The sequence below is a fragment of the Akebia trifoliata genome, chromosome 12 (genome assembly GCF_017979445.1).
Source record: "Akebia trifoliata isolate Shusen 1 chromosome 12, ASM1797944v1, whole genome shotgun sequence".
In the NCBI taxonomy this organism is placed as follows: domain Eukaryota; kingdom Viridiplantae; phylum Streptophyta; class Magnoliopsida; order Ranunculales; family Lardizabalaceae; genus Akebia; species Akebia trifoliata.
In genome coordinates this window covers 26,758,249-26,830,337 of record NC_141386.1, presented here as the reverse complement: position 1 = coordinate 26,830,337, position 72,089 = coordinate 26,758,249, and the positions used below count along the sequence as shown (strand labels likewise).

The 72,089-nt window shown below is 33.6% G+C and overlaps 4 protein-coding genes and 1 long non-coding RNA gene across 12 annotated transcripts in view; 3 read left to right on the top strand and 2 right to left on the bottom strand.

The window, feature by feature from the left end:
- LOC147389208 (adenylate kinase family protein) overlaps nt 1–8,238 on the top strand; it is a 17,422-nt gene extending 9,184 nt beyond the window's left edge. For 2 of the 7 annotated variants that reach the window (XM_086418047.1, XM_086418041.1), the window contains exons 11-21: nt 1–42; nt 142–280; nt 2,247–2,326; nt 2,434–2,499; nt 4,619–4,648; nt 4,745–4,854; nt 7,313–7,450; nt 7,601–7,630; nt 7,708–7,792; nt 7,876–7,931; nt 8,046–8,238. The exon at nt 1–42 is cut by the window's left edge and continues 39 nt beyond it. In XM_086418047.1, coding sequence (XP_086274173.1) covers nt 1–42; nt 142–280; nt 2,247–2,326; nt 2,434–2,499; nt 4,619–4,648; nt 4,745–4,854; nt 7,313–7,450; nt 7,601–7,630; nt 7,708–7,744 — 672 coding nt within the window. In that variant the 3' untranslated portion in view covers nt 7,745–7,792; nt 7,876–7,931; nt 8,046–8,238. Of the gene's footprint in view, nt 43–141; nt 281–2,246; nt 2,327–2,433; nt 2,500–4,618; nt 4,649–4,744; nt 4,855–7,312; nt 7,451–7,600; nt 7,631–7,707; nt 7,793–7,872; nt 7,932–8,032 lie in introns of all 7 variants that reach the window. The other 5 variants (XM_086418043.1, XM_086418045.1, XM_086418044.1 and 2 more) reach the window with 5 other exon arrangements.
- A 21,198-nt stretch (nt 8,239–29,436) lies between these two features.
- Nucleotides 29,437–33,026, top strand: LOC147389207 (putative receptor-like protein kinase At1g80640). Its single transcript, XM_086419351.1, has 10 exons — nt 29,437–29,826; nt 30,210–30,380; nt 30,506–30,756; nt 30,976–31,108; nt 31,205–31,268; nt 31,377–31,473; nt 31,600–31,699; nt 32,240–32,358; nt 32,484–32,573; nt 32,666–33,026. Exons 1-10 carry the CDS (start codon nt 29,652–29,654, stop codon nt 32,828–32,830), a joined length of 1,365 nt encoding a protein of 454 aa, XP_086275477.1. The 5' UTR covers nt 29,437–29,651; the 3' UTR covers nt 32,831–33,026.
- A 10,444-nt stretch (nt 33,027–43,470) lies between these two features.
- LOC147389206 (plasma membrane ATPase-like) lies at nt 43,471–51,210 on the bottom strand. Its single transcript, XM_086418780.1, has 14 exons — nt 50,585–51,210; nt 49,462–49,581; nt 49,239–49,337; nt 49,012–49,149; nt 48,602–48,916; nt 47,567–47,893; nt 47,356–47,475; nt 46,912–47,034; nt 46,425–46,839; nt 45,001–45,515; nt 44,737–44,910; nt 44,443–44,625; nt 44,164–44,345; nt 43,471–43,887 (listed from the first exon to the last, which is right to left on the bottom strand). The coding sequence occupies exons 1-14, from the start codon at nt 50,639–50,641 to the stop codon at nt 43,791–43,793; spliced, it is 2,865 nt and encodes a 954-aa protein (XP_086274906.1). The 5' UTR covers nt 50,642–51,210; the 3' UTR covers nt 43,471–43,790.
- A 4,503-nt stretch (nt 51,211–55,713) lies between these two features.
- LOC147389205 (putative homogentisate phytyltransferase 1, chloroplastic) lies at nt 55,714–63,970 on the bottom strand. Its single transcript, XM_086418606.1, has 13 exons — nt 63,700–63,970; nt 63,487–63,531; nt 59,317–59,612; nt 59,130–59,213; nt 58,975–59,049; nt 58,810–58,893; nt 58,553–58,642; nt 58,304–58,405; nt 58,045–58,140; nt 57,132–57,203; nt 56,943–57,038; nt 56,748–56,852; nt 55,714–56,492 (listed from the first exon to the last, which is right to left on the bottom strand). Exons 1-13 carry the CDS (start codon nt 63,758–63,760, stop codon nt 56,451–56,453), a joined length of 1,248 nt encoding a protein of 415 aa, XP_086274732.1. The 5' UTR covers nt 63,761–63,970; the 3' UTR covers nt 55,714–56,450.
- Nucleotides 63,971–68,780: 4,810 nt separating this feature from the next.
- Nucleotides 68,781–72,089, top strand: part of LOC147389204 (uncharacterized) — a 10,041-nt gene continuing 6,732 nt past the window's right edge. Inside the window, exons 1-3 of one of the 2 annotated variants that reach the window (XR_015170594.1) lie at nt 68,781–69,190; nt 69,317–69,442; nt 70,562–71,461. This is a non-coding gene — a long non-coding RNA (uncharacterized LOC147389204). Of the gene's footprint in view, nt 69,191–69,316; nt 69,443–70,561; nt 71,572–72,089 lie in introns of those variants that run through there. The other variant, XR_015170593.1, reaches the window with a different exon arrangement.

Sequence of the window (72,089 nt, the reverse complement as noted above, 5' to 3'; positions counted from 1 at the left end):
GTTCTTGCTCTTTCATTCGCTGAGGATGGAAAACGGGTCAAGGTATATTTTTCTTGGTTTCTCAAGTTAGAGCCAAGCAGCAAGAACTTAAAGCAGCTGATATATATTTTAAAATTCTGTTTATTTTTTTTGCCTTTTAAGGTTTGTGTTCAAGGGTCTATGGGAGAAGGAGCACTTGCTGGGATGCCATTGCAGCTTGCGGGAACTCGAAAGATTTTAGAGTTCATGGATTGGGGTGAATATGGTGCTATGGGAACCTTTATCAACATTGGTTCTATAGGTTGGGTACAGAGTTAATTAGATTTGTATATTTTTATGATTTGCACCAACTTCATTGATTACTCTTTTCAGCTTGATAAACCATCAACCAGTGCTGAACAAATAATTCACAAAATTTCATCATAACTGTTTCTGGTGAGCATGTCTAATTGTTTTGTACCAGTTTAATATTGCTTTCCAAAATCTTTTTCATTCAGGTCCTTAGGCTTTTTGGTTGCGGATGAGAATTTGATAATTCTTTTTTCTTTCTTTCTTAGAAGAAGTCGCATAGACTTGAAAATGAACAAGTGTCTATACTTGTGTAGCGGATATTAAGAAACATCTGTCTTTGTTGTTAAAATTCACTTTTGGCATGTTTTAGAAATAAACCATAGACATTGGATAAGAAGATATTTTAATTTGTCATTCTTCTACCACATAGTAACTTTTATATCTATTTCATGTGTAGGCATCAATGTTTATGCCTAGTAAATCATAGCATTGGTCCTCCAAAATTAACTTTTTATTGTTGTACCAGCATTTGACACATAATGGGTTCAGGTAGAAGTACGAGAGGACAGGTGCACCTTGGGTATCGTTTTGAAAAGAAGGACAGTTCTTTATCTGAATTACACAGTCAAAATATGCATATCATTGATGTGTTTATTCTTTCATCTGTTTTTTTTTGTTGCTTATTGTGGGTATCCCCACCCTTCGGGTGAGACTAATCCCATGGTCACATGCATTGCTCCCTCCGAAACTCCTAAGTGCAACTGGTTGAGTCGGGGGTCAACCGGACCCTGGAGGGTGGCCCCAAGGAATTTATAGCTTTGTGGGGTCTACCCTCCCTAGGAGCTTATCAAGGCTCGGCTTGCCACTAGGCCAACCCCTTGGGGTTGTGTTTATACTTTCATCTTGAACACAAAATGCACAAGGAATTTTATATTATTACTGTCAATTCTTACTTAAGGCACAAGGAGTTTCTCAGCACAAGGAGTTTCTCAGCATTTCCTTTTGACCAGCTTTTCAATTAAATGTATCGATTGTGTAAATTTATGAATATGAGTGGTTAGTTTGGCACTTTGTTGCATTGATACGAATACGGGTATAAAAGTCCGACAGGGCACCAAGTTCTGGATTCGGAAAACACAGAAATACTGCATAATAATAAGGATAATGAAGGATCAGGTGATGGGAATATCTTAGATATGTATCATATACCAACAATTGTAAGAATACATTTATCAATATTATATTTGCTACAAAGACCCCTCGGGGTTGTGTTTATACTTTCATCTTGAACACAAAATGCAGAAGGAATTTTACTGTCGAATCCCACCAACTATATTCCTGTGGTGGCCACGCACTGGCTTGGACCAAGCAGGCACCAGCCATAGCCTGGGTGCGGGGCGTAGGGACTAGTCAGGTTGCGTGCAAGCTGGCCCGGATACCCTTCGTTATCAAATAAAAATATTTGCTACAAAGAAATCTTTATTGGAAAATGTAGAACTCATAATCTATAAATACAAGAACTATATCTTTAGCTCCTGTCTTCTATCTTATTTAACTCTATTGTAAATACAAGAACTCTATATCTCAATTTCGATTGAACACCATTAGAGAACTCTTGTAAATTAATATGCAATTTTTCTCTAATTGTTGTATGTAACGTAGGATCTGCTCACATGTACAAGAGAACCATTTTAGTTGTAGTTTAGAATTGTTAAGAATATATCAATTGTTAATGTATCTTGTAAATCAAATACAAAAGCTGCAGGGCCCCTTACTCTTTTATTAACAATTTTAAAAATGAGATCTAAACATGGGAGTCTCAACTAAACAAAAAAATGGGTCATGTTGTGCAAATTTTAGAATTGCTAAAGATTGTTTACATGCATTATGAGTTGGAATGCACACCTAACTTGGATATTGTATTTTTTAGCCTTCCTAAAACTTTAGAGGTTCATGATTTCTCCTTGAAATTGTAGGTGCCACAGAGGTTGATGAACAAGATGACATATTTATTCTAGTGGCTCCTCAAAATGCTGTTGGGAATTGTATAATCGATGTGAGGATTCCTTGAGAATATTTTCAGCACACATTATGGAACACATCTACTAGAGGTGTTCCTGGTCACCAATTTACCTTTTACTAGCCTTGATGTTGGACATGCAGGATATGAAAGCTATGACCGATGCTGCCGGTAACCGTCCCGTGGTTCTTATCAATCCTCGGCTGAAGGTTTATTTCCTACAGAATTTTAATCACCTGGATTGATCTTTCAAGCAAACAATAATATGTATGGACGATGTAACTCCAAGAGTTGTACATATTGACAAAATAATTGATAAGTGTGCATACCATGAAGCTCCATGTTATATATCTTGAAACACATCTAGGATTCTCCTAACCCTAAATTATTGTTGTAAGCCATACTTTATATGAACCCAGTGCAGTGAACATTTCCTGGTATATGCCACCTTACATCAGAGCAAACAAATTTCCCTAAAAACATTGCACCTTCCTCATGTTCTTTGACTTTTATTTTTTGTCTTCTCTAAATTAAGTTGAAATAGGAAATTCAAATCAAAATTTCCAATCAATACGCATGGTCTGAGATCTCCTTGGGGGATTTTTCACTGTTTTGGAAGTCTTAGTCTTATACATATATTAAATTTTGACTTATGATCATGAAATATACCAAAATATTTCCATTTCCACAAGGCATGATAGGAAATTCTAAAGATAGTTTTCTTATATATATTTTGGTGAAAAGAAATGTTCCTTTAAGGAAATATTTTGGTGAATATGCTTAGTTGGTAAAGTCTATGGGTGGGTTCAATTCCCACCATGTGTGTGTGTGTATAGGTGAACAATAATTTTTTGACGGCAAAACAAATTTTAGGTTCAAAAATTAAAGATTTTAGTCGAAGTATTTCGATTAACAATGAATTTCAATAAAATAATCTTTTAAACTTTCTAAAAAAAATATTGTAAAAATAATAATAATAATAATATTGATTTCAACCTATAAATTGCCCTAATATTCATCATTGTTGAAATAAATTATGCTTGGTTAGGTGTCTATATATCATCTTACATTACCATCCAAGTGGTGGAGTAGTGGTTCAACGACTTGAGTGTGCTCCCAAGGTCATGGGATCGGGTCTCTCCACCCATGACAATCCAATACTCCCATTTGTGATGGCTAGGCGTATCCAGAGGGACTAGTCCCACTTCTAGGGGGTGGGGACCCCTCATTGCGTTTAAAAAAAAAAAAAATCATCTTACATTGATGTATTCTAAGCATAATAACAATCATTCATGTTCTAATTAGTTGGATATATCATTTTATTCATATTTTAAAATAGAAAGATGTATAATTAGTTGGATTAGCGTTGATTTCCTTCCTCTTATCTTAATAGTCTTTTCATTTAGGCAAGTGCTTTATATATTATGGTGTCTATAATTAAATTGTCATTCTTATTTCCATTTCCATTACGATGCATTTGCCTTTTACTTGTCGGGCTCTCTAATATTTTTGCCGACATGTAGCATACTCTATTCATTTTTCATTTCCATGTTCATGGAGTTTATTAATATTATTATTTGATGATGGTGGTTACAGACCCATAGGCCTGACTAGCAAGGCTGAGGCAACTGGCCTCTTAGAGCACCATATCTCGCCCAAATCCTCCGGGTACATGCAATATCCCACAAACCACACATACCAAGTAAGAAGGGATAAATTCCTTTGGGTGGCCAATGAGGGAGCTTGAACTAGAGACCTCTCCCTTTTTGGAGGGATGCCTTGGCCACAACACCCAATGCTCACTGGTTATATTTTATTATTATTATTAGTGTATGGTGAGTTATGTGTTTTTATGTAAGCTTTATCCATTTCCTATAGTTTCAATGGAAATTTCCTCAGTATTTCCATCATTAATGGAATAGTTTATCATTTTCGCTAAAATTGTATTAGTTTTACCCATCGATAAAAATATTTCCATTTCTAGGCCAGCCGCAATAGACACCAAAACAGAAATTATTACCTTGGTTTTATATAAATTAGTCCCTCAAGTATGAAATTTTGTAAAGGTGGTTTGATTAGTCTGTGGGGTTTGTTACTATGGTTGATACTATTAATCATAAGGATGTTCTTTGACTAATTGGTTCATGATTGAACCATTTGCATAAAATCTTTCATGTGGATATGGCAGTAAGTCTGTTTTTAATGAACTATTTATTTCTTACTTCCTAAGACGGATAGTAATATGTGTTTATTTTTCAAGCTGCTATTGAGGGCTCTTTTTTATTTTAATGTTTACTCATTTTCACTCTCATTTTTATTCAAATTCAGGATTTACCTGGTTCAAGTGGCATTATGCAAGTAAGTGCAATTTTTATTGTTTTAATTGTATCCTCCGCTAGTGATAAGACATGTTAATAGAATTTCATTTCTTACACACTACTGTTTATCTCAAAGACAATGGGAAGGGATAAGAGATTGGAATATGCTGCTTCATTCCAAAATTGCTATTTCTTTCGGCTTCTTTACTATGCGGGAACTCAATATCCAATTATGGGTGCTCTCAGGTGAGATTATTAGAACTGCACAACAGTTTTTGTGGGCTAAACTTTGAATCACTTTAATATTGTATATTTTTGAAAGATGATTGGTACTTTTCACTGAGAATTTGTGGTTACAGATGTTTGGATTCCTCTCTTTTATTTTTCATTGGATCTGATCTTATTCCATCATCATTTGTCATCGTCAAAGCATTTTATCCCAAAAATTTGGGATGAATCTTGTTCCTCTCTTTGCTTTTGTCTAAATCCATGTTTTCTGTTAACTGCATTGTATTTGGTTCCAGTTTCACTACCTTTTAATCTTTTAGAACCTTCATCTTGCACATTCCTTCTGAGGTTATTATCAGTCTTCATTGCACTGACTGAAACATCTCTATCAACTTCCTTAATCCATTTTACATGTAATTGAATGTTGAGTTTTTACGAAATGAAGCAAATTCATTGTTTTAGAATCTTGAAGCTGATAGAATTGGAAAGCACTCACAAAATTCCTTTGATAGTCTCCATGTATTCCAACCATTCTGGCTCTGCTGGACCCCTAAGTACAACACGAAAAATAAAATTTAGGCTGATGACTTGATGGTGACATTATGTTTTTAACTTTTCTGTTATACATGACGACCTTCTGAAACCTACCAAATTTCAGCTTGACATGATGGAAAGCCTCCAAGATGAGCGCTTTGTCCACACAGAACTTCCTTATAGATCAACTGTCGCATTGTGGAGTCTATTTTCTGATTTCAAATATCTTCTTTTTCACCTTGTAAATGGTGACCAAGGTGTGAAGGGTTGCTTAATTCACCCAACAAGAAGTATCGATATTTGTTTCCAACCAGAAATTGGTGCACCTTGGTCCTTTTACAAATCTTATGTTTGTGGGGTAAAATTCATGGTGGGAAATGTGTGGGGTATAAAATATTGTTTTATTTGAACTGGTCATGTACACCAAAAGTGTGAATCTTGAGGCAGGTATGGTCCATTGTAGATCAAAGGTATCGGATTGATACGTACCCAAGATTTGCATTGGACCTATTTATGGTGTCATGGGCATTTTTTGAATTTGATCTTATCTAATTGGGAAAGAATCCTATATAGGAAGGATTCTTTACTATGGAATGATTACCTAATTTTGAGGACCATTGATTGGATAATTACAAGGGGGTACTTATTAGCGTTGATTTCCTTCCTCTTTTCTTATTTTGTTGTAAAGGATCTGGAAAGGAGGCCTAAGGGCTATCATGTAACAGGAAAACGTATGTAACAGTGGTTCTCTGGATTATAGTAGAATAGGGATGTAGTTGTTGGATTCATGATGAGTTCCATAAACAAATCGTTGTGTGTTCTCTTTCCTTATACATTTTCTATTCTTTTTGTGATTAGCATTTATGTGATTGATTGATGGAGGTAGGGATGCAATTTGGTTTGGTTAGATTCGAAGTGGGGCCAAATTGGAACCAAACTGACATTGGTTGGTTCTACTAAATAAGAACCAGAACTGAATCAAAATGTTGATAGAACCAAACCAACCCAAACCGAACAAAGGTCGGGTTGGTTTTATGGGCTGCCAATATTCTATAAACCTGATTGGAAGAAACATATTTTAAATTGAAAAGAACCAAATTTATAATAAACATAAAATTTCATATAATAAATTATTAATCTATCTATAAAAAAAAGTCACTAATCTATGTCCTAACTCCTAAATAATTCATAATAAATTAATATATATTACATGAGAGTTCTGTTGTATACAAGTCTTGAACTGAGAACCGAACCAAATTGATCGGTTCTCCATTTTCTTAACCCAGAACCAAACTGCAACTTGTTCCAAACCGAACAAAACCAGCCCAAGGCTATCAGTTTGGTTCTTGGTTTGAACCGGAAAAAGCTGCACCCCTAGATGGAGGAATCCTAAAAATTTCTTCTGGAAATATATTGAAATTCTTCAGCCTTTTGCCGCTACGAAGTGCAATATCCAACTTCTGATACTCTGTTCTTCATACGTAAAAATTGTACCGTTGCAGATTATTCACAATTATGTTGCTTTCAAATGTTGTTTTTTATTTTTTTTCTTCAACTCTAGATTTTCTAAAATATGAATGTTTTGTAATAGTTTCAGAAATTGGTAAAACTTCAATTTCTTGCTAGTTGCTACCATAAGTGATTCTTCTTTATCTTGTTGTGCATCACAAAATATATTTCATGGTAAATTTGTATATAGGTTAATATTTAGATCATTTAATTTTTCAAATATACATTATATATTTCCTTCTTGTTCTTTCTTTTCTTTTCTCTTTCTCTTTATCTATATTTTTTTTTTTTTGATTTCCTGTTTGAAAACCTGATTGTTAGCATGTATGTGGTTGCCCTAGAAAAAGGAAAATGAAATCTTCTAGAGGCAATTTCCTTCATTAATAATTCCTATAGATGGGATATTTGACTATGATTAATCTCATGATTTCAGAATGTCTTACCCATACCCATATGAACTCTACAAGAGAGTCGATGAATCCTCTAGAAAGGAGAAGTATGTAATGCTGGACACATTCTTGAAAAAGCCAAATGTTGATGAAATTAATGACTCATTTGAAGGAAAGCCTAGGTAAGTCGTGTTTTATTGTGTCAAATGTTGTAAACTATACTTAGCTTTCTTATCTCGTTTTAGCTTTAGTTTTTTCAATTCCCAAGATTTCTTGGCCCTTGAAAGCCTCTTATGTTGAAAAGCTATCTTGATTTTGATTTACAATTGCAGAAACCAAGAAAAGAAACCTGCAGGAATCTGGTAAGAAATATTCATGTTCTAAACATGATCAATATACCATCCTGTAAAGTTGGTTGATTCATTTGGTTCTGTTTTAGGGGTTTCTTGAGTGGTGCATTCTTTGAGTCAGCGTAAGGTCTCCGCAGTATTGCAGGTCGAAGTTGCAGGTTCATATGTTAAAATGTATGCTAAGTGGACAAATCATTTAAATAAATAATGGCCATCTTGTTTGATTTTATCCATTTATTTGTTTCTTATTATTTCAGGGTGATCTTTAATGGTAACATGCCGAAAACAAGTGAGAGCATTCATTCACAAAAAGGTACAACGTGATTTTCTTTTACTTTCCGTACTTCTGCATCGCTTTCGCTAAAATGTTATGTAGATTACTTACCCAAAACAACGAACCTCACGATATCCAAGTATTTTGGATCAGATCAGAAGCTGCTGCTTCAGCTGATTACATGATCGCATAGTTAAAGCTATTATGGGTGGCTGCAATTTTGTTCTTCTCCCATTGTATTTTCCTCGATGAATTGAAAAAGTCTGTAGATTACGATAGTCTTGTAGACTATCCTCTTTTAAGTCTATCTTTTTTTGTATAAAAGATGTGCCAACCTTTTTCATTCTCTTGCTGTCACCTTATATCAATGTCTGGTATCTTGGAGGCCTTACATCGTAGTCATATTTTGATCATTCTAGCAAATGAAATATTGTAAAAAAAATTTGGTGAGAAATAATTTAATGAGTTTAGAAGAAAAAACTGACATACCAGTTTCGGTTTGCATTTGAAACATGCTTTTCAAATTTTAATTATTGTCCGCCAAACAAAGGAAAAGCACTTCCCATTATTCTAGAGGAAGTCCAAAATAGCAAGTGAAAAGCAGCTCAGATGTGAATCCCACTTTGGGTGTTTGTAGGATGTAATTTTTGGATCATGATGCCCTTATTTGTTTATTTAATGAGTAAAAATCCTCTCCCCCCAGCACACACCACAATGCTTCTTAGATATTAAATTTGTAGATAAAAAGAAATTACCTCTCCTCCATACTTGAATCTCGAGAATGGTATCCTTCATGTTCCTTACAAAATGTCTTAAATCTAAGAGAGGGTTCTAGTTTAAGACTCTCTGACGATCAAGTTAGGAAGATAATCAAAAGGATTGAATTAGAACACGAGTCAAAAAGTCCTTTACTTGTGTGTTGACACCTATATTTATAGATTCCCAGGGTGGTTGTTTTTTTTTTTTTTTTTTTTACGTTAGTAACTTCCTTTCTCGAAAATCTTGTGCATATTCTAAAATCTTACTTGAATTATGATTATTTTATTCCGTCAGAATTCCTTCTTATGTTAATCTTCTTCTAAATTGATCTAAAAATTTAACTCTTAACTAGGACCCTAAAAATCTTAGGAAATCTTCCACTTAGGGTTTGTTTTTATTCTCTTGTTAATACCATAATTTTTTCTTAACAAATTAATCTCTTGGCCATGTTTAGCCAAATGCTTCAGGTTTCTCTACGTGTCACTTAGATTGAATCCTCTCAGGGATTTGTTTGTATCAACGCACGCGTGGTTGTTTTGGATAGGCAACTCATTCGTTGAGCGCCTACTTGAAGGATGGGACACATGTCCCTTTTGACTCAGCCTTGCCTTGCTTAAGTGGTCACGTGAATGCATTTTATTGGTCCAATCCTTGAACACACACAATTTAAAGACCAAATTTATGTCCAAAAGTAGTTATTTCAAAAGAAAAAAAAAATCATCATGATATTTGCAACTCCACTACTGCTTCCTATACATCTGCTTCTGCAATTCTTGGAAGTAGAAATCCACAATAAATCCAATTAGGGACATCCGTTATTTAATTAGTTAGTTTTATAAAGAATCCTAGATCAGTTGACATGCGTTGACCAGGACTCTTTTAAGTCCAAGTTGACTATAGATGGTGGTTGATCATAATATAATAATCAAAAGCATGGTTGCTAAAGTCTGTCTTAGTTGTGGGGGTGCCCTTCAAATCTTCACTCTTATAAGGACAAAGATGATGAATATTGTTGCATTTATTTTTATTTTTATTTTTCAAATTACGAAAGTACACTTGGATCGATCTATTATTGTATTTGAAATAATTTAAACATAAATAATAAATAAAATAATTTTTATTTATAAAAAATTCTTTTGATAAGTAACAAATTATACAACAACAAGAGTTCACGATTTTGAAGGGTCTTTACCTAACAACAATAAATTAACCTTTGGATTGTCCAGGCAAGAAATTTTTTTTTTTTTTTAAAAGCAGTCCTTACAACTAGTGTAAGTAGAAACATATAAAAATGAAACCTGTGACTTGTTTTGGTGATATTGCATGAAGTCTTAGAGACACTGGTCCATGAAAATATCTCCATTATCTTTTGGGATATCCTCCCCTATTATATATTCTTTACTTGTTCATCATAACTACTAAAACGAATTGTACTCTTCTTAAGGACTACATAAGATTGGTGGTAGTCTAAGCAATCATTTTTTATCTAATGGTCTAGATCATCTCATCAAAAAATTTCTTTTATTCATAAAATTCCATTTTTTATAAAAAAAAAAAAAAAAAAAAAATTATGGTTTCAATCAATTCTATTTAGTCAAATCTTTTCCTATCTTAGAACCTTCAACTTATGCAAACCTTCCTTAATTTACCAAATAATCTTCAGATGATTTTTCCTTAATTTACCAAACTAGTGGGTCTACTCTTATATTTTCACGAACACCTTCCCTCCAACCCCCATCTGCTTAACAAAGTGCTACTTATTTCATAAGGAGCTATACATCTACATCGATATGTCCGTCAAGGGTTCTGAATGGCATTTTTGAGGCCGATTACAGATTTTCGGCCAGAATTTATTGTGGCATGTCTAGTATTCCTTGCTCTTGTTACACTTCCACACGAATAAATTTAAATACTGAAGATTTAACCAAAGCTAGGCCCCACCGTGGTCCATTGTCATGCATACAGTCTTTCCAATTTGCCGACTCCAATGAATGTTTGGCTAATTCTTCATGGACCTATGGTTCATGAGATTGTAGAACCCATTCATGAAACTTTTCATAAAGCCCTCTCCTTGCAAGTTAGCAGTAACTTGTAATCATCTCTCACTCTCAAATATAAAATCACAAAAAACAAAGAAAAGCTTCAACTTTAATGTGAAGCCCCACTTCTCGTGGGTGTCTCTATCTTCTTCTTTAGTTCTAATTATTAGATACCCCATGCATTCAAGTGAGAATTATTAATTTTTCTCAATTAGAAGATCCAAGATTTAAATTCTGTCAATTTGAATTGATAGATGATATCAAATCCGTCTATTTCGGGCATTATATGTGATATTCGCATACATAGGTCCCTTTCAAAAAATTTAATATCAACTTCATCAATAAATCCATGATGACAACAAACCATGATGAACAATAAATATTGAGGTCCTACCCACGTTCCTAAATCTCACTCACCAAAATTACCCTTCGAAGCATGTCTAATTTACAACTTTTGCATCCTCTTCTAACATATGACCTTTCCTCTTTCTTTCTTAGGTGTTCTATATATGAAACTAGCCTAGTATTTTGCCAAAAAAGACTGAATCAACCATAAATTTTTTTAATTACAAAAATGGTCACATTCCCATGTTGAAAATCAAGTATAGAACTTGATTTCTTTATAAGAAATTGTCGAAATAGTAGGAATTAGTAAGGATGTTTTTCTATTCAGTAAAGCAACTGAATAATCAATGAATAAAATCTCCAGATTCAATAGTTTAATTAGGTCCTAGATTTGTGGGTTTTGTTATGTTTGTTAGGAGGTTATTTAATCAGTTAATTAGGTCCTAGATTTATGGGTTTTGTTATTTTTGTTAGGAGGTTGAGATTTTCTGCTCAATGTCTTGCTTATATATATTTTGATGTATCTGCTTCATTTTAAAAAAGAATAAGAAAAAAAAAAAGTATCTTTTCTTCTCTTTATTACTGTACTCATAGTATCAGAGTAGGATTATTCACAATGGTAAAGACAATGTTTACTAGTGACAAAAGCACTATGAACCCTAATGGATTTGAACATCCATCTCTGTAGCTAACAGTTCAAAAATTGAACATGAAAAACTATTTGGAATGGGCTTAATCTATGAAGTTCAGATTGATGGTCGGGGACGACTCGAGCACTTGACAAGGGAAGTGAAAAAACCAACTGATGATGATCTCTCCCTCAAAACATGGAGGTTTGAAAACTCCTTGGTGATTGCATGGTTGGTGAATTCGATGGAACCTACAATACGAAAAACATGTTCGACTTTTTTCAGTAATGATGAAGGTTCTACAGAGACAACTTCTTTCAGTAAGGAGCAACTAGACCAATTGTATAAACATTTCTCATCCACACAATCCTCAAAAACAACTCCCTCTTGATCTCTAGCACAAAAATGTAGTTATCTTTAAGCCATTGCCCTTAGTATGTCTTCTAGTTCCAATAACTCATGGATTATTGATTCAGGTGCAACTGATCACATGACTGGATATTCCAAGTTATTTTCATCATATAGTCCTTATGCAGGAAAATAAAAAGTTAAAATAGCTGATGGTTCTCTTTCAACAATTGCTGGAAAAGGATCGGTGGTCCTAGAGATGTCCTTCATGTTCCAAATCTTTCCTGTAATTTACTTTATGTCAGTAAATTAACTACAAATCTCCAGTGTTCCGCTAGATTCTTTTAATCCCATTGTGTTTTTTAGAATTTAAATTCGGGGAAGATTATTGGCAATGCTAAGGAAAAATATTAAGTTTGAACATAATTGATACAAGATAGCCCTTACCAACAAAGACATCATTCGTTGCTAAGACAAAGTTGTCTCACTCAAATACTAACTTAAAACCATGCTTGCTTAAAGTAACACCAGAAAAAATATTTTTCCTTATGTCAAGGACATATAGGATTTCCCTAAAAGTTAATAACTTCATAAAGGTAAACAAGAACTCAATAATGTCATTGCCTGCACCCTTGGATGATAAAAAATTTCTTATGAATGCGCTTATCCCATTTCGCACTAGTTTGTAGGAAGTGAACATATTCTTATGACAAAAGACACAACAAGTCGCATCAGAATTATTGTACCAATCAACATCTCCTCTAATCATATTGATTTTAAAGATAACAACGACCATATTGTTGTTTACGTCTTTGTCATCCTTGTATTTTTTTTCTTTTTAGTGTATTTGCCATCATACATGTGACGACAAAATTTAGCTATTCGTTCAGGCTTCCCACAAGTAAAGCATACATGTGATTGTTTGTCCTTGCCAGGTCTCTAGTCATTTTTTTTTTAGTTTGCTTCTTTGTTTTTAATCGTATTTTCCTTAATTCAAGTGATTTTCTTCTTAGTCATCGCCTCCATGATGTAAGTTGTGACTATGGGTTTATCATGCTTCTTATCTTTGAGGCGAGCTTCTTCATTAATTCTCAGATAACACATCCAACTTCTCCAACGATTGATTTTCCTTGGTGTGCATTTTCTTGGTTCAATATTCCTTCTATAAGGATGGCAATTGCTTTAACATGAAATTTCTCATCAAGGGCCATCCCAACAACAACAATAAAGTTCGTAGTAATTTGAATTTCTTAAACTTGAGGAAGAATGGAATTTTTGCCTTCCATCTTAAAGTTTATGTACTTTCCAAAAAAGAAATTCTTGGTGCTAGATTCTTTTGCCATGTAATCAATCTTCAAAGTATCCCTTAATTCTTTGACCCTCTTATTCTTTTTAGAGAACTGATTGTAGAGTTGATTAGAGAGAAAATTCATAATATTATAACGACATATATAGTGGTCATCTACTCATTTATAAGCAATAACAATAATCTTCTATTCCTCTATTATTCAAGTAGAATATAGACAACTTTAAGTTGTTTAAGGAAAAAATTGTATTTGTCCTCATAACGATTAAAACTTGTATCAATAAAACGACTATCAAAATTGTTTGTATTAATAGGAACCAAACCAAGTGGAGTTACAGTTAACAAAGGAGTTGACATATCTTCAAATTGTTAGAAATCAAGCACAAATGTGGCGCCCCGCCGAACACTAACACAAATCCCCATGTCAGATCTCGAGGTATTATGTAGCACCTCGAAATTTCGGCATGGTTTCCTCTGTTTATGTTAGCATTCCAAGGCGTTCAACCTGCACCTGATAAACGACATACAATCCTGCATTTACATACATAATGTAATAACGAGCGAAAGCCTATATACATCTAATATCGTACGATAAATCAGAGTGCGGAAGAAGAAAATTTATATACAGGATTATACAGAGATTTTCTCACTCTAATAAAAGTCCTAACGCTCAGAACAACATCTATAATACTACCTAGACAAACTAACACCATTAGAGGGGTGTAGCCCCAATACTCACCAAGTGACAAAGTCTGGCTATCTATTTGACCCACCAGATGATTCTCACTCGTGCTCTATACTTGTCTCGCCAAGCTTTAGATCTGAAACTAAAAAATAGAGAAGGAAAGGGTGAGTAACAAGGGTTACCCAGTAAGGAAGCAACAATTTCTACCAATAACCTCTCCTAACATGAACGAATAAACATACTGAATCATTTTAAAATAAACAAAATTTTACAGAAGAAAACTATGATTAACTGGTACATATAGCCAGGGATGAGCAACTAAACATTTTAAAACTCACATTACATCGATCAGCAGTACTCACTATAACATTCTCTTTTTATACAAATCTAATTGATCAAATGGAAACAATAAACATGCATTTCATCTTATATATCAAAATAAGCAACAGATACATAATACACAATGGTGGAGTATTGGAATTAGAGAGTTGGGATTCACGACTGGATCGCTCCCAGTCGGGACATGATGTTACAATTCTTTTCGGGCTTTTAGTTCCTGATTTTGTGGCTGGTCGCTGTTTACCACGCTTGGTTGACCATTTATCCGGCTCAGGCTGGCCGTTTGACGTGACCGTAAGCAATGGGTCTCTTTTCGATGTGTCAGAACGTTCGACTACTATAGATTGTTAGTGATCACTGACTAATCATCTTCGTCTATGCCTATCAGGCGTACATGTGATTCCCAAAGATACAAACCATTCGTATACGACCACCTTTACATTACAAGTTCACTGGTAAAGATAGAGAGAAATAAACCCGGATTCCAGTTGTGACTACACTCTCATACGCGTCCCATACCACGTATGAGTTTGGTGGTCCCTACCGTACATCCCAGGATAGTACACCACTCCGGATGATATGATGCACTATCCCTTCAGGCATTCACAAACTCTTTAACAGCTCACAAAATAACTACTTATATATATTATTTTCATTTGAAAAAAAAAGAGAAATTAACAATACAAGGTTGAGAATAGATATCCAGTTTCCTACCATGCAAGTGTGGCCACCCGGCCTAAAATAAATAACATAACAGAGCGTCTCGCGCTAACAGAAAGTAAATAAACATGCAACCAGTAACATTATCCCTGGATATCCGTTCACCAACCTGCATACAACACAACAACGTAAAATGCAGACATCACCCCTCGGGTGTGACTCTGACATTTTACCGTTTCATACCCTTTTTCCATTTTTTCGACTTTTACAGTTTTCAATCTCTTCATAAAATATCCATTTTCTGATATTCATCAACTCAATATGAGTTCATTGAATTAAATCACATTTTTCAACTATAGAATTTATTTCTATCAATAATATTGAAAAAAAATACAAATTTCATATCAAAACGGGGTCCGAGTAGTGCACAAGACCCAATTTATGGCAATAACCCGTTAAAATACTCTACCCACTTATAATTTGTTAAAAATACAATTAAACATATCAAACATGCAATTTCTGGCGTGAATTTTGAAATAAACAAAGAATTCTATATTTTGAAAATACATCCAAATTTTTTTCAATAAAATCCTAAATGCAATTTTCACAATCTATGATTATTAATAGAAATTCAGAGTTCCTTACTATCTCTAGGCGAAAGGATCAAAGCGTGTGCGCGAAAATCGAGGCGATCAGCGCGGAAATCGAGACGGACCGAACTTCGAAGCGGCTGATTTTTGAAATCGACCTGGTGGTTTTGAAGATCTCGATGTGCTCGTCTCTTCTCCCTTCTACGGCGAAAGGCGGTTTGACCCCGAAACCGATGAAAATCGAGGTCGAAGTTACAAAAATCTCCGTATAAAAATACGGCTGATTTTTGACTATACGGGGTGAAAAATACGAGAAAACGGAAGGAATTTGGTTGGGTTATGTAGAGAATGAGGCTGCGGGCGTTTCTCCCTTCTGCGTCGAAAGACGGTTTGACCCCGAAACGGACGAAATCCGAGGTCAAAGTTTCGAAATTTCCGTATCCAAATACGGCTGATTTTTGACGATATTGGATGAAATAGAAAGTGAAACGAAGAAAGGTTGGGTGGATTTTGTAGAGAACGTAGCTGCGGACCTTTTTCTCTTCTGCGGCGATCGTCGAAAATGGACCGTTTGCGAGAGATCTGAAGTGGAAAAATCGGAGAAAAAAAACAAATTTTCATTTTATATGTCTCGGCCATATGACGCGTTGGGGAAGATGAGTTATATAAAAAAAAATTAAATTTTTTTTTTTATAAAAGTTAGAACGAAATCGGTATTTCGCCTATTGTTTTGATCGACGATAACTTGGTCATTCGGTCTCCAAAACTGACAAACGAATATACTATTTCGCCTAATTTTTCGTTCCGGATCTAATGGTATAGTCAATTTCTACAAATTATGTCTCCATCAAAAATTTACATTTTTGGCCTGACGTGACCCCTAAACTTGATGTCGTTTTCATTTTTGGCGATAATTCGACTTCCTGATCTCCAAAAATGACAAATAAATAGTCTATGTTGAATAATTTTTCGTTATGAATCCAATGGTATGATCGAATTTTAAAAATTATTCCTCTAACAAAAAGTCACTGTTTTAACCTGGTCCGACCCGATAATCGAGGATTTTGCAATTTTTATATTCGGACTCGCATTTGAGCGTGCTTACAGGCTAAACTATGTTTTTCGATCATTTTGAATCTAATGGTGAGGTCAGATTCCATTAAAATGATTAAAAACATCCTAAAGTTTTACTCCTAAATCCCACTTTCAAGATTTTCTTAAAATTTCACTATTTATTTTTTCCTCGAGATACGAATTAAAAATTCGGGGTGTTACAACAAAACTTGATTTCTTTGTAAGAAACAAACAAAAAATAATAATCTCTGATTAATCAACCAGGCTAGGAGCTACATAAACACTTCTTGAAGATAGTCGGAACCTTTTGTTTGTGCAAGGAAACATGACAACACTATCTTTGGGATTCAACTTAGCTTGGACTCGATCCCGTTCCTCTATAAGTTTGTACTACTCAGAAAAATTTGTATCTTGCCTTTTTAGGATGCCCAAAATAAATATGGAGAAAAAGGAAAATTCTAATAAATAGTGGAATTAAAATTGAGAGATGTGAGAAAATGAGTGAGATACCAAAACCAATAGGATTAGGAGATTTATATATTGGTGGAGATGAACTTGAGGAAATGTATCACAATTAATTGATATATATATCCCACAAAATCTTCTAACTAATGTGTATTGCACATGTATTTATTATATAAATGTCCCAAAATATTTTTCAACCAACATATACATGGCATTTCTTCAAACCATATATCCCCTTTAGAAGATATTTAAAAATTTAATAAAATCTTTTATATAAATTTATTTTATTTAAATCAAAATCAACAAACTAATTTGAAATGGTCACATTTATGCTTGTTTGCCATTCCTTTAAACATACACTGAATTCAAGGGCATAAATGTAAATTTGTCCAAGTTTATATACTTCCCATGGTTTTAAATCTCTTGTTTGAAACTAAGATGACGACAACAAGGATTTAAAATATTTTGATTAATTTTTTTTAGAATTTAAATATTTATTATATAAATAAGACATGATTTTTTTATTAAACATCTTCTGATATACCTTATTTTATAAAAAATATTTATAATTATTTTCATCTTAATATCTATATACAAAATATACGCTGGATCCCACTCTTTGTCTTAAGATTTCTATCCTATAAACAACGTATGTTAAGTTAGGTTTACCTTTTCTCTTATTTCTCTTTCGAAAAATGCCCCTAACTTTATTCTGTTTCTTCTTCTACCATTTTCTTTCCTTTTCTCCTCCCTTTCTTAAAAATACCTTTCTAACTTCATTAATTTTTCCTATTTTAATCCCTTAACACCCCCCTCTATAAAATCCCGAGTTTTCGATTCGTATCTCGAGAAAAATAAATAGTGAAATTTTGAAAAAAAATTTTGAAAGTGGAACTTAGGATAAAATTGTAGGATCTTTTTTTTATATCATTTTTAGTGAAATCTGACCTCATCATTGGTTTTAAAATGGTCGAAAAACATACGTTTGCCTACAAGCACACTCAAATGTGAGTCTGAACATAAAAATTACAAAATCCTCGATTACCGAGTCGGACTAGGCTAAAATAATGACTTTTTGCTAGAGCAAGAATTATTAAGATTTGATTATACTATTGGATTCGTAACGAAAAATTATAGAAAATGAACTATTTACTTGTCATTTTTAGATATAAAAAAGTTGAATTATCATTAAAAACGAAAACGACGTTAATCTTAGAGTCATATTGGGCTAAAAATATAAATTTTTGTTAGAGATAGAATTTGTAGAAATTGATCACATCATTAGATTCAGAATAAAAAAAATTAGATAAAATTAAGTATTCATTCGTCACTTTTGGAGTCCGGATAATCAAGTTATCGTCAAACAAAATAATAAGTAAAATACCGATTTCGTCCAAAAAATTTATATCAATAAATTTATAAAATTTTTCACTATTCATCATCATTTAAAATAATAAAAAAACTAGCCAACATTTTTTAAAAAAAATTTATTTTTCCCTCGACTTTTTAACTCAAATTCGTCGCGAACAATTTGTCTTTGACCTCCAACACAGAAAGAAAAAACATCTGTAGCCTCGATCTCTATAAAACCCACCCAATTTTCTTTTGTTTTCTCGTATTTTTCATATCGTATCATAAAAAATGGTAGTATGTGATACGGGGGTTTCGTACCTTCGACCCTAGATTTCATTTATTTCGGCATCATACCGTCCTCTACCGCAGAAGGAAGAAATGATGATGACATCGAGATCTTCGAAATCATCGGATCAGATTAAAAAATTAGCTACCTTGAAGTTCAGTCTATCTAGATTTCCGTGTCAATTATCTCAATTTTTCACCTAATCACTTCAATTATCTCATATAAAGATTGTAAGGAACTTTCAATTTCTATTAGTAATCGTAGATTGTGAAAATTGCATTTAGGATTTTATTAAAAATTTGTGATGTGCTTCCAAAAATATAGAATTCAATTAGTTATTTCAAATTCACGTCAGAACTTGCATAGTTGATATGTTTAATTGTATTTTATAATAAATTATACATGGGTAGGATATTTTATTGGATTATTTTCGTCAGTTGTGTCTTATGCACAGCTTGGATCCCATTTTGATCTAAGTTTTGTATTTTTTCAATGTTATTGAAAAAAATGAATTTCATAGTTGAAAAAATGATTTAATATTCAATGAATTCATATTGAGTTGATGAATATTAGAAAGTGAATATCTTGTTTGATAGATTGAAAATTATAAAAATTAAAAAAAAAAAGGAAAATGGGATAAAATGATAAAATATAAGAATCACACTCGAAGAGTGATGCCTGCATTTTACATTGTAACGATGTATGTAGGTTGGTAAAGGAATATCCAGGGATAATGATTGATTGCATATTTATTTAAATTCTGTTGGAGCAGAGGCTCCAAGTTCTGTTGTTTATTTTAGGTCGGGTGGCCACAATTGCATTGTAGGAAACTGGATATCTATTCTCAATCTTATATTGTTAATTTCTCTTTTATTTTAAAATGAAAATAATATATATATATATATATATATATATATATATATATATATATATATATATATATATATATATATATATATATATATATATATTGTGAGTTGTTAAAGAGTCTGTGAATGCTTGAAAGGATAATGCGTCATATCATTCGAAGTGATGTACTATCCTAGTATGTACGGTAGGGACCACCAAACTCATACGTGGTATGAGACGCGTATGAGAGTGGAGTTACAATTGGAATTCGAGTTTATTCCTCTCTATTTTTACTAGGAAACTTGTCATGTAAAGGTGGTCGTATACGAATGGTTTGTATATTTGAGAATCACATGCACGCCTGATAGGCATAGACGAAAATGATTAGTTAATGATCACTAATAATCTATAGTAGTCAAACATTTTGACACATCGAAAAGAGACTCATTGCTTACGGTCACGTCAAATGACCAGCCTAAGCCGAATAAATGGTCCCGCAAGTATGGTAAACAACGATCAACCAAAAAATCAAGAACTAATATTTTATTATGAAACATCATGTCCAGACTGGGAACGATCCAATCGTGAATCATAACTCTCTAATTCCATTACTCCACCATTGTGTATTATGTATCTATTGCCTTTGTAGCTACGTGGATTTTCGTCATGGACGGCCACAACTACTAAATATTGGAGTCGCCACCATTGAAATTGGAAGTGGGTGTGAATGGTCACCCGAGGTACATTTAAAAAAAATGGTATTTTTGGCATTTTAGTGACTCACAATGGATAAGGGGTGGTCAAACCGTGAGGTTTGGGTAAGTGGCTCGGTTGGAGAAAGGGGAAGGTGTTAGGCACCCCTTTCTCCCCGCCAAGTGACGGTAATCTCTAATAACTCGGTCATTTTGATTTTTTAAAAGAAAGTGAAAAATGTGCCACGTGGGTGCACTTGTACCCTAGATAGGGGTTTGCTTTCGGCTCGATCATATGATCATCTCATTGAAGGAGATGATCCTAATGAATCATTTGCCTTAGGGACTACTCATTTAAAATAAAATGAAAGAGAAGAAGGGGATATTAGAAGGGGGAGGAGGAGAGGATAGAGAGGGAGGAGGTGTACTTAGAACCCATCTTGAAGTTTTAAGTTCACCCTTCTTTCTTCATTTCTTCTTCTTCTTCTATACTTCTTAGATCCTTAGTGATATATGAGAGAATGTACCTTTTTATTTTTGTAGAAGATTAGTATGAGATTTGAGGATAGATGAGGAGAGATTTTTGTGTGTAAGACTTGGTCACCATTTTTAGGAGGAGGGGAGGGGTATTTATAGGTGTTGGGAGAGTATTTGGGGGTATAATGGGGTGAAGAGTTAGGAGAATGGTTAATGGCATTGGCTTTAGAGGTGAAGGGTATGAAATTTAAAATGGGATTGAGGATAATTTTGTAATGAGTGAAAATGGGTGAGGTTTTGATCTAAATGGTTTGGATCTTACCCAAACTATTTGGGTTGAGTGTATGGTGAGGTGAGATGATGGGTGTTTAAGATAGTGGTTGGTTGATTGAGTGGTGTTTGATTTTAAGAGAATGAAGGGTGTAAGAGGGTGGTTGGGAGGTTGAAGGAGATGGTGACATGTGGCATGATGTGTAGATGTTAGAGATTTAGATTTAATTGATGGGAAATGTTGAGTGTTTGATTTGAGAGGATGGGTGTAGGTTTAGGTTGTAGAGATGGATTTATAGGAAATGATGATGGTATATTAGGGAGAGGTATGATGATAGTAGGTTAAGGGGAAGTGGGGGTTGATGTGTTTGATTTGAGATGATATGGATTATGGAGTTATGAGGGTAGGTTAGGGGAGTGTAGGTTGATGGTGTTTGATTTGAGAGAATGGAGATTTATAGGGAGTAATGAGGGTAGGTTAGGGGAGGGTGTGGGTTGATGTGATTTTTTAGAGAAAAGGTGATGTTGATAGTTAATTTTTTGGAGAAAAGTGATAGGTAGTTGGTTTGATCAGGGAGGTGAGAAGGGATGATGACATGTGTCACCTTTTGATGGTAAAAAAGTGATTGGTTGATGTGGGTTATGATTTATGAGTTAAGGTTGTGGGTTAGATATGAATTGGATATGGATTTGGGCTTAGAGGCATTGGACTTAGGTTTTAAGAAAGGTTAGGGGTTTTTTGGATTGGGTTGGGGTCATTTTGGATTGGATTTTTGAGGGTGGATAGGTTTTAAGTTTTTAGATGGTGTGGGATTGGATTTAGGTTAGGGGACGAGGTGAGAAATTGATTTTTGGAGAATTGAGGGTTTGTAGGCTATTGGTGGGCTTAGGTTTTTGGATTTGGAGATGGAGCGGTGAAGGGATATAGGAGGTGGTAAGCGTCCCAAGTCTCATTTTTTATTTTTATTGATTTTTTTGTGATTTTTGAACTCATTGATTTGATTAGAAATGCTACGTATTGGCAAATCGGGCTTTTTAGGCCCGTTGAAGGGTTTTACCGATTTTTTTCGATGTAAGCGTGGAGCGGTGAAGGTTGGGTTATCATGGGATGGGTCCGATCCCTTTGGCGAGTCCCTTAGACCATTGGGTGGTCTTGGGGGCCTTGGTTCAATGAAATTGTCACTTTTTAGTGATTCGGACCTTTGAGGCCCGTTGGCCCATTTATTTGGAAAATCGATATTTTGAATGGGACGGGGTAAATGGGAGCATGCCGAATCCTTTTAGTGGACCTACTAACCCATTGAGAGGTGTTAGAGGCTTTGATTCTGACGAAGATGTCATGTTTCGATGATTTGAGCCATCGAGGCCTGTTGGCTAAGTTTATTGAAACATTGTTATTTTTGGGCCCTTTTGAATATGGGCCTGTTCAAATTGGGGTGTCTACAACCTTATTTTGATATATAAAATGAAATGCATGTTTAATATTTTCATTTGGTCATTTAGATTTGTATAAAAAGAAAATGTTATAATGAGTACTGCTAATGATGTAATGTGAGTTTTAAAATATTTAATTGCTTATCCCGGATTATATGTATCAGTTAAACGTAATTTCTTTTGTAAAATTTTGCATATATTAAAATGATTTAGTACGTTTATTCGTTCATGTTAGGAGAGCTTATTGGCAGAAATTGCTTGCTTCCCTACTAGGTAATCATTGTTACTCACCCTTTCCTTCTCCATTTTTTTTAGTTTCAGATTCAGAACTTGGCAAGACAGGTATAGAGTACGAGTGAGGATTAGCTAGTGAGTCAGATAAACAACCATAGTTCGTCACATGGTGAATATTGGGACTATACCCCATAGTGGTGTCGATTTGTCCAAGAGTATTATAGATTTTGTACTGAGCGTTAAGACTTTTGTTAGAGTAAGAAATGTTTTTATAATCTTGTATTTTGTTTATCCTTCCGTATTTTGATTTATCATATGTTATTAGATGTCTATAAGCTTCCGCTTATATTAAAGTTTGTAGGTATATATGCAGGATAATATATGTCGTTTATTAGGTGCAGGTTGAACGCTTTGGAATGCTAATATAAACAGAAGAGACCATGTCGAAATTTCGAAATGCCACCTTGTGCCTCGAGATCTGACATGGAATTTTGTGTTAGTGTTTAGCACCCTCCCTCTTTTTTATTATTTTTTCTCTTTACCCTTTTAATCCCAAAGAGAAAGCAAACTCTATCATAGGAATAAATTATTGTAAATTGAGTTAAATGATTTAACTCGTTCATAGACGAGATAAGACGTCAAACCGAATTTTGAAACCCATGATACTACTATACATCAAATAACCCTTTTTATAAATATAAAAACTTGGGGCTGATTCAGTGATTTTTACAAAGTAAGTCACAGTTTTAATAAATTCTCCTTCTTTCTTTCAACTTTTTTCCCCAAGATGAAATGATTGGAGGAATAAGATTTGTGCAATCAACACCGACCCAATGAAATAAGATAAGATTAATGACAATGATCACCCACTAGTCCATATTGCAAAGACCCCATATGTTCCCTACAAAATATTAGATTCATAGGATTGTGTACCACTTTTTATGATAAAAGAGGGCACAAGGACCTCATACATTCCCTCCAAAGTATCATCCTGAGATCATACATATTTATAATTAAGCAGATTTCTTTTATATTTATTCGGTGAATCTATGTGTATCTCAGCACTGAATTTGTTTTAGAAACATGCAAATCAGATCTGATTAAGACATTTCACCAGCCACATTATATTTGGCTATAAAGTGGGCCACAATCATAAACATAAATTGATTGAGATGTGGGACAACCACTAGACACTGATCTAAACAGCTGTGTAAATATTTCATTGTCAAACATGTCTGCTACCTAACACGAGGGGAGTACTTTTTCTCAATTAGAATAAACATAATTACTATTTATCAATTTTAGATAATATAATGGCCTGATTGCATTTTGAGTATTCTCTCATAACCTCATTAATAAGTTTGTTTATCATATATGACAACAGTTTGCATGTGTCCTCTTTAGGGTTAAATGATAGAAAGAGGACATATAATTAAATCGGAGGGATATTATTACAAATGATGAGAAGTGAAAAGATAATATATAAAATTGAAAGGATTTTGATATTTATTTATTTTTTATTAAATTTTTAAATAATTATAGAAATTTTCAAAAATATCGAAAGTGTTACATGTGTTGACACAACTACCATGTAATGTTGAAAAAATGTTATCAAATTGTCAATATTAATAACATTTTGGAAATACTGAATTTTTTTATTATAATTATTTAAAATTTTATCTTTTTAAAAAATAATGTGTATTAACTATTATTTTATTAAATTTACCTTTAGTCCCTTACTTTGAATTTCATTAATAAATATCAAAATTGGTAAATACAGTTTTTGATAAATATTTTAAAAGTGTATCTTAATGGAAGAAAATAAGGATAGGGATAAAAAACAACCCAAATTACCATCTTTACGGAAAAAAAAGGATGTAAAGAATGCATGATAGAAAAATAGAGACTATGCTCTACATAGGAGAGATACAATGTGAGATTGACTAAAATGCCTTCACCTACCTAAATTTAAGAGTTGCAATATTCTGACTCGAAAATTTTCACTTGGTATGTACTCGGTTGACGTGGCAAGTGCACAGAACCATAGATCTTTTTCTTCGGGATAAACAAATATAAAAGGTCTACAATTCTATGCACTTGCCACGTCGACCAAGAACATACCAAATGAAAATTTTCGAGTCATTATCACTAATCTCAATTTAGTTATAAAGGATTTTTCATGCAATCATTTATCCTAGAATAGGTTTGTACTTACTCTCAATTCGTACTTCCACATCGATACCATGTTGGACAATCCAATCATGTAGTGAGTCACCTCAAAAAGATGATTAAGATAGCCCCCAAAAAATAGTTAGTTGGTTCCCGTATCGTTAATCATATTCAAAATTTAATTAGAATTAATGATTATAGTCCAATCTTTTAATTTGAAGTCAACTTTTTTTTGAGGATTGTATCCATAATATTGGCGATTTCATTTAATGATTGAATTGTTGAATGTGATATTCTTGTAGGTTAGGTTCTATTAGTTGGGTGTATAAATAACAAGTCTCTCTATTATATTATCCACCATATCTTTTGAAGAGAATATTATATCTTACCTTATAAGCAAGTACAATTGCATAATGTGATGTAGGTGAATGAATAATGGAAATTTGAATCACATTTCAGAGACTAAAATATATAATATCCATGGAGATGGAGCATCTGTGAGATGGAGAGAAAAAGATTGAGCTAGCTCTATGAAAAAAGTCCAAGATGAAAGAGGGTTCATGTATGGTACATTGAGAGAAAAGATAAAGCTCTTTCAAAAGAACCTAAGTAATTTAATTAAGGGTAAATTGCACTTTGACCCTTGTCGTTTGGCATAAGTGTAGACCCCCTAACATTTTGATAATTGCACTTACCTCCCTTATAGTAATCTAAGGGACTCATTTCTCCTCTTTCCATCTACTTATCGTCGATCAAACATTTTTAAAAAATGATTTGTATTTTTATAAAATCCATTTTACCCATTTTAAAATATTATTTTTCTTGATAAACAAAATATCACTGTGAAAAAATGGGTTAATATGTTAGAGCGTGAATGCTTAAACATGAGAATTTTTAATTGTTGTTTTAAAGTTTTTGCTTTTATAATAAAAAAATAAAATAAAAAGGTAAAATAGTAAAATAATATCTGAATTTTAACATCGTTAGTGAAAGGGGAAGTAAGTAAAATTATCAAAATGATAGGAGGTCAATATGGAATTATGCCAAAGTACAAGGGGTCAAAGTGTAATTTACCCTTTAATTAAAGGAGCTGTAATTACCTGGGATATAGAGGCAAGATGTAAGAGCACTTTTGTAATTTTAAAATATTATTTTATGTGGATGGTAAAATCTTTACAATAGTTATTACATTAATACCTATGTTTTTGGGGGTAAATTCTCAAATAATTATCAAAATTTTTAATATTTCCAAAATGTTGACATAACTATCACGTAATATGGACAAACTCATGAGTATAACATCAAAACAAGAAACTCAAATTTAGGTGATTTGCTCAAATTTTATGCAACTTTTAGAAGTAGTTCTTACCAATGATTATCATAGATTTTTTTTTTTGTTTTTTTTTTCTTTTACTCTTCCTATACTATGACTTTATTTATGATCAGATATAGACACTATTATTAGCAAATTATAAACACTTTAAGCCCGATATTAACCCATAAAACTTATATTTTTTTTTATAAAAAACATTTTCTTAAAAGTTCTTAATTTCTATCATTTTGAGAATCCTAAAATTTAACAATTTTTTTTCAAAGAAAATTTTATAAATATCCATATTACAGCCTTATATATTTTTTATTTTTATAAAAAATGTACCATTGCGTCGAGCTTTACAATGATTGAAAAAAAAAATTGAATATTTTTCAACCCATGTGCTATTTGCAATATATATATGGGGACGGTTCAGCAGCCCTAAAGTTTGCCAAGTTTGGTGCCAAACATTTTTCAAAATATGGGTTAGAAGCTTTGGAATGAGCTGGTTTTTTGTGAGGATGATCTCTATGAAGAGGAGATCATCCTCACAAAAAATCAGCCTATTATAAAACTTCTAACCCCATCAAAAGTGATTTACAAAAATTGGACGGTCCACGATTCTTCAACTTGTAAACTAGGGTTAGAAGTTTCAAAATGAGCTGATTTTTTGTGAGGATGATCTCTTCACCGTAGAGATCATCCTCACAAAAAATCAGCCTATTCCAAAACTTCTAACCCCATCAAAGTGACTTACAAAAAAATTTTGGCACCAAACTTGGCAAACTTTAGGGCTGCCGAACCGCTCCCTATATATATATATATATTATAAATTTATAATTTATTATTCATAAAGTAAGGCTACGAATAAGAGGATTCTGACTTGTGCGAGGACAAATAGAGAGAAGACAAATATGTTCCTATTCATAATTGATGTCAAAATCGACTTTATGCTCATATATGTGGGTGGTGTTCAGTTGACAATCTTACGATGACAAAACGTTGATAAAACATTTGTCATATGTGGCTTAAAAATTTCAGATTGAACTGATTTTTGGTGAGGATGATCTCTTTGCCAAGAATTTGAACCGTCAATTTTTTACCAAGAATTTGTAAACCACTTTTAATAGACTTAAAAGTTTTAGATTCAACTGATTTTTGGTGAGGATGTTCTCCTCACCATAGAGATCATCCTCACAAAAATATCAGTCAAATCCAAAACTTTTAAGCCACATAGGACATAACTTTTTTCAATATTTTATCATCCTAAGATTGTCAATCGAATGCATAACGCTGACAATATTTTTGTCTCACAATCTTAGGATGACAAAACACTGACAAAATTATTCTAAAATAATTTTGATAGACTTAGAAGTTTTAGATTGGACTGAATTTTTGTGAGAGTTATCTCCTCACCATAGAGATCATCCTCACAAAAAATCAGTTCAAACCAAAATTTCTAAGACACGTAGAACAAACATTTTGGCTGTCATTCTAAGATTGTCAACCCAACGTCATATATATATTTCTTTTGATAACCGAGTATCCCTGCAAAGAGTAGATTGGGCCCGTATCTAGGCTTTGCACGATCCATAGACCATGGTCTTGTCCAAAGATTGGTCATAGGGTACGTGCAACACTCGCACATCACATGCACAGGTAAGTGAGGGTGCAACCTCGCGAGTGACCCACAAGGAATTAATGCACGTCATGGGTATTGAAAATTCTTAAATTCGTATTTATTTGTTCTAATAATTATGTATATGAAGTAAGAACATTTAGCATAAAAATCCTATAAGTTTATGGCAACGGAAAATAAAAAGGGTAATTTTTTTGTTTTTTTTTTTTAATACTCAAAATAGGGCTATTTGTTAGAGTAACTCCTGTTTTTGGACATAAATACCCTTACTTATAATTTTTCTAATAAATCCTTGAAAAATAATCTTCTAAATTCTAACTTCCTCCTTATCAACATTTTATAATCAAGAGAGAAAGAGAGAGAGAGATCCATTCTTTACCAAATATCCACTAGATTTGAGGAATCATAATGAACCTTATAGATCTACACACTCTCGTGTTTGATTCTTGATCTATCGAAGATTTTCACCAAAGACAATCAATTTCTGTCATTTTTTTTAAAATTATTTATATATTCTTATAATCTTGATTTATTTCTTGTCCATAGTTATCTAAATGAAAAATAATAATAATTTTTTTTTTTTCATTTCACAAAATTTTTAAGGTTTTGTTCATATAATTTACTCAATGTTGAAACTCGACGCTGGAATATATTATAGAGTCAAGGCTCAACAATACCTATTGTCGAGGTTCGACGTTGTGAACATTTGTCACTTATAGAAACTTTTGTTAGACAATTTTGTCAAGGTTTAACAATTGGTATCGTTGAGCCTTGACGCTATAATACATTTCAACGTTGAGGTTCAACACTAGGTAAATTTTATGAACAAAATCGTAAAAATTTCATAAAATCAATTTTTTTGTTCTAAGTTTTTATTTTTTATAACTATAGACGAGAAATATATCAAGATTATAAGAATTTATAAATGATTTAAAAAAAAAATTAAAAGAAATAAAGGAGAGTTACATGATTCACTATTGTTCCTCAAATCTATAGTATTTTTTGTGAATTTCAATGACTTTTTAATAGGTTTTGGAAGAGAGAATAAATCTTTCTATTTTGATGGTATAGATGTTGAGAGGGAGGAAGTTACAATTTAGAAGATTAGTTGTAAGGGTTTATTAGAGAAATTGTAGGTGAGGGTATTTCTATCTAAAAATATGGGTTACCATATCATATAGTTGTATTTTGAGTATTAAAAAGGACAATTGCTATTGCCACACCAATTTTTCCTAGTGCCACACCTGTAATAATAGGAATTGGTGTGGTGTTAGTAAATGTTGTTGTGGCAATAATAGATCTCTAAAAAAAAAAAAAAGTCGCCCTTTTTTTTGCCATTGTCATAAATAAATGGAATTTTGATGCTACACGTTCATGAAGTAATTGTTCCTACTCTATTTTTGTTTTTATGATTAGTGGATCATATGATATATAATAAAGAATCATCAAAAACTTAGAATTTTAGAGAGATGTGATGAATATGATTTAGTAAAAAAACTTTATAAAGAATTATAATTGGGTCCTATATGAAAAGTCCTCTCTCTCTCTCATTTCTTCAACTTTTAGCCTTCACTTTTGATAACTATCACATGATTGTTGTGCATCAGTGCTGCCCACTCATACATAAAGCCATTTCCTGTTTTCTTTAAAAGAGTTTTCTTTTGTCTTCTTTTTCAACAAAAAGAAAATTTTCAAGCCAAAAGACAAGAGGATCCAACCATCTATGCTTCCTTAAGTTTTCACTTACTTCTCTCTTTCTCTGTTTAATATATCCTTATCTTCTCTTGTTTTTCGAAAGAGAGGGGATGAAGATACCTCTTCTTCTTCCACCCATTTGGGTATTTTACTTTTCAATGTTTCCAACACTCATTAATGCCAGACTAGACCCTTTGTTTTCCTCCATGTCTGGACCTGTTTTGTCCCCTGATATTCAACCCATTTTCCCAAATTCTGCAACAACTATGGCTGCAATTTCTCCAGGTATTGATTCTATTACCTACATTTTTCTCTTTATTCTTTGTTTTACTTACTGGGCTTTTTGCTTATTATTATTTCAAATGTTCTGTTCATTTAATGTAATCTCAACTTTCAAAAGTTCATATCTTGAATCACAAATTTCATCTTTCTCAAATTAGTATCTTTGGAATTTTGACTGTAATTGTGTAAATCTTCTCATTTCATGTAAATCAGAACAATCTATTTATTTTGTTTTGTTATTTATTTTATTTTTATTTTTTGGGTTGGGGGAGTACTTTTCAAGAATTTCCCCTTGTTTGATTAATGAGTTTTGATCTGTTTTTCTTTCCCAAGCCCCAAATGAGTAAATTTAATCAAATTTCTTCCTTGAATGTTTCTGAAACCAGGGTTGCAGGATCAAAGAGTAGATCATGATCATCATTTAGATAAGAAAAAGCTCAATGCACTCATAGTTGTATCCGCTGCCCTCTGTGCAATCATATCTTGTTTAATTTTCTTATGGATTTACAAACACAAAAACTCGCAAAATTCCAATCCAAAGAGAGTAAAAAGCTCAGGTATATCATTTTTTCCACTAAAACCCAATTGAATTCTCTATGACATTTTTTGGATTAATGAAATTGCGGCAATTACGCTTCTTAACTGATCTCTCCACTTCTTGTCTTTGAATTTCGATCCGAAGATGCAATTAGAAGGCTTGCATTAAGTCCGATTTTGGGTAAGTGTAATTCTTTGAGGATAAGTGGTAGGAAAGGATCTGTGTCTTTAATTGAGTATCCATTGTTGGAGGCTGCAACGAACAACTTTCATGATAGTAATATTTTGGGAGAGGGAGGATTTGGATGCGTTTACAAGGCTCACTTTAACAATAATTTCTTAGCCGCTGTGAAGCGAATGGATGGTGGAGGACAAGACGTAGAACGAGAATTCGAGGTCTTTATTCATTTGGGTTTCTATTGGATTTGTTCATGGTTTAAAATAAAACATCATATCGATTGAATGTTTCGATTAATGAAAAAACCGATGCATACCCGAGACATTCCTGAAACATTCAATGGTTTGGGGTCCATGTTTCATATTGGATATTTTAAACCATGGATTTGGTATTCTTATCTTAATTGGAATGTTTCTAACTTTGATCTCGAATTGCAGAATGAGGTCGATTTGTTGAGTAAAATCCAACACCCAAACATAATTTCTCTTTTGGGTGGTTGTATTCATGGAGAGAGGAGGTTTATTGTTTATGAATTGATGCAGAATGGATCTCTAGAAACCCAATTGCATGGTATTAAAATTCTCTCATTTCCCATTTAGAATAATAAAGAAGAACAACATACGTAAAAGTATTGATTCTCTTTTTAATTTTTGATTGATATTGTAGGACCTTCTCATGGATTGGCTTTAACTTGGCATCTTCGTATGAAAATCGCACTTGGCACAGCAAGGTTAATCTACTAAACCACTTTTTTTTTTTCAATCTAATTACCTGTTTCTTATATCCATAGCTCCGTAATTATCTCATGCTTACGATTATGTTTGTTAATATTGATCAGAGGATTAGAATATCTTCATGAGAACTTCAACCCTCCAATAATCCATAGAGATCTAAAATCGTCAAATATTCTTCTGGATTATAACTTCAATGCTAAGGTGAAAGAACTATGTTCCCTTATCTGATTCATGATAGATTGTTTTCTAGTGTTGCTATATTTCTATCTTTCTCCATTACTAAATATCTCCTTAATTAATTTTCTATGGATTGGGACTTGGACACAGCTTTCAGACTTTGGTCTTGCTGTAACTTCTGGAGGCCAAAGCAAGAACATAAAGCTTTCAGGCACTTTGGGTTATGTAGCTCCAGAATACCTTTTAGATGGTATGCCATTTTACTTTATATATTGATTAATTGTAATGTATTTATTCCATTTAGACTAATTTGCTTAACATGATCACTTTTTGAACTTCTTTTCTTTCTTTTTATTTTTCTATTTTCTTGTGAAGTGAACTCAATATGCTCATCCTCTATTGCATAAATATATGGTACACAGATCGAACAATAACATATAGATGAGTCTCTCTCATAGAAAACCTCATATCAATAAAATCAATCCATTATGGTTATATAAAATTATCAATCCATCTTATCAAATTCTCTTGGATGGTCAAATAATATGGCAAACTTTCCCTCCCAAAAAGTTTTTGGCTAATTTTTGTACTACTAGGAGACACTCTTATGTGGGAACCCATTGAATGGTGTATTGTATCATTCTGCGTGTGAAGGAAGGCCGTAAATCTTTTTTTCTTAAATTTCTAAGTAGTCTCTTGTCAATATCTCATTAGTATTTTGTTTTAATCTGTTTGGATTGTAAGATACAATGGGTTTGCAAATAACAAATTATAATTATTGGATTATCAGGAAAGCTAACTGAGAAAAGCGACGTCTATGCTTTCGGGATTGTACTTTTGGAGCTTCTGATGGGAAGAAAACCCGTAGAGAAAATGACTCCATCTCATTGCCAATCTATTGTCACATGGGTATGTAATGTTTCCAATCTCCATCCAAATTTCCATTTGGGTCCTTATATGTTCTCCAATATAAGTTGGATTATTGAAATCTAGAAATTAAATGATTCTATGTTTCACCATGCATATGGGCACAGGCCATGCCTCAACTCACTGATCGATCAAAGCTTCCAAACATTGTGGATCCAGTGATCAGAAACACCATGGATTTGAAACACTTATACCAAGTATGTTAACTATAAACCTTCAAACTACCTCTAGTTTCAAGTAATTTAATTTGAATATTCTAAATTGACTTACTACAACATGGGTTGTGTAGGTTGCCGCTGTAGCTGTATTGTGTGTACAACCAGAACCAAGTTACCGACCATTGATTACGGATGTCCTGCATTCTCTCGTCCCTCTTGTACCGGTCGAACTTGGAGGAACCCTTAGAGTTACAGAACCCACACCTGTTTCTGGTTACAAATCCTTGGCTCAATAATTGAGTGTGAAATTGATCTTCACGTGTTTCCAGTTATTCGTTCTGATGTTTATATCCTTTTGGGAGTTGAAATTATGGGTTGATAGATATGTTACAAGGGAAAATTCTTGTTTCCTTCATTGTAGTTGTAAATAGAAGCAAAATTGAATATGAGTTTTCCTCAGCATTTTGAAATTTACTTGCTAATTGTCATAGAGACGAAGTTTAGAGGAGAGTACTTGGAAATCTGAACTAATTCACTTAGAACCTTCGTCGTTGAGATATAAAATGGGGAGTCTGACAAGTTGTTATTTGAAGAATTTTTTTTAGGGGTTTTGGCTCAATAGATCTCCCTACTGAGGCTTTGCAAATCCTACCGAATTCTTAAATTGCGAGATTAGGAACTATAAATACATATTAAAGAATCTTTAAGTCATTCTAAAAGACTCTTTTGATCATATTAGGATCATAAGTTAGAGTTGATATTTGGAATCAGATTGACGTGTTTGTTGATGCCTAGGTTTTGTAATTATTGTCTTCCAATAAAGCAGTTGCCAAGAAACTGTTTGGAGAGTCGATTCTTCGAGATTGATTTTTAAATTGATCCTTGAACCTATTAGGAAGATTTTTAAAATATAGGATTTCTTATAGGACTCCTTTTTTTATTTCAAGAAATGAATATTTGAAATTTAAGATTTTTAAAATATAGGATTTCTTCTTATTATAGGGTCCTTTGTTTCCTCACTATATGTGTCTTCCTATCTCTTGTTCCCTATTTTTCTCTCAAAAGGGTTTTTCTGTATTAGTTTTTTCTAAGAAATCTTAGAAGATAATTTTGGGGTCTCTTTAAAATTTGTCAATTTTTTTAACTCAGCCGAATCTTTGAGTTGGCTCAACTATGTGGACATTTGAGTCTAGTTTCACAATTTTGAATGAGTATAATTTGATCATAGATGGTATGTTTCGAGTAACTATTCAAAATTTTATTTTACACTGTTGTTTAGATTGAGAGAGATGGAGAGAAGAGAAGAGAAGATAAAATAAATGAGATCCTCTCCTTTTCTCTTGTTTGGATTGGTAAGTGGGGAGAGAAAAGAAAAGAATTGGAGAGAAAAGAAAAAAGGTGAATTTTCTTTCTCTCCAAAAGCGAAGAGAAGATGAGACATGTCCTTTTAAAATATTTTATAATTTCAACTTTGCTCCTACATCTCTTTTTAAGATATATTAAAATCTTAAAGTTGTCCCGAATTCTCTCCTGTCAATCCAAAAACATGGTGAGGGAGAAATTGAGTTTCTCTTCTCTCCATTTCTTACAATCCAATCATAGCCCTCTACCTCGTCGCATCACTGACATTACATCATCTACAAGTAACATATATTAAAGGAAAAATTACTTAAAGGGCCCAAGGGATTTCTTTCTAATTATTCCCTAAATATTAGGAATTCTCTTAATAGTCCATTCAATAAAATTGTTCTTTCTAATCAAATCCCGAACCCCACTCCTCACATATCTCACGATTGAAATGTTGAAATTTCCCTAATTGTTCGAACTCATCATTTTTCATCCAAAAAATTTAGATTTTTGATATTCCAATTGAGTTTCAAAGATTCCATTCCGATGGAAATGATTTGAAAAAGAAGAAGTCATTTTCAAGCATTTTCAAGACATGTAAAAAGTTCGGATATTTTTTAAAACATTTACTTCGTTTTTGGATGAAAATCGATCAAGGATGGATCTTTTTGTTTGAAATCATCTACACAAGTTGTTATATCAAGTTTTTAGTCGATCTTTCAATGTATTTTAATAGAAAAAACTCGAAAAACGAAAATAAGCGGATTTTACCAACATCAACCTCACCACTTTTTATTGTCAAGTTCGTCATTTTTTAAAAATTATTGAAAACAACAATGAAAAATGTCGAACTCAGACAATAAAAATGTCGAACCCGACAATATATAAAAAGTGGTGAGCTTGACAGTGTAAAAATTTTTTGGAATCTCAAATCCATTCTTCATTTTTATTATAAATCATCGAAACAAATAAATAAATTACATCTAAATCTTCAACAATAGAATATAAATCATGTCCATTTGTCATTCACGATAAAAAAAAATTTGGTCGAAAATGATTGCAATTGTCATTGGAAAACCTAAGTACATGAAGAAGAAGAAAAAATTGTAGTTTGGGTATTTCAAGAATAGTATAACGTGAGATAAGGTTGAGGGACCATTAAGAAATAAAAAAGTTTACTAAATCGACTATAAAGTATTCATCCAAAACTTAGGGGCTATTTAGAAAGAAATTCCTCTGCCAGGTGCTCCTAGGTAATTTTTCTTAATACTAGCCCCAAAACATTGTTGACTGATTTTTCAAACTAACCATTAGTCGATAGCATTCGGCCCATGGACCACCTCTTTGGATTGGCTATAACAAAAAATCTTCACCCATGTGATCATCCAAGCCTCATAATCTCTCTCTCTCTCTCTCTTTCAACAGTAGTGGACCCACCATACATTTTCTCCAAATATTCAGTTTCAGATCAATCCTATATTTTCTCCAAATATTCACTTTTTTAGCATTTCTTTTTAATTAATGCTGGAGTGACCTTAGCAGGGGACACACGGGAGACATCTTGACGTGATGTTGCACACATGCCCATAGATAAGTTTTCTCTGAGATATGAGTAAAATGCATCCAAGGATATGCTCCCGCCACTACGTCAAGGTGTCCCCCGTGGAGGTCACTCTAGCACGACTCTTTCTTATTTTATATTTCTAAATTTTCATATATTTTAAGAACTTGAAGTTCTTGATGAGAGAAGGGCTTCCATTGATAAATTCATGATTGATCATGGTTTTAAATCTCATCTGATACAGAAATGACTCGTTCGAGGTGTCTTGTACGATACAGATATACAAAGTGTCTCAACAATCACATCATCTCCCGAGATAAATGAGATGTCTTAGATGATATTTTGAAAATCTCGACCAAGTCAGTAAAACTCGGCCGAGTCAATTGGGATTTTATAGATTTTAATTAAAATAATTAATTTCTTTTAGAATTTAAATATTTATTATGTAAATAAAATATAATTTTATGACTAAACATCTTCTAATCAATCTTATTATTTTATTAAAAAATTATAATTATTTTAATTTAAATATACATTTTAAATTGAGTTAAATGGTTTGTCTCATCTGATACGAGTTGACTCTCGTTCAAGACAGCCCAATCTTGTTTATGGACGAAACAAGACGTCAAACCGAATTTTGACATCACACCATGTGGATTGATTGATTAATTGATTAATTAATTTGTTTAATTGATTTGAGACAAACACAGCTGAAACCCATGTGCCTTTCCTTTTCACCTTGTGTGCATTTAAGGTTATCTTTTGGGTTGAAAAACAAATGATCTTCTATGTTTTTAGGGTTGAAGACAAAGGAAACAAGTGGTCATTAAAAATAAAATGGTTGTCTACATCCCATTTGGTGTGATATAAGAAATGTTGTGCCACAATTTAAGCCCTCCTAAATCATAGCTTCGAGTCGTGCAGTCCCATACATGGTTTCAAATCTCGTCCAAGATTGAGATGATCATCAACGAGAGGGATAGCTAGACAAGGTGTCTCAAGCCTACCGCATCTCAAGATATAAACAAGATGGCTCAATTGATATTTTGAAAATATTGTCCAAGTCAGTAAAACTCAATCGAGACAATTAGGATTTTTATATTTTAATTGAAATCATTCATTTTTTTTAGAATTTAAATATATATTATCTAAATAAAATATGATTTTATGATTAAACATCTTCTAATCAACCTTATTTAAAAATAATTATCTATATATATATATATATATCTATATATATATATATATATAATAAAGGGTCGGATTCAAGAGCTAAAGGTATAGATAAAGCTTTTGTCTTATATGGGCTAAAAGTTTTGGAATAAGTTGATTTTTTGTGAGGATGATTTCTCTGGTGAGAAGATTATTCTCACCAAAATCATCTCAATCCGAAACTTCTAATTTGATCAAAAGTGATTTACAAGAAAATGACGGTGTACAATTCTTCAACTTGTAAACATGGGGTTAGAAGTTTCAGAATTAGTTGATTTTTGGCGAGGATGATCTCCTCACCATAGAGATCATTCTCACAAAAAATCAATTGATTCCAAAACTTCTAACCCATATAAGACAAAATACTTTGGATATAACTTTGGCTCTTGCATGCTACCTGTGAATAAATAATTATAAATTGAATTAAATAGTTTATCTTGTCCAATGCAAGTTGACTCATCCAAGATAACTCGGTCTTGTCCATGAACGAGCAAGATGCCAAAATGAGTTTTGAAACTCTCCCGTAGTACATATAATACGTCTCCAATATATGGATTGGATTTGGATCAGTTCATATTAGGCCAATATAAAATTAGTTCCTTAAGAATCGAATAAGAGTTGAAACCTTAGGCCCCGTTTGATAACGTTGCCAACTTTTGTTGTCAAATTCTACGATTAAAAACAGTAGTAAAAAACAACTGTAAAAAGTTGAAATACTGAAAAGCTGTTTGATAGAGTCTTGTAAAAGTATTGTGTTGTTTACCAAAATTTGGTAATTATTGTTTAATACAGCTATTAAATTCTATTGTATTATAGTAAAATGACTAGAATACCTTTAATGTTGAGAATGCATAAAAAATAATCAGAATACCCTAATAAATATATAATTACACTAAACATATGTATAAATATAATAAATTTATATTTAAAAATTAGAAAAATAATTATTTTAATTTAAATAAATTTAATAATTCTATCGGAATTTCGGTAGCATCTCTTCTTAAATGAATATATGAAAATTTTCTGATAAAGAAAATATTTGCATAATACACAATCCATACACGTAACACATTCATATAACATCCTATTTATATTCTAACATCATTTAAATATAATAACCATAGCTAATACAATAAGTAAAACTGAAATAAATAAAAACATGAAAAATATGCATCCAACAATTATAGTTTGCTCAAATTATTTAAAAAAAAAATGCAATTATGATTTGTGTTTGCAAACCGAAATAATCCACCAAATTTTATATTTTTTCATCCATCAAACCAAAAAAATTCACCACATTTATGTTTGCAAATTGAAATAATTCATAACATTTCAAATTTTGTCAACAATCAAATCAAAATAAATCATAACATTTGTATTTGCAAAGCAAAATAATCCACCAAATTTAAGATATTTTCATCAATTAAACCAAAATAATCCATAAAATTTCATATTTTTTCATAGATCAAGTCAAAATAAATCACTAGTTTTTTTTCAAGGTTATTATGGTCTTTTCAAATAAAGAATGATAGACATCGAATTTTATTATTTTTTCAAGGTTACTTTTATCTTTTCAAATAGAGAAGCATAGACATCAAATTTCATTATTTCTTGCAAGGTTATTTTGATCTTTTTATTATTTTTATTTTTTCAAGGTTATTTTGCTCTTTTCAAATAAAGAAAGATATGCATCAAATTTCATTATTTTTTCAAGGTTATTTTGATCTATTCACTTGAGCTGTTTTTATGAACTTTGTTTCTCCAGCAAATGCAAAAGTGAAAATCATATATCTATTATTTTTTCAAATGACATTAAAAATTGTGAAAGTATGGTGCAGATTCTTTTATCAAACAAACTTTATGATTTTAAAAAATAACTTTTAGACGCAAACGCAACAAAAGCCATATTGTGAAGCATTATCAACGCCCACTTAGTAACTCAATATCCTTACTTTTGGCACTTTTGGAGTTAATCCTTCTCCAAGTTTTGGTCTCATAAATAAATATTTTGATAAAATATTTATTTTTTGATGGGTAAACTGGACTTGAACCCACGACCTCAAGGTTACCTTGCAATGTGTCAAGCCAACCAAGCTATCGGTCTAAGCCCTATTTTAATAAAATGTTGGTGACTAGTACAATTAGGACACAGCAATATTGTGACGAAGAAAAAAAAAAAGATATATTATAATTGCAAAATTAATCTGAAAACTTGAAAGTATAAAAAGCTTCAATCATTAAAACATAAATTATTATTTCAAACTTGGATGACCGTTGAGTTGAATCTACTCAACAACTCGAGAGTCAACTTGAGTTCGTCAAATAAATATATATTAAATTATTAAGAAACCAATTATTAAATATCATAAAAGATTAAATTTTCTTTTAATATTGAGTTGAATCGAGACCCAATTTTTACCTAATTGTTTGGAAATGCTCTACATACAACTCCCCACACAAGTTGAAAGTGATTCAATTTGTTTTTTAGACTATTTTTTCTTCCTTCTTTTAACTTTGGTGGGTCACATGTACCATCTCATTCGGCATGTATATAACAATTAAATAGTCACCTTTTTGGTAGAGGGGGCATATAGTGTTTTTAAGGCTGTTTGGGGCAACTTCCGCTACTTAAATTTTGATTTTACGATTTTGACCTCATTTGAAAAAAAAAATCCCATTATTCCCACCCCTCTATGAAAATCACCATAACCTCCATAAGAAACACCCCAAAATGCTTTTAAATATTTTTTAACCTCTTTTAGCTTCTAACTTCATTTTCTCGATGATCATTGACATAATTGTACCAAATGATCATTGAAAAGTTATCTGTGATCATAAACATTTTTATCTCTAGTGTAGTATTTATTTCAGATATAATAGATTTTACAATCATTAATTACTGATTGTTGATCTGTTTTCTTTATATGATTATATATTGCTCATCTAGCCCGAACAACGTTTCAACTTCAGCACTCCGTGAGAATAGAATCTTCGAGCAAGTCCAATCGAACTCCAAAATAGACTCGGCCAACTTTAAAATATGGATTTGAATAATGATGAATGCACGCGGTGGCTGACGTGGTAAAGGCACACATTACTTTAAAACAGGAAAAACTTGGCGTCACGTTAGCGTTAAATTCGGCCTTGGCCACTCGTTTTATTTCGTCGGCCCAAGCCCATGTTTAGGCCCAAGAAAACAAATCAGCGGCCTTAGCCCGCCGATTGTTATTATCATTTTAACAGAAAAACCTCCCCTGCTGCCCTCATGTGTATATGCTCTAATTTCTCTTTCAAAATCGTCTTGCTCTCTCAATTTCTCAATGTACTCCAATTGGAGATTTATCGCATTCTATAAGAAATCAAATCTATTAGAAGAATTATAAGCAAAGAGTAATCGATTAGAAGTATTTCAAAGTACGTTTATGTATAACTTTTTGAAAACTAGTATGTTATATTAGTAATGATCTTTCAAATGCAAATTCTTTGTCGGTATTGTGTAATATTTCTACTTTGATTGCTATGTAACTCACTATTTGGTTTATTCCTTTCATTTTTAATATTATTTTTTTAAAACATTTATACTCTTTTTCAGTATTATTTCATACAGGCATTATGTCATTGATAGAGAATTCTAATAGCTCGTCGATGAAGGATTTTGACTGCTCGACACCCTCTATTCCTACACGAGATATTCATTTTTATTACTATTATAATAGAGCTCTTCATCAATAGTCACACGACGAGTAATTGTAATACTCTGACTCCTAAGCTGACCAAATCCCTCGTAAGTGATATCATTTTTTTATACAACTCCAAGTCGGAATCATACAGATAAGCTCGAGAGTCAATTGTTTAACGTCACCCAATTAGTTCATATACTAATGAAAGATAAAGAGAAGAAGGAGAAGAGGAAGAAGTAGAACCAGTAAGAACAAGATCTACGCTAAAGGAACACGAGTGGATCCTAAGAACCCAAATGACGTTGAGTATTACCCGATTTGTATTGATAAGATATTTGATCGTTTCGTGACTTTAATGAATAGAAATGGTCCCAACGGTACCTTAGGTGATATTCTTGTTGGTGAGGTGATTAGATGGCCTAGGAGTCATTGTCGTGTCTTTTGAGAAATTCCTGTTTTGTTAACTTTTCTGTAATATATTTTCATATATAGCTTTACTATATTACTTAGATAGGCAAACATTTATGTAACACATTAGACATTTTTTTCCCTTTTTGTGTTATCATATTGTTCTTTCATAGTATGGATTGAATGTGAATTAGTGTAGATGTAATTGGATATGGATTTGGATGTGATGGTGTGGATGTGGGTGTGGATGTAGAAGTTGAAGGCAAACTTTATGTAACAAATAAGATTGTTGTTTTTTCCCTTGTTCTTTCGTAGTATGGATTGAATGTTAAGTAGTGGATGTGATTGGATGTAAATATAGGGATTTGGATGTGATGATGTGGATGTGACAGGTTCAAGTTGAAGATCATTTTGGGCAGAGTCTTGACAAATAGCAACTAAATAATTTTGTTTCTCCTCAATAGAAATTTGGCGGCTTGGAGCCGTCGAATTTCAAGTATTTTCACATAGTGATAGAATCGCACATCTTTCTTGTGTATCCCGATGAAAACGATATATGGTTTTGTGCCCTTGCCACATCAGCCATGTACCTAGATCGTGTGCGTTTTTCACAACTCTGGATTTTTCTATCTCAATTAACATTCATACATAACATCAAACATGCGGTTGAGATGGAAGGGGAAAAAAAACACAGGTTTCCTAGAGATGGAAAAATGTTCCCTAGGGACCAATTTTATATAATCTTCCTCCCATCTCAGCCCTGATGGAGAATCTTAAAACTTCATTTGAGAGGCTTATATATATTTTAAGAATAACAATGAATGCACGCGGTCTTAATACACGGTTGGGTATGTGCCTGACGTGGTAAGGGCATAGGACTGCACATCCTTTTCCTATGTATCCCGATAAAACAATCTATGATTCTGTGCCCTTGCCACATCAGCCAGCCGCATACCTAACTGCATACCAAGACCACATGAATTCATCACGACTCATATTTTAATCCCTTCAAACATAGGTTTCTGTCACTAGCATAACATTAATGAACAATCAACAAACTACAAAGAGTAAACAACAAACAAAAAGAGTATTTCTAGTATGCATCATCCCTCACACAATGTCACATTGAAACTCTCGTCCATCCACAAAGAACCTCAACTACTTAGCATATCCTCGCCCCCCCTTTCTCTCTCCTATCCCTTCAGAGAGAGAGAGATGGGCCTTTCAAGTTGGCTATGCACCAACAACACAAAGAACATGCTAGTGAAGATAGTTCATCCAGGTGGTCATGTCGAACTCCATGATCGTCCCGTCCTAGCAGCTGAGATCATGCTTAGAAACCCTAGATGTTGCGTCACCCACCCTCATGTGTTCCAACAACCGTGGACCGTCATCCCACCTGATACCATGCTCATGCTAGGCCAGAAGTTTTACGTCGTACCCATTTCCACCATTAGGAAGCTTCAAAGAAACTCCCTCAAACAATCTCCTTCACCTCTACAAGGCGCTCGTCCTCATCAAGAAGAAGATGATGAAGGGACGATGTCGTCTTGTTGCATGTTTATGAACCAAGACACGCCAAACTCGTCGTATAAATGTTTGAAACAATCTGATGATGACGGTGACAAACAAAAGTGTCTCTCAGATGGTAATTGCGCCATGTGCTTACTTATAAGTGGAGACAAGGGTAAGGACGATGGCGAGGATGATTCAAAGGTCGATGCAGGATCTACTAATACAGGTGAAACCTCTGAAAGAAGAGAACCCAATAGGGAAAGAAGCAAAGATAATGTTGGGAAGGGAAAGAAAGAGTCTTCCAAGAGGCACTCATTCACTAGTTATCAACCTTGCTTGGAGAGCATTAATGAAGAATAAATTGATTTGTATCATATTTTGTTAATTGCTACTGTTTTTACTAACTTACCAAGCCCATATGAGGGAGGAACATGTGTCAAGTGTGTAAAAGCTGAGGTATTTATTAACCAGTGAACTTGCAATGAGATTGTAGAAGATTAGGGGTTAAAAGTGATGATAACAATCAAAATAAAATGCAAATTGAAGGTAAAGAGAGTGCGTCACAAAATTTGTGTGGTTCGTACAAAAGAATATCTACAAAAGATTAGAATATCTCACTCTCACTTCTTCTCAATACAACTGCAATCTCCCTCAAAGAAATCCTAAAACATTTTGGCTTTAAAATCATTAATTAATTCAATAGATGAAATTTCCCCTAGGGCAAAAGTTATGTAGATGCAAATGACAGAACACAAGGCATATAAATCTTGACGATTTCAATATTTTGATTTTTCGAGCTCAACATTAGTTAGGTCTTCTTGAAATACCTAAAATGTGTCTATTGTAGTGGCAAACCAGATATTCAGATCAAATGTTACAACTAAATCTTGAAAATTTTGAGTATGGCGTTCTCTGTTCACGATTTGTTGTTACAAATCTTTGAAATAGATCAAACACTCTCACAGGCTGCAAAGAACGTGACTTTCCATAGAAGACTGCAAGATTTTGGACATAGTATAATGGAGGAGTATGATTTGTTTAGCCAACTCCAAATCTTTGGAATGAGGCTTTGTTGTTGTTGTAACAGAAGAAATGAGAGAAATGATGATTTTTGAGCCGAATTTAGAGCTTCCAACATTCTTTATTAGAAGATGATTCGAACAAAATCTCTAGAAAACTCAGGTAATTAAGACTCAATCGTCAATGCATCCAATTACGGGTGAGAATTTTTAAGAGCCAAGAAAACAAAAGGTACAGTTGTCAAGGACAAAATTAAAATATTACTTCATATTAAGAAGTTGCTTTCCAACTTACAGCCAAAATATCACTTGTTTCCTTACCTACACATCATCTTCAGCTGAGAAGTTAATTTCTAATTATTCCTGGAAACACTTCAAGTCCTGCATTTTTTTTAAAAAAAAGCAAGAAAAAAAGGATAGCTTCCCCTTCTCTATTCTCCCCCAAACTTTCCCTTTAGCTACTTTGCTACCTTCTTATATTTACCCATCTCTCTCTCTCTCTCTATTGTCCTCCTTAGACCGTGTAGTGCTGTTGGATGGTTTCGATGTCCAGTCCCTTCAGCTTCACCACCGATTCAACATGCCCCTTCAATGTGTGAAGCTCTCTTAGCCTGAAAGAAAGAAAAAAGAAAGGTGGTTTCACACAACTAAAATATAAATAATTTGATTAAACCGATATACTATTTGGATGTTAGCAACCTCCAAAACCATTGTCTTTGTTGTAAAAGGGTTTTAATGTTATTATAATATGACGAAAACCCTTGCCTTTCATCTGTAAAAGATAAAAATAAGTTGTTTTTAAAGGACATTTTTGGAAAACAAGATTTTGGAAGTCATTATCATCTCATGCTTGGGTTTGATGCATCCCCTTGATTAATTTATATCACCTTGCGACTTCGGCACGCCTCTTGGCTTGCTCGGCAATTTCAGACAACTCTCGGTAACCATTATTGTCATCGAAGAGCGATGATGACTCTGGAGATTGGAGACCATGCAGAGTACGTTGAGCCAGTGCCCACTGTGCCTCCCTCTCTCCCCTCCCATAATCCTTCTTGGTTGTGAAAGCAGTCTGAATAACAGTAATAATAATAACAATCAATTAATTATTACAAAAACACGGCAAGAAAATAACTTAAATACCCTGGGTAGTTGACTTGATTACATACCTTGTTCTCAAGCAGATTGTCCCAGGCCTTGCCACTCAAAGAATACCGGATAATGAACTTGATAACATCGAGAGGGAAGTAGAAGACAATGCTGTAGATCCATACCACCCCTGCCCATCCCCACCCAATGCCCTTCATCTTCGCAAACTCCCAATTCGCATACACCGCAATAAATGTAGCCACCTTGATTTTTATTTAGTTATCAGAGATTAAACCATATTAGTTGAATTACAATACAATAGACTGCATTAAAGATTGACACTATAGATAAGACAACCACAGATGATAACTCACCAGCTGAGCAGCCAAGAAAGCTCCGACGAGCAACAGACCAGGGCGTTCAATGAAGGACCAACTACGTGACCGGGTGACAAAGATGAGAGCCTGACTCACTATGCTTACTTGAAGGTAGATAGCTGCGGTGAGCTCATCGTTGCTGTATCTGATTGATCTCACACCAAAGTGATCCTGTCAAGTAGAATGGTTGATTAAGTTGATTGAATTTATTAAAACTAGATTATGCGTTAATGACTGATTAAGTTGATTGAATTCTCTTACAGAGAAGAAGTCAGTTTTATAGGAGACCCAGAAGAAGAGAACGGTCATGAGGGCAAGGTAGGTGCCGAGGACAATGCCAGTACAAAAAATCTCCTTAAGTTTCCATGAGTCGGGCAATGGGGATGGCTTAACCCTGTCCTTGGAAATGGTCATGATGGTTCCATCATTGAGGATGGCAATGATCAATACCATAAAGGGTGAGAAATCAAATTCCCAGATTAGAGCAATAAGCATAAAACCTAATACAATCCGAATGGTGATCGAGACTGCATAGATGGTGTAGTTCTTCATTCTCTGGAAGATAGCCCTGCTTGTCAACACAGCGCTCACAATTACACTGAGACCCGGCTCTGTCAACACAATGTCTGATGCACCACGGGCCGCATCGGTTGCATCCGCCACTGCAATACCAATGTCGGCCTTCTTCAGTGCTGGGGCATCGTTCACACCATCCCCTGTCATGCCACATATGTGTTTTCTCTCTTGCAGCTTCTTGACAATCTCGTACTTGTGCTCTGAAAGCCCAGCCATTGTATCATTAGGTACCTTCGTATTAGTGGCTTAAATACATAACCGACAATAATCACACAAACTATGGGCTCATTTGAGGCTTGTTTTCAATGATTGGAATCACTTGTACAATAATCACAATTGTGAAATTGGCATTTTGGTAACAGTGTTCAGGTAGTACTTTTAGGAGTCTAGAAGTTTTTCCATAAGTTGTTGTTGTTCGGTAAAAAAATGTCTTAGTTTTTGGGGACTGAAAAGGCAAATACTTCACACTAGTAAGTATCTGTTAGGTCCCATTATCAAGAAAACACAAAAATAAAACAAATTGTTGTAGACCTTAGGCCCATTACAGTTAAAAGTGGGGCAATTTGGTAAAACCCAAATAGGCTGGGTTGTTACCATTGGAGATGATGTTGGTGTCACCGAGAGATATAGAAGAAAATGGGAATGAGAAACCCTTAATAAACTTGGTTGTTACCATTTGAGAATAGATAAAAAAAAAATACAAAAGGGCATTTTGATAAATGTCATAAAAATGGGGAAATAGATATATTATTGGTGTCGCTGAGAGAATGTAACCATTGGGGATGGTGGAGGAAATAAAATTCAAATGGGGAATTTTGATAAATATCATAAAAATGGGGATAAACATGCATTAATTATGCTCGTTCAACATCCTATTCAGCTTCTTACAAAAGTGAGAAGCATGGAGCGGGTTTGGGATGCTTGTGCTTCTCGCTTGTTTTTGGCTTCGGGCTTTTGCAAGTGGTTGGAAGCCAGGTGTCCACCAACCAATTTTTTATGCCAAAAGGTCTAGAAGTTGGAATTTGGAACCCCTCCCCAAACGTGCCAACATTACCTAACAAAATAACAAGCAAGATAGGTGGACCTCTTTAGTTTAATAATTTAGTTACCAGGGAAGACACCAGCAAATCCGTCTGCCTTTTCAATGAGCTCGTCAATGGGAATTGAGGCAATGGACTCATCCTTGCTTTCGCCAAGGAGTGAAGAGGAAGGATACATGTTGGTTCCCATACCAAGACGACGACCTGTCTCCTTGCCAATCGCAAGCTGGTCTCCAGTGATCATCTTAACATTGACACCAAGGTTAAGAGCACGCCGAATGGTCTCTGAGCTATCATGCCTTGGAGGGTCAAATAGAGGCAATAGACCCACGAACTGCCACGGTGTTCCAGCGCTCTCCTTGGTCTTTTCTGGGACTGTTTGTTGGGCAACACCAAGAGAACGAAGACCCCGGTCTGCAAACTTGTCAATGATGGCATGGGCTTTTTTCTTGACATCGCTGGTAAGATTGCAAAGCTCAATTATCTGAAGATACACATAATACATACATTAGTTGGATATAAGAATGAGCATGAAGAGAGAAAGAGAGGGAGGGACCTGCTCTGGCGCACCCTTGCTGGCTCGGTGCCAATTGCCATCTGTATCATAGTAGGTGATGGCTGTCCGCTTTTCTACGGGATTGAAGGGTAGGAAATGTACTTCAGTGATCCCTGCTCGTGCCTGAAATAAAGAAGGCAGAAACAGTTTAAAAATCAGGAAGAGAAATATGGCATAATTTTAAATTTTATATCTGTATGATATCTCTTGATGATTAGTTAACGGAAAATCCAGTCTCAAACTACATTAAGATTTCTGTTATTTGGTGTGGGATGTACAACATCCTTAATTGGTGTGCTAAAAGAAAATTTGGCATGGAAACATAAGACCTTGTAAAAAAGTCAAAACACATTCTAATTTAATTCTTCCTTACAGTAGAGGTAAAATAGGTATTCTAGTACTTATAAATTTATACCACTTTTATTCCAATCTGTAATTCTGTACCTCCTTAGGGTCAGCCAACATGCCAACGATTGATGCATCAATGGCATCTTGATTCTCGATCCTGGAAGCTCTAGCAGCCATCAAAACCACGGTGTCGTTGTCCATGTCCTTCACAAATACCTGCACAATTACAACAAAGATTATGCCTATGATTAGCAATCATAAGTTGTTGATCAATATTACCATTTAGTTTATTAGTTAAATGCCCTACCTCGATCATGGTCTTATCAACAGTGAGTTTGTTAAGGGTCAAGGTCCCAGTCTTGTCACTGCAAAGAACATCCATCCCTGCCATCTCTTCTATGGCGGTCATACGCTTGGTGATGGCTCCTTGCTCCGACAATCGGTGGGAGCCAATAGCCATGGTTACCGACAACACTGTCGGCATGGCTATGGGAATCCCTCCAATCAAAAGCACCAAGAGATTATCAATCCCATCTCTGTACTTGCGGTGCTGGATTGGGTACATCACAACTATCTCCACTATCATCCCTAGTGCGATTGAGCATATACAAAAGTTACCAATGGCTGTCAACACCTGATTAACCAAAAACCAAACCCCCAAGGAAAATCAGTCTACATCATGATAGATACATGTTAGCAAACATTGAAGAAACAGTGGTGATAACTGTGAACTTGAAACCTTAAATCAAACCATTAGGGCAATAAAAATAAAATAACGAGTACACAAAACAAAGCAAGATTTATGTCATTTGGTGCTGCCTACCTCCATGATGAGATGAAAGCAATTTCTAAAAATCTACCTCTCTCAGACCTCCCAAAACTGAAAACTGTAATTTCCCTATACTATTTCACTGTTTCTTCATCCTAAAAGTAGTTACAATTACATATATACTAAAAGCCCAAAATAACAAAATTGCTAGAATAACCCCTAATATGAGTATGAATCGTGATACTCTGTCTCGAACAAATGTACTCGGTCTGTGTGCAGCTGACATTGCAAGTGCACAGAACCATAGATCTTTTTTTTCTTCAGGATACACAAGGAAAAAGATCTACGGTTCTGTGCACTTGCCACGTCAACTGCGTACAGACTGTGTAAGTTTTAGCGAGTCATTTTATCATAGGTCTATGGGTATAAGTGTTCAAGACATCTATCAGAATAATTTTAATTATTAATTGGGTTATAAGTGCTAGAATAACCCCTAATATGGGTACAAGTGTTCAAAACATCTATTACAATAATTTTACTTATTAATTGGGTTATATAATTTCGGTTGATTACCTTTTGAAAGTGACCAACTTGGTTGGTATTGTCAACTAGGTGGGCAGCCTTGCCGAAGAAGGTGTGGACTCCAGTGGCGATGACAACTGCCTCAATTTCACCTTGCTTGCAAGTAGAACCAGAGAAGACCTCATCCCCTGGGTTCTTAGTGGCGGGAAGTGACTCACCAGTGAGAGCTGACTGATCGATCTTCAGTGGGTCACCCTCCAGTAAACGAGCATCTGCAGGGACGATGTCACCCAATTTAATGCTAATCACATCTCCGGGTACTAGAATCGCTGCATCTTGCTCAGCCCATCTTCCATCTCTGAGCACCTTCATTCACCAACACAAACAGTTACCCTAACTTGGCTCATGTTAGAGCATCACTTCAAGGTTTAATAACATGCATGGTTGAAAATTGTAAATACCTTAGTCTTGGGAGCAAGACCTGCCATTAAAGCCGCTGCTGCATTTCCCGCGTTGTTTTCTTCTATGAAACTGATAGTGGAATTGATGACAAGCAACACCACGATACCAATGAAATCTGGATAATCGGGAGGTTTGCCCTTTCGAAGGAAGAACCAACAGCATAGATGATCAGAGAGAGAGAGAGAGAGAGAAAGACAGAAAGAGAGAGAGAGAGAGAGAAGATTACCCCTCCATTTGCCAATGCTATGGCCATTAAAGCAGCAATTTCCATGACCCATGATAGAGGATTCCACATAAAGCCTAAGAACTTGAGAAGCTTGCTCTCCTGTTTCAGAATGAATATATTTTAAATATATGAGAATCTTTCAATAAGAAAAAAAAAATCTAAAAAATGGAGATCAAAATTACAAAAAATAAATTTAAAAAAAATAAATAAATATCATAACCACCTTTTTCTCCTCTAACTTGTTGGGACCAAAAATTTGGAGCCTCTGCTCCCCTTCCTCTGTTGTCAAACCCTCTTTTGTACATTTCAACAGCTCGAATACTTCCTCCACGGGGATCCGCTCCTACATTTGCTCATACATTTAAACCAAAAGAAAACTGATTTAGGCCAAGTTTTGCTTAAAGAACAAAAAACAAAATCCGGAGCTTTACAGATCAAAGATCAAAGAAGAAAACATTGAGATCCTTGCAGGATTAATCGTACTTCTTCTGATCAATAAAATCACACAATCTCTTCAAAGTAGTGAACCACGGTATAGAACAATTGCATACAATAATTCAAAATTCAACCAGCTTGGTCACTAAAACTACATACAGAAAATATAGCATTCTAAGGGAAGAAAAAAATATCATTTATCATGGGAACCCCTAGAATTATCAGACAAATCACCAAGATCATACAAATCACAGGATTGACTTAATCTTACCAAATTAACTACCCTCTAGTGATTAACTGATTCTTCTTTGGTGATTGATCTCACAAAACCTAAATCAAAATGCACTAAAAAGTTTAAAAAAAGAAAAAAAAAAAAAAAAAAGAAAAGAAGAAGAAAAGAGTACATATTTGAGGAATCATTGAGATCAAAAATCAATAAAAGAAACGATGAGATTCTTACACTATCCACACTTTCGTTCGTGATCTTTTCAGAACGATGAGATTATCTAGCTAGAGAACCGCATTGCAGAACAAATTCATACAAATAAGTGAAAATTTCAGCTTGATCCTTAACATTAAAAAATTAACAAAAGAAAACGATGAGATTCTTACAAGATTCACACTCTCGTTCTTGATTATCTAGCTAGAGAAACGCATTACAGAACAAAATTATACAAGAATTCAAAATTTAGCCAGTTTGATGATCACTAACACTAAGACTATCAAATAAAAACTAGATACGAAATATATAACATTGTAAGCTATTAAAAAAAAAATTCATAAATCACTCTAACGATTACAAAGAGAAACCCTAGAAACAACTTCAATCAAATCAAAATGCTTGATTTGCATTAAAATGGACGCATTTCAGGAGTCATTAATTAAGATCAAAGAAACAATAAGATTCTTACAAGATCCACATTCTCGTTCTTGATCTCTTCCAAACCGAATCCTGTGTTGCCAGCCATTTTTACAGAGAAATCAAATATCAAAGATCAAAGATTTAAGATCAAAACGTCTGTGTGAAATCGAAGCAGAAGTTCAAAATCTCAACTCGCTCACTGACTACTCCATTGTCTGTCACTCTCACAACTCACACTGAATCAGATTTCTTAGTTGCTCATAGAAGACGTACGGAAGCAAAGGATTTATAACCAACTCTCTATCTTCAAACGAACAAAAAACGACCGTACACGCAACTGTCCTACTTCCGAAAATTTCATTTGACCTGCTCACGTGTCATCTCTTACTTTTCGGGCGATTTGTTATTCCTTCTGGTTCGGAATCCCAGGTCCCTCGCTCCAAAATATTGTGAATTTCCTCCCTCATGAATCTATGGTATTTTATATGCCTCCCTAAATCTGAAGAAGACTTTAGTTTCGTCCTTGAGTCCCGACTCTCGATCTCCTGTAACCGACCCTTACTTGAGTATCCAATGTACTCCACATTCTGGGTCCACTTAAGTCATGAAGGCTTGTAGTATTAAAAGTGCTGATAATGTCACGTGTATTTGGGGGAACGCACGCTGACGTGGAAGCATGTAATTTTTTTTTTTTTTTTTTTTGTTAATTCTCCCCTACCCATGATGAAACAAAGAAATTTTCAAATCTAATCACTTTGTAACATTTAAAATTACGATCTGTTGAAATGGGGTTATAGAGGATAAAATTATGTGAACATAAAAATAAAAATAAAAACAAAAATAATTATTTTTCATCATTGAATTTTATTTTTAAATTTAAGTGTTCGGTAGCCGTCTGTTTTAAACACCTTGGATCAAACTCAAACAACAATTATTTTTATTTTTATTTTTATTAATATGAATATTTTCATGAAATCTAGATGGTTGTGTTGTTAAATTGTTAATATGATAATCAATGTAGGCCCAACGATCCTTTTTAAAATTTGAAATCTAAAAAAATAAATTTGTGAGTAGAGAACAGGCAAAAGAGAGAAATTTTCTCTTTTAAAAAAAAATAATAAGCGATGTGCTTTCACATCAACCTACGTCAGGCGCATGCACCAAAAGTCCATCAAATTATCAACATTCTAATATTAATTATTGAGTGCTGATAATTTGATGTATTTTTAGTACACGCACCGACGCGCCCTAATGTGGAAGCACATAACTTATTAAAAAAAAAAATAAAGAGAGAGTTTCTCTCTCTTGCCCATAGTGAAAAAAGAAAATTTCAAATCTTATCACCTTGTGACATTCAAAACCCGATGAATTCATAGGGTTGTAGAGGATAAAATTATATGAACTTAAAAAAAAAGTTATTTTTCACTGGTGAATGTTATTTTTAAAATTTGGGTGCTCGGTAATTGTCTATTTTAAACACATTGGATAAAGCTTGAAAACACAATTGTTTTAAAAAAAATTTGAATATAAATATTTTCATGAAATCTAGATGAATGGATTGTTAGATTGTCATTGTGATAATCAATGTAGCCCCAACGATCCTTTTTAAGATTTGAAATCTAAAAAAATAAATATGTGAGGAGAGAACTGGTAAACGAGAGAAACTCTCTTTTTTTTAAAATAAGTTATGGACTTCCACGTTAGTGTGTGTCAAGTGCATGCCCCAAAAGTATGTCAAATTATTAGCACTTTTAATTATTAATTGGAGAGTGTTGATTTTCTAACTCAACATGACAAAAAAACTCAAGCATGTGCAAGAACAATAGATTTTTCCTTCAAGATACACAACAACACATATTTATGGGGCTGTGCAATTGTATATTCCGAGAAAAAAAATTTGTAATTCTTGTACATGTCACGTCAATGAGTTTTTGAGTTAATCTGTTAGAGTTGAATTAGAAAATCATTACACTTAATTGAAAATATCATTTTTACAAATAAGAATCTCCTTTTCATGACTTCTTTTTCATAAATAGATTAAATTATCACTAGTACAGATGGTTTGTAAGAATAAAATTAGGATTTCATTGTTGTTTTAAATAGAACTTTAAATGATGACTTTTAGGATAGATAAGGATATATGTACATGGGTGTACATTTTACCCAAATCGAAAAATAAGACCGAACTTGGATTGAAACCGAAAAAACTTGGATCAAAACCAAAAAACCGAACCAAATCAAAACCAATATTCTTGGTTTGAGTTCGAATTCCACCCTTGAGAATCAGATCGAATTGAAACCCAAAACCTGGAACCAAATCTGATTTAAATAGATGAAGAACTTGAATTGAAACACCTCACTCACAAGTCACATCACAATTCACACACACATCTCTCTCTCTCTCTCTCTCTCTCTCTCTCTCTCTCTCTATACTCATACACAGCTACAAAGAGAGACAAGCCAAGTTTCCAATTTGAACTTGGAGAACATTGGGTTCTTTTGCAAGTTAGTAATCCCAATCTTCTCAAGTAACTTTCAACACTTGCCATTGAGCCGAGTGAGTAATGTCATGAACATACGTAGGGTTCTTCCGCAAGTGAGTAATCCCAATCCTTGGAAAAGTCATGTGAACCGATTTGGTTTCAATCCGAATCTCTAATTCAACGGGACCAAATTCAAAACCGATTTTGAACCCAAAAATCTCTGTTCAATTAGGTTTTGATTCCTCCAATCGAATATAACCAAGATCAACTCCGAAATTTTTGGTTCGATTTGGGATTTGCACCCGAATATACATGCCTAGATATGTAGGTATTTATGCATTTATAAAGTATATTTCTAGCCAAACCACAGTTAGAGGGGCCCATATAAATATTCTCCTCAATGGGCGAAGATGGATTAAATTAGGACTTCAAGGCCAATCTTTTTAAAGATTCTGTTAAGTCAATGTTTAAAGGAGAAAACTCAAAATATTTTAAAATTTAGGGAAGCATGTCAAATACTTCTTATTGTTGAGGGTGGAAGTAAAAAAAAAAAATAGAGTGGCACTATTGGCGTCAGGCTGGGTAAACCGTCGTCCTGAGGTCCATCCTAATTGAATGAATTAAAAGCAAAAAATGGTCCACCTGGTACAAGCGTACGACAGTATCATTTTAACTAAGGTTGTTATTTGTGGGTCCCACAAGTTATCATAGGTGTCTTAACTTACATTCGAATCCTCCTAACCTTTTGGAGATGTCAACATCATGAAAAGCATGTGGGATTATTTCCCACGTGCCTGACGCTGTTTTGAAATATTTCTACTCACGGACAGATTGGAGTTTCTGATTCAGTGTTCCGCGAGCTACCATTTCAAATGGTCCTGATATCTGCATCACGGCCAATCAAGAAATTATCAGGGATTTTGAGATATTAAAGAGTTTAATCTGAACTGTTTGTCCCTTAAAATTGAAAGTGTATGACTCGAAAGTCGAAACACACTGATAAGGATGATTGGTTAAAATTACAGACATTGAGGAGAGGAAAGGTTCTAATGAATTTTTTAGGGAATTTGTTTTTAAGAACAAATGAATTTTTTAAGAAAATAATCATTAGAATACCACAGTTTGATTGCACTCTTGTTAGAAATTCGGAATACGAAAAAATTCGATACACGAAAAATTTGAATTCTATTCGATTTTGGGTTACAAAAATTTGGTAAAAAATTCGATAAACAAAAAGTAAGTGTCATATGTTTTATAGATGTATTACCCGTCTCATTTCAAAAATTTGATAATATGATAATGATGGTGATAATGAGGGCATTGAGATATTGTTCCATTGGTTTATAAAAGAAGACCATAGTCAAGAGATAAATCATCAGTTTGACAAATTAAAAGGGTATATCAAATAAATGTAAAGGGGTATATCATTATTTTTTAAAAGATGTAAAGGACATTTATCACCTAAAAATATGGATTCCTCTAAAATTTTGAAGAATGATGGCTTTAAAGTCGAACTTTTGTTACACGTTATAACTTACAAGTTTACACTTTACAACATACAATGAATTATAGTAGTATTTATTTTCGATCAAATTTTATAAAAATTCGTAAAAGATGTAAAATTCATAAAAATGCATTTTTATTTTTTGTAATTTAAAATACATGAATTATTCATAATAATTCAATGATCCAAAGAATAATACTTTCATTAAAAAGAACGAAAAATTCATGAGTTTTTCAAGAATTATTTTCCTAGGTGCAATCCTAGGAAAATATCAAAGAGACTGGATTTTTAGCATAATTTTAAAACTTGTTGAGTCATTTCGAGTCTGACCAAATTCACAAGACTTGATTATATTATTAAAAAGATTAAAAAACTATTTATAAATTTAATATATTTTACTTAACTCATTCAAGTGGACTCTTGAGTTGATAACTTGAGTCAATTCCATCATAATAACATTAACATCTAGAAAAGTAATTTTCCTTTCTTTAATATAATGTTACAATCTGTAAGACTTCTCATCAAATCAAACACATTCTTAATTATTGGTAACCAATGGATTGTATATCAACACGATCAAAATGAGGATCCCAAGTTGCATGAGCAAGATGCCTAGTTATGGAAAAAACTTTGAAGTGCAAGCCGCTTCAAAATCTTGAAGAAACCCTCTCCAATAGATCACACATGGCATTTCCAAGGAGGTCATCCAAATTTTGGTGGAAATGGAGAGGTGTGAAATAAATTCAAAATGCCACGTGTCTTCTAACAAGGAGGGTTCCTTTGAAAGAAGGGTCATGTGATCGTGATTCAATTTTTTTTTGCCAACATGAATCAAATTTCCACTATCTGAAAATTGAAAATTTTGACAAAAAAATTCGACAGGCTTTGCCTACAAATTTTAGAAACCAAATTTCTACGGCCCATGGCTGTCAAAATTTTTATGTTCACCAATTCGATGGCTTCGAGCCATCAAATTTCTCTCGTCCTCCATTAATTTAACGGTTTCAAGTCCGTTGAAAAAAAAAATTGACAATGAAATTGCAACGCCTTGGTCCATCGAATTTTATGAAATTTGACGGCCTTGGGCCGTCAAATATAGGTTTTTTCACATTGTAGTCATTAAGTCCACAGAAAGATTAAATATAATCTAAATAATGATTAGTAAATTGGATTGGTAACGAAATATGGGTGCATCGCTTGGGGATTTTGTGGCTTTCATTTGTTCTCACTTCTTATGTGTGAATTAGATTTGATTAAAAAAATTGTGATTTACAAAATCATGGGCAAAAGATTGATTAATTTGCACGTTCTGAAAATTACCATATACTCCTTATCTTTCGAAAGATAATTTGACTGCCCCCTTCCCAATCAATAATAAAAAAACAATTTACCATAAACTTTGTAGAGCTTGAAGAGCTGGTTTTGAGTAGAAAAACCAAGGGTTTTATTTATTATTATTATTATAGGTTGAAGATGAGGGCATTTAAGGTCATTTTCATGAGTCTACAAGGAAAGACCATGGTGAAGAAGGAAAAATTGCTAGTTTTGAAACTTTTTTTCCCTTTACTTAGTAGGATAAATTTAGAGAATTATATTGCCACACCAACTTTTACTTAAATCACACTAATCATTTTGAAATAAAAAGATTGTTTACATGGATTGGTGTGTTACAAGTAAAAGTTGGTGTGCCAATGGCAGCTCTCTAAATTTATCTACTTGAAGTATACTTTTAAAACATGTTGGTCCAGAAATTTGCAATAAACTATGGGCTATTCAACCAACTCCTCACCTTGCACATCAAAATAAGAAAATTACTATCCCCAAGATTTCAAATAGAGATTTCCCTCCTTATACAAAACAAAACTTAAGTAGTAACTAGTAAGCTCCTCTCTCTCTCTCTAGGATTCCAAAAACTAAAACTGATCTTCTCAACGGACGAATGGGATAAGAAAGTACTCCACGTAGAATAGCTACACAAGAAATAAATTTTTTAGGACCATTAGCATAAAAAGTAAGAACAAGATCCAATTCATTGGTTAAGATTGAAGTACTAAAAGTTGTTAGTGTGCATTGACTCGAAAATTGCTGATGATCATTAATAAAAGTAGCCTTTGAGCATTTGCCCTATTTATTGTGCCTTTGTGTTTTGTGTTGCGCACATGCGTGTGTGTGTGTACAAGTCATCATCTACAACCAATGTAATAGTGTGTATGAAGATATTTTACCTTCCAAATAAACATGTAAAAAGATGTTACAGTTGCTTTATTTGTAAGATCAATAGATCGAGCACGAAGCCAAAGTATGCAAGCGAGCGTGCAATGGCTCAATACCTGCTCCCATCGAAACTTCAACATGAGATCCAAAGCATGTAAGAGTAAACTAATAATACATGTGAGACACATAGGAGATATGTTACATACAGTGACAAGCTTGTTGAATGTGTACGACGAACAAGCCCCTACCACGACAGCAGTACCATATGCCATCAACAACATATAAATGCAAAGCCAGAACACCTGTTTCGAGAGAAACCAAGTAGTGAGGCACATTTCAATTTTATCTAAAATATTTAAGAATAATGGAAGGCTGAGTGAAGATTTTTCACTCACTTTTTTTGGGCCTAGGCGGACCGTAAAGGATTGAATGCCAAAATCCCTATCCCCATCTAGGTCAGGAATATCCTGTTTAGGGATATCATAGATTAGAATAAATTACATACAAGATGTAGTAGATTAGTAAAAACCTGGATCAGCAGAATTGTATACTTCGTATTGATTTGCAGTATAATTTGGTTGGATTTGACTATGCGACCCGATGATTAAGTTATAGGAAAAAACATAAGCAACTTGGCTTAGAGTATATGCTCATACTGGCACAAATAATTCACATGGAGGGGGATTGGGTGCACACCGTTTGACCTGATTGCATGATCATGACATCTGGTTTATTGAAATTATTTTGAAAGGTAAAAAGTATGAGATTATTTACGAGAAAAAACTGCTAATTGTTGATGTATTCTTTTTGTTAAATGGATTGTAGACAAATAGGTGAGAGAAATGATGATAACAATCAACATGAAATGCAAATCAAAAGTAAAGAGAACACAACATATAATTTATATGATTTGGCAAGATAACCTATGTTGATAGGTGATGATGAGATCCTTTCACTGTTTCCATGAAATCAGGGTTACAATCACTTAATCTCACTTCCTTGCACAAAGAAAAAATTGCTCATAGAGGGGAAAATAGAGTTTAACCATTCTATAAACCAAATAGGTCTTTTTTTAAATGGTCTAATTATTGCATAAACCCACACAAGACGTGCAAGAAAGCAAGATTGAAATCAACTCGAGTTGATAACTTTAACCATTCTATCAACTAAATTGATCATTGTTTTTATGTTACAAGTTGTGCTAAACAGTTTTGGTAATAACACATCTAATTGTAAAAATATAACTTGAAATCAGTAAAAGCTATTTTTAACCATGCACCCTGTATTTTGTATGTCTAGGTATTATACCTTAAACAATGCGATGACAGCAGAGAAGAAGCACATGAAAGCTGTTGCAAAGACCATGGGCTTTGTAAATACTATTGGCTTCCCAAGTACATATTTCTGCAGTTTTAGCAACCAATATCATTATCATTAGCAACTAATTCACCAAATATTATCATAAAATCCTGAGTACATGGATGGTATTGGGTCATATATGATGAAACACCATGTGTCATGATCTTTTATGCACAATTTTACAAAAGTATGGAAAACTTGTAAATACCTGCATATGTGCAAAGAAAGCGAATTGGACAACAAGGGCCCTCACAGATATGATGGTTGTGGCAGCGAGTAACGCGTGCTTTTTCCATCTGAGGAATGGAAGCTAATAATGATGGAAAAAAAAAAAAAATAAGAACAAAGCAATAAACTACATTGAATGAAAATCGACCGATTTCTATGTAAAATTAAGTGAGAATCTTAACTCAATTAAAACATGAAGCTTACAAAGAAATGGGTATAAAGAACTTACGTCAATGGAATATGCACTTCCAAGCAGAAAGCTAATCAGAAGAGCACATAATAGTGGAGGAGATTGAAACATAAATCCCATAGCTAAGCTCTGTAAATCAAACAAAATGGATCAAAGATCAAATGTTTTGATAGTGTTTCCCATAAATTAGCTAAAGTTTCTTCGAAACAAAAGACAAGTAGCACATTTTGAATCATCCTCAAAGTTAGTCAAGGCTTCAAAAGACTTATTTCATGGATTTAAGATAATTAAATTACCATGAAGAAACAAATCGCTACTATTGCTGCCCCGGTTCTCATAGAAAAGTCTCGAGAAGCGAGCGGAAGATCTGGCTTGTTAACCTGAATAGATACTAAAAGAAATCATTAAAAAAGGAAAAAAACGAAGAAACTTGGAATTTTAGTGAACATCTTGAATCATACCTTATCGATTTCAACATCAAACAACTGATTCAGTCCCACCACATAGATGTTCATCAATATTGAAGGGATCAATGCCTGAAATAACAACGATGAAGTTAAAAGTTACCATTGTATGTTAAGCACAATTTTTTTCTCATTTCACTCCCTTCACTTACTTTTAGTAGACCGACCAAAAATGTTGGCGAGAGATCAGCTATTGTTTCTACTGGAAGAAGAGAAACTGATATTATTCCTACGACCTGATGAATCAAAAACGAGCAACTCATTCTGTCTCTCTAAAAAACTCAACCTATTCAATCTTATAGAATTCATGTTAAGAAATGTGTATAAATAGGAACTTACGGTGCCAATTACGGTATGAGGACGACTGAACCTGTAGAATGCATTTAATTTCTTCGAAAAATCAATCCATGTGGAATGATCACTCGGAATTTTCGCTACATTTCCATGCTCTAATGCAGAAGGAAAACATCTCCTAAATAATCTACGATTGTTGGAGAGTGGCTTCTTAATGTTTTCAAGATTACTTGTTGAAGCTAAGGATCTTTGAGAATGGCATTTGTTAGAAGGCTCAAAATGGGATTGGTTCAGAATAGCATATTTCGGATTCATTGGCACTTGAAATGGTATAGAAAAACCTACACAGATGCAAATATTGATACATCATCAAAGAGTAACTTGAAATATTCAGGTAATTGTGATAAACTTTGAACAAACCATAAAAAAAAAATTGTTTATCTACATAATAATGCCTCTGTTCTGATTGGAATGTTTGCCTATATCGGATAAATTTCAACAATACAGTAAAAAAATCAGAAAAGTTCATAAATATTTTGTGTCAGATTCACCAGGAACATGAACTTAATCTACTCAAATGCAAAGATTGATACATAATTCAAGAATGAACATCTACTGAGGCTGGCACGAAAACCTCTACCAACCCATTAAAAGCCTACTATTTACACTTAATATCACTATGTTCTATGTTTCGCATGTTTATAAGTGAAATTTAGGATGAACTACGAAACTCTTTTTAGTATAGGATTTTAGTACTACTGTTATATAGTCTCAAAATGTTCAGATTTTAAATCATCGATAGTTTTCTAAAGAAGTAGTAAAATCATGGAATTGTATGAGATTAAAAAAAAAAAAAATCCACAATATGATTTGATGCTGAAACATGAACGAGAATGAAGGTACCATACTGAAGATGATGCAACACAAAATAGGTGTCATTCTCTCTGTGTTTGTTTCCCTCGTGGAAGACACCATGGTTCTCGATGATGCGGATGGCACCGTGACTATCACAATATATGTGACTATCACATCTAAGAATGCATAAAGTGTCAAGGTGAACTAGGGAAGAAAAATGGAGATGCTATGAGTTGGTTGCTTAATGTATCAAACAATGCAAAGCACAACCGTAGCCGATATGAATTGGCTCACGACGCATATTACATTAATTAGAGATATCCATTAGCATGACAATGAGGTGAACAATGCCATCAACAAATTCTAATAGTGCGCCGTGTTAAGAGAGTTTTTCCAAGACTATTGTGCCAAAGCTACACGTTCACTAAATGGGAAGCTATAAACATTTCCATGATGAGTTGTGATAATCTGACTCCCCCATACTCTCCTGACGTGGCATGTGCAGTTGTGTATCTCGAGGAAATATATGGTTCTATGCACATGCCACGTCAGGAGAGTATGGGGGAGTATGTCAGAGGGGGGAGTCAAAAATCATTATTCTTCCGTGATATGACTATATATGCTTTCTCTTGGCCCAAAAATTTAGGTATTGTGTTACTCGCTCGGTGCAATGGCACCAATGGTCATCATCTTGGTTTAGGTGGAAGCTTGAAGCATTTTTTGAATCATCATGCCATATGAGCATTTTATAACACCAATTCACATATAACAATAACTTTGATAAAAGAAATGATAGAAGGTGTATTTTTTTTTTTTTTTTATAATAAATATTTAGTTTCCAAGAATTTTACGACCGAATAGTCGTGAATCTTGCAAGCTTGGAACCCTAGATCTAATCCAATCAGAATTGGATTGAACCCAGAACCGATCCAATAAAAATCAGATTGGACCCTTATAGGATCAAGTATTTGTTGGATGTTCCAATCTGATAACAGTAGTACAAGGTTTAGATCAAATCAAATCCAGTTTTAAATACAAAATATAAGTAAACTTCATATAGTTAGAAAAAAAATGTATAATTTAATTTACATAATTTCTCACATTTTATTGGATCGATACATAGTTGATCCAGAACCGATCCGATAGGTTTTCAAATCAGAACGAATCGTGTCCTCAATCTCCAAAGTTAACAGATTGGAATGGATCAACCTTTGTGTCAATCCAATCCTCTAGCAATCCCAATTAAACTGATACTACGGTCCAATTGGTCGATTCGGTTCATTTCCTAAAGGAATCGGAACTATTAAATTTTATCAATTTTGGTTCTTATCGGTTATGGTTCTCAAACTTATAGAATTAAAAATGAATCCATCAAAAAAATTCCTTAAGATGCTTTTGGTTCTAGTTTCACTTACCGATTTATATCGGTTTAGGTTTTCAATTGATTTGGGTCCAAGAGACCGATTCTAATTGGTTTCAATTTTGGTTCGGTTTCGGTTAAATGGGTAACCATTGACACCCTAAGACCCAGGCCCAGGTCAATCTATGATGGATCAACAGTCTGGCCCATTGACCATTCTAAAGCTCCAACAACTTTCTAGAATTTGAAGTTTTAGAACAAAACATTGGTCTGGGCCCCTAATACACACAAATTTGAAGAGTGCATGGATTATAAATTTGGGGAAATTCCAAAAAGTTAGACAAAATTAAAAATGATAAATTATTGTTTTCTGAATTAAAATATTTTGATTAAAGTTAAAAAAGAACTTACTTTATAAAACACTGAATTTTTCTTCTCATTTTAATGAAAATATTTTAATTCCAAAAATACTAGTTTATCATTTTTGGACTTAAAATGACTAATCTACTATTTTGATAATTTTTCAACTTTTTAATGGCATGTTTTGGTAAAGAGAGCTACTATTGCCACACCAACTTTTGTTAATGTCCCACCAATTCCCAAGTAAATCACCAAAGAATTGCAGAGTTGGTGTGCGTTAACAAAGTTGGTGTGGCAATATCAACTCTCTTTCGTAAAGGAGTCCGTAAATTTGTAGGTACTTTTATCTACAGTACCCTTGCGTATCCCTATACACAGTGGATCGGGCGTATCTAAGCTTTGCCCAATCTATAGACCATGGTCTTATCCAAGGATTAGTCTCGGGCACATGCAAGGCCCACACACCACACACCCAGGTAAAACCGCTTATCTGTAACTATCTTTCAATGGTGGAGAGTCCATCATGAAAAATAAGATCTAACAAATTAGATGTAATGATCGTGTGGTTTGGATTACATTTGAAAAAAAAATTAAAAAAACTTAATTTTAAGTATGATCAAAGAGTGTGTCTTCAAATATTTCAACAAACGGATTTTGATTTTCATACTACATGACACATTTTCAACCGTTAAAACAAACTACAAAGTAGGGGTGCACATGGTTCAGACTGGTTCAGATCGGTTCTTGATTCTCATACTTGTTATTTTCAATAGTAAAATTAAAATAGTTAAAACTTAAAACTAAGCAAAATAAATATTAAACAAATCATCATGCATAACATATAACACGCATAAACGAAACATCAACATACTTATTATTATTATTATATATATATATATATATATATATATATTATATATATATATATATATATATATATATATATATATATAAATTGGTTCAGTTCTATTACACTCTTAATCTGGAATCAAACCAAATCAATCAATTTTTTTATAATCCGTACCCAAATCAAACCATGCTTAATCCGAACCAAACCAATCCAAAAGACTTCTAATTGGTTCAGTTCTTGAATTTAGGTGATCTAATGTGCACCCCTGATACAGGGAGCTTGCAGAAAAAAAAAAAAAAAAAGTAAATTTGCTGGTTTTTTTCTCTCTGTGGGTGTTAAATTCAATTACGTAGAGACACGTGGCAGCAATGCAAATATTGGTTCTAACAGCCTGTGCCCACTCTGCATAAATGTAACCATCTATGAGTAAACTTTTAACTGTCAATCACTGGTACCTGTCTTGTGTGTTGGTTCACGTGTCACATTTATAACAAGGGAACTAATGACCTCGATAGGTGAACTTTAACCGTCCGATTTGAATATTTTCATCACGACCTCCTTAGAAGTAAAATACATCAAAGCTGATATATTGTTTCATCATGTATTGGACCGATCATTCACGGATTCAGTGGGCCCAACACAAAGCACCAACTACAAGTGACTATCAACAGCAAAGATTTTCTCTAAATTAAAGAAGGATTTTGTGAAACCGTGTCTTAAAAAATTATTAAAATTTTATTTCCATTTATTTTTGGAAAGTTAAAAAGAAATATTTGCTTAGAATACTTACCTCTTCTTTGCGTATTCAAAGATCTTATTCTCCGGATGAGTCCATCTGCAAAAAAAGAGTTTAAAAAAAAAAAAAAAATTTGATTTAAGCCATCAGAGATCGAGACCCAAATAATTCAGAACACACACACACACATTCCAGAGAAGAACCAACAAAAATGAAAAAAGAAAAAAAAAAAAAAAGAACCAAAACAAAACGACAATGAAAACATGCCTTGTTCTTGATGAGGGTATTTTTGGGAATAAAAAGAAGAACATGCGTTGCTCGAAACCATTCTCTCTCTCTCTCTGTGTCTCTGTCTCTCTGTGTCTCTGTCTCTCTCTTTCTGTCTCTGTCTCTTTCTTTCTTCTTCTTCTTATTTGCAGATGGGCACCCGCGTTGCTTGCATGATCGAGAAAGTATCTGCTTTAGAAATAGTGATTCTATTTCAGGAATTTTCTAGGGTCAAATATCGTTGGATACTTTACCTCCAACAAACTAATCAAATATTAGATGTGGGAAAATATTACAGATCATCTATCACCAGTTTCCTTAAAATACTTGTATTATGGAAACGCACATTAAAACTAGGGTTTATTCATGATTTTAAATTTTCATAATTATTTTAAAATTTTAAATAAATAATTTAATTTAATATAATATTTTAATCATTTAATTTAATATAAAGATTTTTTTGTTGTTGTAATTTTATTAAATATTAACTAACGTGGCTTTATAAATAAAATAATAAAAACTAAAATATTATCTTAACGTGGTCATACTTTATTGGCATAATCACAAAATAGTGTCAGTTAAATCAATAATTAATCAATTAATCACAAAATATGGTAATCATTTTATCTTTACTCTCCAAATTTTATTTTCTTCAACATTCAAATCTCAAGAACAAGTCTGAATTTTTAGGGAGGTTGAAGACGATGGATTTTGTTAATAAATCCAAGGTATCAAATTTATATTCCTTATATATTTTCCTATTTTTTGATAAAAAAAACGTCTTTAAATTATTTGAATTAATCGATCTGAAACCTCATTGAATAAATAGAAGGTTGTGGGTAGGAGTGTAGTTAGGTTTTTTGTTTTTCGTGAGGGCAATTTAAGAGTGGAAATTTTTTTGTAGGGGTTAATTAGGGTAAAAATAATTTACTCGGGCAATAGTGATAAATATTTTTATCCGTCACTGATTATCTATCGTAATAAGGCAAGTGTCCCCATTATAAATCCTCTCTTAATGGGATTAAAATTTTGTTTTTTATGAAAATAATCTCGATTATAATAAAATTAAATATAAAAGTGATGGGGGAGGAGGGGTTGTCTTTCAAAATTTAAACAAATGCCTTTGAATAGTATTGTCCCTTTTCATTGGTTGGTTGGTTTCAAATTGACCAACGACGTTGGAAACAAGAAGTTTCCGACGAGGCAATTGTTTTACTACGCCACGTGGCTGATATTTTTTACATGCACGAAAAGTATCTGACATTTGAATAAGGCAGACTGTCAACCCCATTGTTAAACTATATAAGCATCCAAAATATAGTACGAACCTCGGGATAACCGCTACACCATATCGATAGTCATTTTCCTTTGGTAGGCTAAGGATGTCTGTAAGTGAAGAGATAGAGAGAGTTCACCTAGCCTTACTAAGTTAGTAAGGATTTCCTCCTTACTAAGGGTCTTTGGCCTCATCTCTTGGTATCCAAAAATGTTATCCGATGCTTTAGCGTTGTAGAGGATGAAATTCTATGAATTTTAGAAAAATAAAATAAAATTATTCAAAAGAATTTTGATTTTTGGATCTTAGATTTTCGATGAAACTTAAAGGACTGTGGTGTTAGATATATAATGTGGTAATGCATTTGAGGAAAAAAAAAACTACCCTTATTAAGACTCAAAATTCCTATTAATAAGGAAAGGGTTTCACAAAGAGACATTGCCAACCCATTTAAGAGAGTTTTCATTATTGCACCAACTCTTACTAACAACACACCAAATGCATGTTAATTCATGGGTATTGTAAGGAAAAATTGATGTGATAATATAATCTCTCTTTTCAAAGCAAGAATAGATGATTTACGTGTGATAGAAATTCCAAAATATTATGGAAGCCCAACCCACCTCCTATTATTATTATTATTATTATTATTATTATTATTTGTTTTGAATAGGAAACCCGAGTATAGCTCGAAAAGAAAGTAATCATGATTGGTTCCTGGACTCTCTAGATCCTATGAGTGATGGATCATTCTTTTACAATGAAATCTGATAAGTAAGATTTTGAGTATAATTTTTTACCTAATCTTCTTCTCTCTTACCCCTAATTGTAGTCGCCAATGAGGTCAAATTGTAGGCAACCTTGTGTGTGTGTGTGTGTGTGTGTGTGTGTTTTTTTTTTATTTTTTAATTCCAAACATAAGATTCATCATCTATGTAAAATTTTGACAATCAATCAAAAATCTCTTTGAGCCAATATATAGTCTAATGTCCATGGATTAAGGCCAGCTTATTTAGTGCTTTACAAATTAGAGTTGAATCCAATTCAATATTTATTTTCAAGTATAGGCAAAAAAATTAATTTTGTACCTTTAATAAGCTCCCTCATTTTAGCAATATTATTTTTCGTTTCCCCTAAGAAAGAGTAGAAACCAATTAAGTACCCATAATCACATTTAATCACACCTCACTCCCATCTTAAGCCTAAGTTTCCAATACATGAACCAATGATGTTTATAACAATCTTCTGCTTTGATGAGTAATCATCAAATTCTTGATCAAAATGGAGACATCATTCAAAACAAGATGACCATAATAATAAAAAGTGGTGTTTCAGTTTCCACAATGAGTCAGATTCCTAAGCCGAGACCACTTTCATCCTTGATATATTTATTAAGGATGTAGTTAGTCCAAACATTATCCTCATTTTGAAGTCTCTAGCATGATTTGATCATGTTCGTTCTATGTTCATCCCTCGATCTTCATAGCCTTAAACCGTCATTTCCACCACTAGTTTTATAATTTAGTTCCAACTCTTCAAGTGAGTTCTTCCACTCCTTTCGTCCTCTCCCCCAAAGAATTTCGCAAAAATCTTTTCTTTCCCATGGGTAATAAATTTTGGAATAGGCAAAATAAATAATAAGTGTAAATACCCCAAATTGTGCAAGCCCACTTACAAAAGGGATTCTAGAAGCTTAATTAGGATGTAAAGCCCAATGCCAGATTAGAAAATTTCTAATCCTAACTCATGTTCAAAATAAAATCCATTAGTTTGGCTTGTGAATCTCCAAAGAACGACAACGATTTCCTATTCATTTTTCTTACCACTTGACAAACCCATGTCCAATGTAAAGAGTCCTAATCTAAGTCCACTCCCAAGATCGAAAGCCTAAAGCCCATGGACCTCAACATTTTTCCAAATGAGGACATTTGTCAGTCTATCATATCCCCTAATACACAAGGGAGCCTCTCATTGGCAGGTCAACTCTATTAAGAAATTATAAAATTTTCAATATTTCTGATCTATAACGAGGGATAAATAAAACCGCCTTAGTATTCTACTCTAGAAATCGTTTGTGTAAGGGTGTCAATGGATAGTCGAAAATTCGAATTCGAATTCAAAAAATTGGACATTATCCAAAAATTTTAGATATGGAATTCGAATTCGGATAGTTTTATATATTCAAATCCTTATCGGATACGGATTTGGATATTAGAATTTTGAATCCAATAATATCCGATTTAAAATAATATATGATATATATTATTTTATTTTATTAATTTTTTCTATAAATAATATAAAATATAATAAATTTTTTTAATAATGAAAAATCAATTGAATAAGAAAAATTATGTTTTTATTTTATTTTTTATTATATACAAATGGTTTAAATTCTAATTAGATATCATCTGATATCTGATAAGATAATTGAAATCAAATTTAGGTAGAGTTTTAGAATATTCATCGGATTTGAATTTGAATATCAGACAAAAATTTAAATTTAGATATTACTGTATCTAAACCGATAAGTATCCGTGAACAACCCTACGTTGGTGGGGTAGACCCGCGCAACACAATATGAGCTTCCCGCGATATCAATCGTGTGTAAAGTCCCTTTATAAGTTATATCCGCCGCTATAAAACCTAGGGGTGCAACTTGGTTCGGGTTAGAGCAAAATCAGAATCGAACCGACCAAGGTCGGTTCCATTATATAAGAACCAAAACTGAACCGATTTGATCTAGGACCGAACCAATCCAAACCGACCTTAATTCAGTTTGGTTTGGTTCGGTTCCATGGGTTTAAAAAAATACACAATTAATTAGTAAAATAATGGAAAATACCTTCGTTACCAATTGTAGATGGAGATAGCCAATTGAAAAAAGGGAAAAAATAATGGAAAAAATTCTACCTCTTTTACCCTAAATCGTAAATCACGGCTAGAAATCTCAAATTGGTTGACTCGATTGAACTAAACCGATTCAAAATAAGTAAAAAAATTAAAACTCGCTATTTAAAGAGTCAACTCACGAAGCAATCATCGTCGATGGTGAAAATATACTTCTTCTTCGAAATAAGAAATCCGAAGCTACGACAAGTTGAATCCTTAAAGGAGATGCAACTGGCTTTAGGTCCTAAGATCCGATTCACATCGTCTCGGTTGTACAACTCGTAAACAAACCTGTCAGGGATTCGGATCGTTCTGGTTGGATCTCCATCTTGAACGATGATCAGGTGGTACGGTTGGAAAAAAGGCCACCACTACTCCAAGAAGTCGAGGTTCTTGATGGTTGGAATGATGATGTCGAGTTCATCTGTCAGAGGAAGAGAGATTTGGCTTAAAGGTTGGGCCATGGTTGAGAGAGAGAGAGAGAGACGAAGAGGCAACCTGTTGGCCGTCGGAGTTGAGAGAGCTCGTAGCCGCTAGCCCTAGCCACACGTCCATAGTCGAGAGAGAGAGAGAGAGAGAGAGACCGCCTGCTGGAGTTGAGTGCAGCCAGTAGTCCGCAGCTGTGAGAAACACAGTAGTTCGGGTTTTTTAAATGAAAAAAAAAAACTTATATTATATTTAAAAAAATTAATGATTCAATTTTTGGTTGATTTGATTTTTTTATTAAGTTTGAATCGAAAATCGAATCGAACCTATCGGTTTTTCATTTTTTAAATAAAAATTCAAATCGTATTTAACAAAAATCGAACCAAACTAATCCAAAATACATGATTTGGTTCGATTCTCGATTTGAACCGAATTAAGTTGCACCCCTAATAAAACCTATTACATTTTTTTAAAACAAAAATTGGTCCGATTGTTTTTTATTTGGTCGGTCTTTTTTTCTTCACGGAAATAGAAAACGTTTTTTTCCTCGTCTTCTCTCTAAAACCCGGATTCTTATCTAAAAAAAATTACCTCTTTGAAGATCAAGAGCTCTGTAATCTTTTTTTAAACAAAATCAATAGCTAAAATTGAAATTTATTTTGATTCTTCAAATCAAATCCTGAGAGAGAGAGAGAGAGCACGGGTTCTGGAATCTCTCTTGTGTTCCTCATTTGGAGGATTTGAGCTCCAAATTAGTGTTTTAGAGACTTCCATTCCTTTTGTTTTGACTTCTCAGAGATCATACAAAGATTTTTTATTTCTTCCTAATTTCATTCTTTCATAAAGAGGAGAGTCAGATCATTCGCAGTGCCTAAAGATCGTTGATTCGCACCTAAAAAGGTAAGAATCTCACCCAATTTATGGTTTTCGATCTCATTTCTTGTAAATCCGAATTATTTTTAGAGATCCAATCATTTTTGTTGTTTATGACGTAGAATTGAACTTCAAAGTCATTTGTTCTTTCAGGCATTTCAGAAGAAAGGCTTTGGATGTTCTTGAAATCCATCGATATGTGCTTGTGTTTGTGGTTTTGTCAAATCTACGAATTTTAAATCCATCTTCTCATTTTTAGATTAAAGTCACGCTTGACAGGTATGCCTCCTAGAGTAGTCTAAAACCTTAAATTCGTGATTTTCCAGATTGCTTAAGGTTCCATTCTGGCTTTGTTGAGTTTAATTGCTTTGAAATAAATTGACTTCGTGTTAAGAAATGTGTTCCTTACAAGTCATTTAATGTTAAAGCTAGTAAAATCCTTATTCAGATTAAAAATTTTACATTTGGTGTGGTGTGTGTCCTGCTATCCTTTTAATGAAGAAATGAAGTTATAGATTTTTTTTTTTTGAAGACTTAAGTTATAGAATCTCGTTTATTTTATATGTAAAATATAAAATTGAATGAGGAATATGTCAGGTCTTAGTAATTGGGTTAAGAAACCCAAAAAACATGCAACATATTATGGAATGAAAACAAGTGTTTTGTTTAAGCACATCTGTATATTTTCCACAATGAGAATGCAAAATTGCTACTCACTACATATATTGTGTCCATGTCTTGAAAACATCAACCAACAAGTATGGCAATGGTTGGGGTAGGTACGTAAATCCCAAGACGAGCCTCCTTAACACCAGAAACATTCCATAATCGACAATATTGTCTAGCTCTACCAAATGAGGTCAAATTGTTGGCAGCCTTGTTTTTTTTTTTCTAAACATAGGGTTGATCGTCTAATTAAAATTTTGACAATCAATCAAAAATCTCTTTAAGTCAACATATAGTCTAATGTCCATGGTTTAACGCCGGCTTATTTAGTGCTTTACAAATTAGAGGTGAATCCATTTCTATTGACGTGAATAGAGTTTTTAGGAGGATGGGCTCTTAAACATGGGTCTTTTGTTGACTACGCATAGAAGTTCCTTTTTTAGGGTTTTAGTACTTGCTTAAGAATAGGAAATCGAATATTGGTTTCCAATTTGGTGAAACCTCTATTTATTTCTGTGTGTGTTCTTCATTAGAACATAATGAAAAAGAATCATCATGTGTCCTCTTTCCCGTGCACATAGGCATCTTGCCGAAGCATGTAAATTTTGTGTGTTTTGTTTTCTTTCTTTGATTCTTTATGGTATCAGAGCAGAAAGTGTTGATCTGATATCTGATATCTTCTCCGTTAGTTTTTTATTATTTTCTTATTTTCCTCTCTAATGGCGGAATCAGATGGTAATCATGGATGAAGACTATCTTTAGTTCTATTAAATGGAAGAAACCATATTTCCTGTTCTCGGGCTGTCACCCTCTCTCTTGGTGGCAAGAAGAAAATGGGATTTTTCAATGGCAACTCGGTCTGTCCTGTAGATGACGATCCAAAACTTGAAGAATGGATTTCTCAAGATCAACTAGTCACACCATGGTTACTCAACTCGGTGGAATCACAAGTTGCTGAAATTTTTACCTTTTGTGATTCTACAAAGACTTATGGGTTTCAGTGGATGATCACTATCGTAATCAAAATAATGTTGCTCGCATATTTGAATTGAATGTGAGATTGCTGCTGCCAATCAAGGTGAAATTATGTTCATTGAAATTTGAAAAGAAAATGGGACGAACGGGATATGTATTGCCCACACACTACAGATGTCAAGATCCTTCTAAAATGGGTTGAAGAAGATAAGATTTTTTCCTCTTCTTAATAGTTTGAGGCCAGAATATGAAAATCTAAGGAGTAATATTCTTATGAACCCTATTCTACCTTCTTTGTCCAATATATGTGCGATTGTTCAACGGGAAGAAACTTGAAGAAAGTCTATGACTAGTAAGTTCAAGCAATTTTTTGAGAAAAAATGAATCTAATGCCCTTGTCGTTGATAGTAATGATAAGAGAGACCTTCGGGTAGTGAAAAAGAAAAAAATTACTGAAATAAGGGCAAGAGAGAGACCTATCAATCTGATCATTGCCAAAAAAATGGGCATACCAAGGATTGATGTTGGGAGCTTCATCCTCACCTCAAGTCAAGTTTTGATAAGAATAATAAAAGGGAGCGTGCAGTAGTAGCTGATGCGTCGATCTCACTAAACCAAATTCTGAATTTGATCTTGCGTCATGCAGTCTTACAGTAGGTAATCTCCAAGCTTTCATCTCAAGGTCTTCTAATTCCAGTACCTGGATTATTGACTCTGGAGTCATTGATCATATGACAAATGATCCTAAGCATTTACATGATTCTTCTCACAGTTCTAATAATCATGTTGTGTCAGTTGCCAAAGGGACCAAGGTTCCTGTCTTAGGATGTGGAAAAATTGAAGGATTTTTTTACCTATCATGCAATCTCCCATCCTATACAGGCTCATGTTTCATATGACAATGTTATTCAGTTGCATACTGTGTTCTTAAGCGCTATAACTAACCGGCAAAAAACCAAAGAATTTTCGAAAAGCTCAGATAGAATCTATTTGGAAGCAAGCCATGAAAGAAGAGCTTCAAGCTCTTGATGAGAATAAAACCTTGACCATTGTAAAGCAACCACCAATAAAGAAAACTGTGGGATGTCGTTGGATATATAAAAACAAATATAACAGTGATGGTACTGTTGAATGACATAAAATGAGGTTGGTTGCTAGGGGATTAACTTAGACGTATGGTGTCGACTACAAAGAGACTTTTACTCCTGTGGAAAAGATGAACACTTTTCAGGTTCTTTGCTATTGACTGTAAATTAAGGTAGGAAATTATTTCAGTTGGACGTTA

Excerpts from the sequence above, each read along its gene's own strand:
- LOC147389207 (XM_086419351.1), top strand. The coding sequence starts at position 29,652 with ATGAAGATACCTCTTCTTCTTCCACCCATTTGGGTATTTTACTTTTCA. Across the intron at positions 31,109-31,204 it reads TCTAGAAACCCAATTGCATG|GACCTTCTCATGGATTGGCT; the intron begins GTATTAAAATTC and ends TTGATATTGTAG. Across the intron at positions 32,574-32,665 it reads ATTTGAAACACTTATACCAA|GTTGCCGCTGTAGCTGTATT; the intron begins GTATGTTAACTA and ends TGGGTTGTGTAG.
- LOC147389206 (XM_086418780.1), bottom strand. The coding sequence starts at position 50,641 with ATGGCTGGCAACACAGGATTCGGTTTGGAAGAGATCAAGAACGAGAAT. Across the intron at positions 49,582-50,584 it reads AGAACGAGAATGTGGATCTT|GAGCGGATCCCCGTGGAGGA; the intron begins GTAAGAATCTTA and ends GAGCAAATGTAG. Across the intron at positions 48,917-49,011 it reads GTCTTGCTCCCAAGACTAAG|GTGCTCAGAGATGGAAGATG; the intron begins GTATTTACAATT and ends TGGTGAATGAAG.
- LOC147389205 (XM_086418606.1), bottom strand. The coding sequence starts at position 63,760 with ATGGTTTCGAGCAACGCATGTTCTTCTTTTTATTCCCAAAAATACCCT. Across the intron at positions 59,050-59,129 it reads TTTTGGTCGGTCTACTAAAA|GCATTGATCCCTTCAATATT; the intron begins GTAAGTGAAGGG and ends TTGTTATTTCAG. Across the intron at positions 58,894-58,974 it reads TTGATGTTGAAATCGATAAG|GTTAACAAGCCAGATCTTCC; the intron begins GTATGATTCAAG and ends GTATCTATTCAG.